The sequence below is a fragment of the Salvelinus namaycush genome, chromosome 42, assembly GCF_016432855.1.
Source record: "Salvelinus namaycush isolate Seneca chromosome 42, SaNama_1.0, whole genome shotgun sequence".
Lineage (NCBI taxonomy): Eukaryota > Metazoa > Chordata > Actinopteri > Salmoniformes > Salmonidae > Salvelinus > Salvelinus namaycush.
The window spans coordinates 4,465,356-4,527,001 of NC_052348.1; the positions used below are offsets into that span (position 1 = coordinate 4,465,356).

General features: G+C 41.5%; 2 protein-coding genes across 10 annotated transcripts; one reads left to right on the top strand and one right to left on the bottom strand.

The window, feature by feature from the left end:
* Positions 1 to 38,719: 38,719 nt before the first annotated feature.
* Positions 38,720 to 51,117, top strand: LOC120034914 (claudin domain-containing protein 1-like). Of its 4 annotated transcripts, none has more exons than XM_038981597.1 (6): positions 38,720 to 38,768; positions 39,293 to 39,465; positions 39,570 to 39,875; positions 40,396 to 40,503; positions 48,314 to 48,451; positions 48,742 to 51,117. In XM_038981597.1, exons 3-6 carry the CDS (start codon positions 39,590 to 39,592, stop codon positions 48,960 to 48,962), a joined length of 753 nt encoding a protein of 250 aa, XP_038837525.1. In that variant the 5' UTR covers positions 38,720 to 38,768; positions 39,293 to 39,465; positions 39,570 to 39,589; the 3' UTR covers positions 48,963 to 51,117. The 4 variants fall into 4 exon arrangements, with proteins under 4 accessions (XP_038837525.1, XP_038837524.1, XP_038837527.1 ...); XM_038981596.1 differs by having other exon boundaries at positions 38,739 to 38,768; positions 39,290 to 39,465; XM_038981598.1 differs by having other exon boundaries at positions 38,749 to 38,768; positions 39,272 to 39,465.
* Positions 51,118 to 51,790: 673 nt separating this feature from the next.
* On the bottom strand, positions 51,791 to 60,213 carry LOC120034913 (N-acyl-aromatic-L-amino acid amidohydrolase (carboxylate-forming) B-like). 6 transcript variants are annotated; one of them, XM_038981592.1, is made up of 7 exons: positions 59,911 to 60,213; positions 58,889 to 59,115; positions 58,044 to 58,239; positions 56,694 to 56,787; positions 56,446 to 56,553; positions 54,582 to 54,697; positions 51,791 to 52,209 (listed from the first exon to the last, which is right to left on the bottom strand). In XM_038981592.1, the coding sequence occupies exons 2-7, from the start codon at positions 59,113 to 59,115 to the stop codon at positions 52,012 to 52,014; spliced, it is 939 nt and encodes a 312-aa protein (XP_038837520.1). In that variant the 5' UTR covers positions 59,911 to 60,213; the 3' UTR covers positions 51,791 to 52,011. The 6 variants fall into 6 exon arrangements, with proteins under 6 accessions (XP_038837520.1, XP_038837519.1, XP_038837518.1 ...); XM_038981591.1 differs by having other exon boundaries at positions 58,889 to 59,118; XM_038981590.1 differs by lacking the exon at positions 59,911 to 60,213 and adding an exon at positions 59,507 to 59,672.
* Positions 60,214 to 61,646: the final 1,433 nt, after the last annotated feature.

Here is a 61,646-nt window from a genome sequence, read left to right on the forward strand (position 1 = left end):
GGAGCCCAAAACTGCCCATGTAAGAGGAAAAATTAAAACAAAGATTTCTTTATTGACGTCATCCCAGAGTTAGTTTTGTCTGTGGGAAAAGCAATCATCACTTAATCCGTGGCATTCTTAACAATGGAGTGTGTTATAAAATACGTTATATAAAATTTCAGCTATAGCTGGTGAATTTAACTTTTCTCTGGCCAATAAATGACAGGATCAATATGAATCAACGCTTGAAGTCAATGAGTAGTTGTGTATATGGATCTTTCACTCACGTATACGGTTTACTCTTTTCCAACAGGCTTGCTGATGTTGAAAGGAAGCCCCTTCTACATCTCCCTCCGTTCCACATGCACATGGCCTGCTTATCTTCCCACATCCACCCTGACCCAGCTTCAAACTGGACTCTAACCCGACCACTACTAACTTATTTTTTTCACAAGAAATCTAAAGAATAGATCAGTGTAATATAGCAGAAACTCCATCTACTACAATGATTCATATATTCAGTTGTCTGATGTTAAGGGTTCTTTCAGGTTAAGATGTTCAGGTCAAGTTGCCTGATGATAAGGGGTTGGTTTGAAGCTGGGCCCCTATACTTTTGTTCCATTCATGTTTGGGCGGCAAGCACGGTGCTGCAGGTATGGAAATCCAGTATCCGTGTGTGGGGACAACCCATATCAGGGAAGCGCATGACGACAAATGTGACGTTAAGGCGGCACTCCCCAGATCCACACCTGTCTCTCTGAATCAAAGACATACCTGTCATACCTATGCCTTGTTGTGATGAGTGGGAGGGTGACGCTCCAAAAATAACAAGGACAAACAAGGATGCTGTGTTCCCTGCAATAATAATAACAACGAAACACTAAATATTTATGAGCACCTTTCGTATTGCCAAGTTCAAGGATGCTGTACATTTAAAGCTGTATATTTCAAGTCTGCGTTTGGGAAACAAAAACTGCCACCCCGCCACTCAAATTGATAGACAAAGATCCATGAGATCAAATTGATACGTTTAAAGGGCAACTCCACCACTTTTAACATTTGGGGTGATATTTTAAAGAATTTAGTGAGGTCCTATACAGTTTCAATGTAACTTTATGATTTCATATCTATTGACTGTTTAGTGATGAGCAAAACCGGAAATTGCTTCTCTGTGACGTTTTCAAGTAGGATCCCTAAGATGACTAATAAAACAAATTATGGACAATCATTTTTGTGATCATATTGAAACCCCCTGCTTCATGTTGCTCTGGTTGTCTTTGACTAATAACAAATACATATTTTAAATAGACACTCAAAAACCTATAGAATTACCCCCTCTTCAAAAGGGGTGACACTAGACCCAAACTGTTATAGACCTTTATCCATCCTGCCCTGCCTTTCTAAAGTCTTCGAAAGCCATGTTAATAAACAGATCACTGACCATTTCGAATCCCACCGTACCTTCTCCGCTGTGCAATCTGGTTTCCGAGCTGGTCACGGGTGCACCTCAGCCACACTCAAGGTACTGAACGATATCACAACCGCCATCGATAAAAGATTGTACTGTGCAGCCGTCTTCATCGACCTGGCCAAAGCTTTCGACTCTGTCAATCACTGTGTTCTTATCGGCAGACTCAACAGCCTTGGTTTCTCAAATGACTGCCTCGCCTGGTTCACCAACTACTTCTCAGACAGAGTTCAGTGTGGCAAATTGGAGGGCCTGTTGTCCGGACCTCTAGCAGTCTCTATGGGGGCACCACAGGGTTCAATTCTCGGGCTGACTCTTTTCTCTGTATATATCAACGATGTCGCTCTTGCTGCTGGTGATTCTCTGATCCACCTCTACGCAGACGACACCATTCTGTATACATCTGGCCATTTTTTGGACACTGTGTTAACAAACCTCCAAACGAGCTTCAATGCCATACAACACTCCTTCCGTGGCCTCCAACTGCACTTAAACGCTGGTAAAACTAAATGCATGCTTTTCAAACCGTTCGCTGCCCGCACCCACCCGCCCAACTAGCATCACTACTCTGGACAGTTCTGACTTAGAATATGTGGACAACTACAAATACCTAGGTGTCTGGCTAGACTGTAAACTCTCCTTCCAGACTCATATTAAACATATTCCTATTTCGCAAACAAAGCCTCCTTCACTCACGCCGTCAAACATACCCTAGTAAAACTGACTATCCTACCGATCCTCGACTTGTCATTTACAAAATGGCGATGTCATTTACAAAATAGCCTCAAACACTCTACTCAGTAAATTGGATGCAGTCTATCACAGTGCCATCCGTTTTGTCACCAAAGCCCCATATACCACCCACCACTGCGACCTGTATGCTCTAGTCGGCTGGCCCTCGCTACATATTCGTCGCCAGACCCACTGGCTCCAGGTCATCCAGGTAAAGCTCTGTCTTATCTCAGCACACTGTTCAGGATAACAGCTCCCACCCGTAGCACGCGCTCCAGCAGGAATATCTCACTGGTCATCCCTAAAGCCAACACCTCCTTTGGCCGCCTTTCCTTCCAGTTCTCTGCTGCCAATGACTGGAACGAATTGCAACAATCGCTGAAGCTGTAGACTCATATTTCCCTCACTAACTTTAAACATCAGCTATCTGAGCAGTTAACCGATCGCTGCAGCTGTACATAGCCCATCTGTAAATAGCCCATCCAATCTACCTACCTCATCACCATATTGTTTTTATTTACTTTGCTGCTCTTTTGCACACCAGTATCACTACTTGCACATCATCTTCTGCACATCTATCACTCCAGTGTTTAATTGCTAAATTGTAATTATTTCGCCACCATGGCCTATTTATTGCCTTACCTCCCTTATCTTACCTCATTTGCACACATTGAATATATACTTTTCTTTCTATTGTGTTATTGACTGTACGCTTGTTTATTCCATGTGTAACTCTGTGTTGTTGTTTGTGTCGCACTGCTTTGCTTTATCTTGGCCAGGTCGCAGTTGTAAATGAGAACTTGTTCTCAACTAGCCTACCTGGTTAAATAAAGGTTAAATAAATTAAAATTTTAAAAATATATATATATATTCTTCAACTAATTCCAATATTTTGATATTATTTAAGGCTAAGACTACCATGATTCCAGTTGGCAAAATCACTCCTACCATAATCGTTGAAGTTGCAGTTCGGCAGCAATTGCGCCCTTTCCAAATAGAGTATATTTTCGTAGTGAATTACTTGTAAAATTCCTACTTTTGATTATTTCCAATAGGCCTAAAGTGTTGTTGGATGTTGCTTGGGCAGTCGCTAAGGTGAATCGCGTTCAGCCAATAAGACAAGGGTGAAAAAGCATACTGCGCCAATACCCAGGACTAGCATAAAGAAAATGTGTACATTTTCCACATGTTTTACGCCTTCTCGCCATTAAATCGAGTTAAGGAGGAAATTGAGCCTTTTCAGCCTGAATGGAGAATGTTGTTGTACAAACTGATCCACGGGGGATACAAGTGTATAGCAGGCTGCATTACATTCCCTTTGCATGTTAAGAGGACACGACTCAATATCGCCATCTTCCGGCCTTGGGATAATATAGATATATACCTCCAAGACGGGTAGACGGCGTGATTAAGAGATCTTATTATTTGAGGATTTGGCTACCTGATGTCTCAAATTATTACCCATCACGCTTCTGTCGTGGTGGAAAGAGCAATGGCCAGATCACCAAAACAATCAATCAAATTTCAATCAAATGTATTCATAAAGCCCTTCTTACATCAGCTAATGTCACAAAGTGCTGTACAGAAACCCAGCCTAAAACCCATAACAGCAAGCAATGCAGGTGTAGAAGCACAACAAACATTGAAACATTGAGATGACAGCAGAAACACGATGGAATGATTTATGCTCAAAGGGTGACACCTTCAGGAAAATTGCTGTAAGCCTACAGAAGCCTTTTGGAGAAGGAGGAAACTGGCTGACCAGTAGTGTTGCATCATTCATTTCCTTGAAACAAAAAACAAAAACATTCTGAAATGCAAATGACCTGGAAGTCCATACATTTTCCGTCTTCTCTGATTGATGGGATTTTCTGGTTATATTTCCTCAGTTGATTATGTTAACTGAAATAGGCTACATTTAAAGACATACATATCTCTAAAGGTAAACTTGTCAACTATTAACCTAAGACTTGGCAAACTTTATGTAGGCTTCCACATGTGAAATTGGGTCATCACTAGTTACCATAGCCACAAAGTTCAAACTGGCAATATCATACAAATGTGTGTAAACAAACACTTGTTTTTTGGTCTTCATTTGAGGTTAGGGTTAGGCATGAGGTAAGCAGTGTGGTTAAGGTCAGGGTTAAGGTTAGGTTTAAAATCAAACTTTGTGGCTGTGGTAACTAGTGACAACCCTTTAATTAGTGCACTTGCGCGACGGTCTGTTAGCCCAGAGCCCCATTCAGCAGGACTGTACGGTGTGCAAGGTGTGCAATGTTAATTCAGCGTAACCGGTGCAGTTCTGAATGACTAGTTGAAGAATGTTATGTGATTATGGTGTTGTGGTAGTGTGTGTTAATATTTCTTCTAATAGCATATTAATCAATAGCAACCACCACAGTTTCAAAATCTATGAAAGGCATTGCAGAAATAGGCTTCTCCTGTGCTGCATGGAGCCAAACTGCAGACAGTATCATCTCAAATGTTAAACCCCAGCACCTTTACCTTTGGCCATTGGAGTGCATTTGTCGTTATTACTGGTGGAGTCAGTATCGGAAAACTAGGTGAACTCCCTTATACTTGTAATCTACAGGGGGAAATCTAAGCCAAAGGGAATCCCCTACATGTCCATTTAAGGAACACCACACTTTCTTTCTGTACTTTTTGCCAAACCATTTCCTGGAGTATAGCCAGCGCCATCTTCTTTGTCATGTGATTTCCAGGAAGACTGTCCTTCTACTGCTTCTAGAACAGGTGACAACCAAACGAGTGAGCATCAACAGGTCAATGTGGCAGGTCGATGTGGCAGCAAGTGTGGTTCATTTATTTTCTGAACCAGTTATTGGCTAATGTTTTCTCATGAAAATGTCACCAAACACAGATGGCATACACTTTAAATATATAATTGTTTATTTAAGAGTGAATGTCCATATATGCAGAAAAAATAAAAAATATATGTTTAAACATAATTTATTTTGTTTATCATCCTTCTGATTGGCTAGCCTATTGGTTGTCACTGAAAACATAATTCTATTGCACAAATATATATATTTTTTTTGACAATAAAGTAAGAAATCAGTACTAAGCTATTTCAGATAAAGTAGTAGCCCACTCTTAAACGACAATGGTATATCAAAATGATCATTAAAACCGGTACATTTAACGTGGTGAACTAATTGACATTGATTGGTGACCGGCTTATAGTACACTTCATTAGCCAGTACCAGGCAAGAGCAAAACAAGACAGTTAAATCAGTCAATCAATCAAATGTATTTAGAAAGCCCTTTTACCATCAGCAGCTGTCACAAAGTTTAAGGAGGTTCCACCTGAGCGAGTCTGACCACAAGTCAGAGACCAATATGATGACACACCAAATGTGTTTGATGGATCATGGGAAAAGAGTAGGGAAAGGCTTTAGTAGGCTACAGTCCAAGCTATGTCTTCCAATGGCCGACAACAACTGCTGTCGGCATCCAATGATAATCCAACTTGACTAAACGCTTGGAGGTAAGGATGATGTAGGCTACAGGCGATACGGATATCAGTTATTATTGATATCTACATAGCGCATTGATGTGAATCACACTGCTGCTCTCTCATTTAGCTGTTTGCTAAATGTGGTTGTTGTGGATGGCTGTTCACAAATCTAAATGTGTATTTGAGCCCAATAATGGTTGAATTCAAGAAGTTTAAGCTGCATATCAGCCCTTGCTTTTGAAACCAGTGGACAGCCAGTGAAAAAACGCACTTTTGCAACATCTGCATAGTGCAGATTCCAGCCTATGGAGTAGAAGTTGGGCTTTTATTGCTCAATCTAATTCATGTTGATAAAAAAAATACATCCATAGGCCTAATGGACACATGCTCAAACTCACACACTTTTGATAGACTTAAAGGGGCAGTCTGTAGTTGCTACATCAATTTTTGGACTTATAAATTATATATATTAATGCAAAGATATAATTTAATCGTATTAATATATGTAGCAGAAAGCAATGCGTTAGAAGAAGCCTAAATAACCAACCCATAAAGTAAAATGTAACATCCATATATGGCCAGCCTTGTAATCTTTAAAATGTATTTATCCTGCAATAGATGTTGTTCAATTGGTAAAACACATTTTTCTAATACCCCTTAAGGGGAAAGTAATCTAAAAGTAACTGAATGTAATCAGATTACGTTACTGAGTTTGGGTAATCCAAAAATGACGTTACTGATCACAATTTTGGTAACTGGTAACTGTAACGGTAACTGCTAACTGTAACGGATTACATTTAGAAAGTAATCTACCCAACCCTGGTGGCTGACTTACCATTAGGCAGAAGAGGCAATTATCTTTTTTATATAATTCCTCCACTTGAGCCCCACCCATGCTGATATTCAATCTAAACCTCCAAAACAATGCAGAATTGTTGAGAAGGATTATTGGGAGTGATATGCAACAGTTGAATGCATCAGCATGATCATGTGGCACAAATACGTGCAGAGACTTTGACCTGTGTGTGTGTACAGTACGTGTGTCTGCCTGAGAGAGAAAGTGAAAGAGATGAAGAAGTCATATGACTGTTAGTAACAAAATCTAATAAAACATCAGTGCAACCCATCACATTTCCAACCATAATTTCTTTGAAAACTCAAGTTTAGTTTGAACTATGTTTATACATTACTGTTTTAAAAGTCATTCAAATGATTGGTAACAATAATGTAAATGGTAAGCCTAATTCCTATTTGATCAAAACTGTTATCGACAAGTGTCTGAGGTAACACGAGTTAGGCATAAGGTTAGCAGTGCGGTTAAGGTCAGGGTTAAGGTTAGGGTTAGGTTTAAAATCATATTTTAAGAGAAATTTTAGAAATGAGTGGGGTTTATGATTTTGTGATAACTAGTGAGGACCCTTCAATTAGTGCACTTCTGCGACGGTGTCACGATCGTCTTGCTGAGAGAGAGTGGACCAAGGCGCAGCGTGTGCAAAATACATTCTCTTTTATTTTAGAGAAAGGAAAAAACACGCAACAAACACTTTAACAAACTGAAACAAAACAACAAATGATCGTGAAGCTATAGACGTAAGTGCACACACAAGCTACAAACGTACAACATAGACAATTACCCACATTAACCTAGTGCCTATGGCTGTCTTAAATATGGCTCCCAATCAGAGACAATTAATGACATCTGTCTCTGATTGAGAACCATTCAGGCAACCATAGACACAGCTAGACACCTACACTAAACACAAACCCATCTACTCTACTTAACCCCCTAAACCATACAACCACCCTAGACAATACAAAAACACATACCTTCCCCATGTCACACCCTGACCTAACTAAAATAATAAAGGAAACAAAGAATACTAAGGCCAGGGCGTGACAGACGGTCGGTTTGGCCAGAGCCCCATTCAGCAGGACTCGACAGTGTAAAACATTCATTCAACGGAAACGGTGCTGTTCTGAACGACCAGTTGAAGAATGTTATGTGATTATGGTGTTGTGGCAGTATGTATGTTTAATATTTCCTCTAAGAGCATATTAATCAATAGTAACCACTATAGATTCAAAATCTATAATGGGCATTGTAGAAGCACTCTCCTTCTGTGCAGCTTGGAGAAAACTGCAGACATTATCACCTCAAATATCAAACCCCAGCACCTTTATCTTTGGCAAATGGAGTGCTTTTGCCATCATTGCTGGTGGAGTCAGTATGTGAAAACTACTCTTCTCAACCATATAGTTTCTCTTTCTGTTCCTTTGAATGTAAACACCTGTAATCTGCATGGGGAAATCCAAGCCACGTCCTTTATGGAACACCACACTTTCTTTTTGGTACTTTTGGCCAAACCATTTCCTGGAGTAGCACCATTCTCTTTGTCATGTGACTTCCAGGAAGACTGTCCTTCTACTGCTGCTAGAACAACAGGTTCGATTCAGCTACGACCTGAAGTGACTTTTTCATAGCCGGTTAGGAGAACTTAAGCAGCAGGTTAGGATAATTAACATAGCAGGTTAGGATAATTAAATTAAGGTTAGGAAAATGGTTAGGGTTAGGGTTAACGAAAATGCTCTCCTAACCTGCTACGAAAAGTCACTTCCGGAAGTAGCTGTATCGAAGTGGCATGTTTTTGGCATGTCCCCTAGCTCAGGTCAATGTGGCAATAAGTGTGGTTAAGGTATTTTTAGAACTAGTTATTGTTTTGTCATGGAAATGTAACCAGACACAGATGGCGTATACTTGAAAAAATTTGATGTTTATTTAAGGGTGAAGACAATGTCCATATATACAGATAACATACAAATAACATTTCAATATATACACTACAGTCAAAAGTTTGGGGTCACTTAGAAATGTCCTTCTTTTTAAAAGAAAAGCAATTTATTTGTCCATTAAAATAATATCAAATTGATCAGAAATACAGCGTAGACATTGTTAATGTTATAAATGACTATAGCAGCTGGAAACGGCAGATTTTTTATGGAATTAGCACCGATAAATCAAATCAAATCAACGTTTATTTGTCACGTGCGCTGAATACAACAGGTGTAGACCTTACAGTGAAATGCTTACTTACAGGCTCTAACCAATAGTGCAAAAAAGGTATTAGGTGAACAACAGGTAGGTAAAGAAATAAAACAACAGTAAAAAGACAGGCTATATACAGTAGCGAGGCTATAAAAGTAGCAAGGCTACATACAGACACCGGTTAGTCAGGCTGATTGAGGTAGTATGTACATGTAGATAAAGTGACTGCATATATGATGAACAGAGAGTAGCAATAGCGTAAAACAGGGGGTGGCGGGTGGTGGGTGGGACACAATGCAGATAGCCCGGTTAGCCAATGTGCGGGAGCACTGGTTGGTCGGCCCAATTGAGGTAGTACGTACATGAATGTATAGTTAAAGTGACTATGCAAATATGATAAACAGAGAGTAGCAGCAGCGTGAAAAGAGGGGTTGGTGGGGGCACACAATGCAAATAGTCCGGGTATTTATTTTCAGACACACATCACCTGGGGGCGGCCCATCAGGAAGTCCAGGATCCAGTTGCAGAGGAAGGTGTTTAGTCCCAAGATCCTTAGCTTAGTGATAAGCTTTGAGGGTACTACGGTGTTGAACGCTGAGCTGTAGTCAATGAATAGCATTCTCAACTAAGTGTTCCTTTTGTCCAGGTGGGAAAGGGCAGTGTGGAGTGCAATAGAGATTGCATCATCTGTGGATCTGTTTGGGCGGTATGCAAATTGGAGTGGGTCTAGGGTTTCTGGGATAATGGTGTCGATGTGAGCCATTACCAACCTTTCAAAGCACTTCATGGCTACAGACGTGAGTGCTACGGTTCTGTAGTCATTTAGGAAGGTTGCCTTTGTGTTCTTAGGCACAGGGACTATGGTGGTCTGCTTGAAACATGTTGGTATTACAGACTTAATCAGGGACATGTTGAAAATGTCAGTGAAGACACCTGCCAGTTGGTCAGCACATGCCCGGAGCACACATCCTGGTAATCCGTCTGGCCCCGCAGCCTTGTGTATGTTGACCTGTTTAAAGGTCTTACTCACGTCGGCTACAGAGAGCGTGATCACACAGTCATCCGGAACAGCTGATGCTCTCATGCATGCCTCACTGTTGCTTGCCTCGAAGCAAGCATAGAAGTGATTTAGCTCATCTGGTAGGCTCGTGCCACTGTGCAGCTCGCGGCTGTGCTTCCCTTTGCAGTCTGTAATAGTTTGCAAGCCCTGCCACATAAGACGAGCGTCGGAGCCGGTGTAGTATGATTCTATCTTAGCCCTGAATTAACGCTTTGCCTGTTTGATGGTTCGTCGCAGGGCATAGCAGGATTTCTTGTAAGCTTCCGGGTTAGAGTCCCACACCTTGAAAGCGGCAGCTCTACCTTTTAGCTCAGTGCGAATGTTGCCTGTAATCCATGGCTTCTGGTTGGGGTATGTACGTATAGTCACTGTGGGGACGACGTCCTCGATGCACTTATTGATAAAGCCAGTGACTGATGTGGTGTACTCCTCAATGCCATCGGAAGAATCACGGAACATGTTGCAGTCTGTGATAGCAAAACAGTCCTGTAGTTTAGCATCTGCTTCATCTGACCACTTTTTTACAGACCGAGTCACTGGTGCTACCTGCTTTAATTTTTTATTGTAAGCAGGAATCAGGAGGATAGAGTTGTGGTCTACGATAATCGAGAATTTCAATGAGCTGGCCATGCTTTCCACCTGGCTACCCCTACCCCGGCCAACAACTCTGAACCCCCCGCAGCAACTGGCCCAAGCCCCCCCCCCCCCCCCCCCCGCTTCTCCTTCACCCAAATCCAGATAGCTGATGTTCTGAAAGTGAGGCAAAATCTGGATCCCTACAAATCAGCTGGGCTCGACAATCTGGACCCTCTCTTTCTAAAATTATCCGCCGAAATTGTTGCAACCCCTATTACTAGCCTGTTCAACCCCTCTTTCGTATTGTCTGAGATCCCCAAAGATTGGAAAGCTGCGGCGGTCATCCCCCTCTTCAAAGGGGAAGACACTCTAGACCCAAACTGTTACAGACCTATATCCATCCTGCCCTGCCTTTCTAAAGTCTTCGAAAGCCAAGTTACCAAACATATCACCGACCATTTCGAATCCCACTGTACTTTCTCCACTATGCAATCTGGTTTCCGTGCTGGTCATGGGTGCACCTCAGCCACACTCAAGGTACTAAACGATATCATAACCTCCATCGATAAGAGACAGTACTGTGCAGCCGTCTTCATCGACCTGGCCAAGGCTTTCGACTCTGTCAATCACCGCATTCTTATCGGCAGACTCAACAAACTTGGTTTCTCAAATGACTGCCTCGCCTGGTTCACCAACTACTTCTCAGATAGAGTTCAGTGTGTCTAATCGGAGGGCCTGTTGTCCGGACCTCTGGCAGTCTCTATGGGGTGCCACAGGGTTCAACTCTTCTCTGTATATATCAATGATGTCGCTGTTGCTGCTGGTGATTCTCTGATCCACCTCTATGCAGACGACACCATTCTGTATACATCTGGCCCTTCTGGCCCATCTGACACTGTGTTAACAAACCTCCAAACGAGCTTCAATGCCATACAACACTCCTGTGGCCTCCAACTGCTCTTAAATGCTAGTAAAACTAAATGCATGCTCTTCAACTGATTGCTGCCCGCATCCGCCCGCCCGCCCGACTACTCTGGACGGTTCTGACTTAGAATATGTGGACAACTTTAAATACCTAGGTGTCTGGTTAGACTGTAAACTCTCCTTCCAGACTCACATTAAGCATCTCCAATCCAAAATTAAATCTAGAATCGGCTTCCTATTTCGCAACAAATCCTCCTTCACTCATGCTGCCAAACATACCCTCGTAAATCTGACTATCCTACCGATCCTTCACTTTTGCGAAGTCATTTACAAAATTGCATTCAACACGCTCCTCAGCAAATTGGATGCAGTCTATCACAGTGCCATCCATTTTGTCACCAAAACTCCATATACTACCCACCATTGTGACCTTTATGCTCTCGTTGGCTGGCCCTCGCTTCATATTCGTCGCCAAACCCACTAGATCCAGGTTATCTATATGTCTTTTCTAGGTAAAGCTCCACCTTATCTCAGCTCACTGGTCACCATGGCAACACCCACCCGTAGCACTCACTCCAGCAGGTATATTTCACTGGTCATCCCCAAAGCCAACACCTCATTTGGCCGCCTTTCCTTCCAGTTCTCTGCTGCCAATGACTGGAACGAATTGCAAAAATCATTGAAGCTGGAGACTTATATCTCCCTCACTAACTTTAAGCATCAGCTGTCAGTGCAGCTTACCAGTCACTGTACCTGTACACAGCCCATCTGTAAATAGCACACCCAACTACCTCATCCCCATATTGTTATTTATCTTTTTGCTCTTTTGCACCCCAGTATCTCTACTTGCACATCATCATCTGCACATCTATCACTCCAGTGTTAATGCTAAATTGTAATTATTTCACCTCTATGGCCTATTTATTGCCTTACCTCCCGAATCTTCTACATTTGCACACACGGTACATAGATTTTTCTATTGTGTTATTGACTGTACGTTTGTTTATCCCACGTGTAACTCTGTGGTGTTGTTTTTGTCACACTGCTTTGCTTTATCTTGGCCAGGTTTCAGTTGTAAATGAGAACTTGTTCTCAACTGACCTACCTGGTTAAATAAAAGTGAAATCTATATATTCTTTTAATAAAAAAGGCTTCTTCAGTAAGAAACTCCTCTGAAGTTTGTCGATGGTTGTCTGTGTTCTTGAGGACGTTGAGCACGGTGACAGCTAAATCGGAGGCTCGGGTCAGTTCAATGTCTTTGACAACCAGCAGTGAGGTGTGAGATGTGATCAGGAACATTGGCTCGTACGGAACCGGGATCGGAGGGTCTTCTCTGGGACAATCATGGTGTCTAAAATTGAAGGCCTGGGACAGAGAGAAATAAAGAGAGGGAGGAGGATGAGGCATGGAGGGAGAGAGAGAGTGAGAGAGTGTGCGAGAGAGAGAGATGCTGCATAAATATGCTTTATCAAGTCAGTTAATCCTCATCGTCCCTTTTGGGAAACACTGCATCAATAAACATATCTTTTGCTGTGTTAAAAAAAAATGTGTGAGATAAAAAATGGAATGTGCCGAAGATTTGTTTCTTTCTTCTAATGTACTTTAGCTATTTTCTGTTGAAGTCAGTAATTTATCAATAGAGTCGATACCATACTAAATAATTGTGAATGATAAAAGATACTCCCTCCACACATTTTACTATTGCAAATGTATTTTAGGCACAAAACAAATGTATCATTGATGACCAATACATATCAACAATACCAAGTTACCAACCATGACAGCTTCAAAATCTGTGGCATTACATGTTGGATGTACTGGTGCATGGAGAAAACTACAGATAATAGTGTATACATTTTTTAAAAAGGCCTTACCATTAACGAGTGCAGCTGTGCCGTTGCCATTTTGCAGGGGGTTTGTGAAGGATACTCCTAAACCTTTGAGTGTGTGTGACTGTGCTTGTGTGTGGCTGTTACTTATACTGTGCATCTCTGAGGGAGGTCCAAAAGTTGCTGAAGCCAGGGGAAGACTCTGGGTCCCAATTTTCTATGTTTTTTGCCTGTTTTGCCACCATTCCCCTACCTAGAATGTAGCCAGCATGATCCCATTTGTTAGGTGATTTCCACGAGGACTGTCTGGAGTCCTGGTACTAGTCCCATCAGATAGGCAACAACCATAAATTAGTAACGGTCTGGCAACAACCTGAACCAGGAACAGATCAACAAGAGAAACATTACTGCCAAGTTGTTGTGAGTTAAGAAATGTAATTAAATCCAAACCTCCAAGACAATGCAGAACTGTTGAGAAGGATTTTTGGGAGTGATAGGCAACAGTTTAATGCATCAGTATGATAATGTGAAGCACATACGTGCAAGGACCTTGACTGTGTGTGTGTGTGTGTGTGTGTGTGTGTGTGTGTGTGTGTGTGGTGTGTGTGTGTGTGTGTGTGTGTGTGTGTGTGTGTGTGTGTGTGTGTGCGTGCGTGCGTGCGTGCGTGCGTGCGTGCGTGCGTGCGTGCGTGCGTGCGTGTGTGAAAGTGAAAGCGATGAAGAGGTCACATGACTTCCAGTAACAATAATAAAACAACAGTGGAAACAACTTTCTTTGAAAGTTTATGTTGAACTATGTCTATACGTTAGTGTTTTAAAAGTCAACGCTAATGTAATTGCTAAGCGTATTCCTATTCGATCAAAACTGTTATCGAGAAGTGTCTGGGGTAACACTAGTCAAAACCGCGACTCGGTACTAAGTAGGCTTAAATGTCTCTGTGCTGCATTATTTGTCAAACAATGGTGTGAAAATCCACATTAGCGTAGCAACCGCTGCAGTTTCAACATCTATGAAAGGCGTTGCAGAAGTAGGCTTCGCCTGTGCTGCATGGAGCCAAACTGCAGACAGTATCATCTCAAATGTTAAACCCCAGCACTTTTACCTTTGGCCATTGGAGTGCATTTGTCGTTATTACTAGTGAAAGTCAGTATGTGAAAACTACTCTTCTCAACCATATAGTTTCTCGTTCTGTTCCTTTTGAAGATAAGGATTTATTGTATACCTGTAATCTGCAGGGGGAAATCTAAGGCAAAGGGAATCTCCTACATGTCCATTAAGGCACACCACACTTTCTTTTTGGTACTTTTGGCCAAGCCATTTCCTGGAATATAGCCAACACCATCCTCTTTGTAAGGTTATTTCCACATTGATTGTCCTTCTACTGCTACTAGAACAGGTTACAACCAAACGAGTGAGTATCAACAGATCATTCGATTTGTGCAATACCTATGCTAGCTCAGGTCGATGTGGCAACAAGTGTGGTTAATGTATCTTCTGAAGTAGTTATTGGCCAATGTATTATCATGAAAATATCATCAAACACAGATGGCATATACTTGAAATATTTAAGTGTTTATTTAACGAAGGGTGAATACAATGCCCATATATGCAGATAAATGAAATACAAATATGTTTAAACATTATTTATTTTGTTCATCATCCTTCTGATTGGATAGCCTTTTTGGTTGTCGCTGAAAACATAATTAAAGTGCAAAAATATGTTTTGTTACAATAAAGTAAGAAATTTGTACTAAGCTATTTCAGATACAGTAGTAACCTACTGTTAAACAACAATGGCATATCAAAATTACCAATAAAACCTCACAAACGGTACATTTAACATGGTGAACTAACTCACACTGATTGGTCACATTGATTGGCTTATAGTTCACTTCATTAGCCAGTACCAGGCAAGAGCAAAACAAGACAGTTCAATCAGTCAATCAATCAAATGTATTTATAAAGCTCTTTTTAAATCAGCAGATGTCACAAAGTGCTCATACAGAAACCCAGCCTAAATCCCCAAACAGCAAGCAATGCAGATGTAGAAGCACAGTCGCTAGGGAAAACTCCATAGAAAGACAGGAAGAAACCTAGAGTGGAACCAGGCTCTGAGGGGTTGTCCTCTTCTGGCTGTGCCTGGTGGAGTTAAAGTAACTGCCCAGTGAAAATCACACTTTTAAAAGTTCATATTCTCTGAATTCATATCCAGATAAGGTTGTTGATTTATCCTATACTTGTATTTGTGGCCAAAGCAGAAATTGGAGAAAAAACACTTTAAAACCCCCACCTCAAGCTTGTCTCAAACAGGCCGTTTAAAAAAGCACTTGCTACTTCCTCATAGAAGTTATCACCCTGAGGAGGATGAGCTGGCCAATCAGCGATCTACTCGCATTAACTATTTTAATGATCAGTGTACGCCAACTCCATTCTGTTGTTGGTGTACGCCCACACCATTCCAACACAGAAAAACTGCTTTTTAACATACTTCATTACTATTTTTTGGAAGGAAAACTATTTAACTCATATTGTAAGTAATGATCGGTCATATTTCATAGAAGTATGGAAACACTGGACAGTTATTTTAACATAAAGAAAGGACAGAAATGGTTTGACATTATTCACTGTGAAGTATCCCTCAGTAGGCTACAACATCATTTTGGTTTGTATTCTAATCAATAAAGAATCTACTATGTTGTGCAAAAAGAACACCTGATATGGCTAATGCAAATATTCTTTATATATCACAAATTCATTAACATATATTTTTGTATATTATTTCATACCAAGGGATAGACGAATGGAAACAGCCCTCCTCCACATCTATTGCTCCACATCTACCCTCCATGACACCTCTGAAAGGTGATGAAAGTAGCCCCATCCTTCACCCCCAGCTCTCCCAGGCTTTGGTGCCCCTGGACGGGCTTGCCGTTGTAGGCGAGGTTCAGGCTTCCCGTCAGGTCAGGCCGCTTCTGTAGGAAACTCTCCTGAAGTTTGCCGATGGTGTCTGTGCTCTTGAGGACCAATGGGACTCTTTTTCCATCTGATCCGTTGAGCACGGTGACAGTGAAATGGGAGGCTCGGGTCGATTCAAGGTCTTTGACAGCCAGCAGAGAGGCGTGAGTTGTTTTCAGGAATGTTGGATCGTAAAGAACAGGGATCGGAGGGTCTCCTCTGAGGCAATGCTGGAGTCTAACAGGTAAGGCCTGGGACAGAGAGAAAGAAAGAGAGACGAGGGGGGAAGAGAGAGATCGAGAGTGTGTGTTAGAGGAGAGCGATATGGCATAAATATAGGCTATATCATCAAGAAAGTCAAGGTAGTTAATCCTCTTCATTATTTTCTGACACACAACATCAATAAACAACACTTTTGCAAATGTGTGCCGCAGATTTGTGTATTTCATGCACTGCACTATGCCTGCTTTCAGTTTCTGTTACAGTCAGTCATGCAGATGAACATAGTTAATACAATGCTAAACAATAATGTCAATGATAAAATATTACTCCCTCACACACACGTTACTTTTGGGCACAAAAAAATGGCTTTCACATTTTCAACATTGATGACCAATACATACAGTATCTCTTCAATTAAAAAAGTCAAATCAATACTATGTTACCAACCACTACAGTTTTAACATCTATGATATTATATTGTGGAGGTGCTATTGCATGAAGAAAACTATAATGTTGTACAGAAAAAAACACCTAATAGCCTTACCACTGTCCGTTGAGGCTGTGCCGTTGCCATTTTGCAGAGTCTTTGTGAAGAATACTCCTCAACCGTATATGTTCCTCTTTCATCTTGAACTGTATTTATACTATCTCTGTAGGGGAGATCCAAAAGCTGCAAAAGCCAGAGGAAAGTCCCTAGAGACCCAAATTCAAAGTTGATTCACATTTGCCCAACGTTCCCCTGTCTGGATTATAGCCAGCATGATTATATTTGTCAGGTGGTTTACGCGAACTGTCATGACTCCTGGTACCAGTGCCATCAGATAGGCAACAGTCATAGAGCTATAACTTCTTATGGCTGCAGGGGCAGTATTGACTAGCTTGGATGAAAGATGCACAGAGGTGCCCAGAGTAAACGGCCTGCTCCTCAGTCATAGTTGCTAATATATGCATATTATTATTAGTATTGGATAGAAAACACTCTGAAGTTTCTAAAACGGTTTGAATTATGTCTGTGAATATAACAGAACTCATATGGCAGGCAAAAACCTGAGAAGTTCCACTTCCTGTTTGGATTTTTTCTGAGGCTGGTGGATTTTCAACCAAGCTCCCATTGGAATTACAGCGAGATATGGATGAGTTTTCACTTCCTACGGCTTCCACTAGATGTCAACAGTCAATAGAACTTTGTCTGATGCCTCTACTGTGAAGGGGGGCCGAAGGAGACAGGAATGAGTAACCACTGCCATGAGGTGACCACGCTTTGGCCACGCGCGTTCATGTGAGAGGCAGCTCCGTTCCATCGCTACACTGAAGTCAATGTAATTCTCCGGTTGGAACGTTATTCAAGATGTATGTTAACAACATTCTAAAGATTGATTCAATACATCGTTTGACATGTTTCTACTGACTGTTACGGAACTTTTGGACATTTCGTCACGTTTTAGTGAACGCGCTTTGTGACTTTGGAATTGTTTACCAAACGCGCTAACCAAAGTAGCTAATTGGACATAAATAACAGACATTATCGTACAAATCAAGCATTTATTGTGGACCTGGGATTCCTGGGAGTGCATTGTGATGAAGATCATCAAAGGTAAGGGAATATTTATCATGTAATTTCTGGTTTCTGTTGACTCCAACATGGCGGCTAATTTGACTCTTGTTCTGAGCGCCGTCTCAGATTATTGCATGGTTTGCTTTTTCCGTAAAGTTTTTTTGAAATCTGACACAGCGGTTGCATTAAGGAGAGGGATATCTATAATTCCATGTGTATAACTTGTATTATCATCTACATTTATGATGAGTATTTCTGTTGAAACGATGTGGCTATGCACTATCAATGGATGTTTTTGGAACTAGTGAATGTAACGCGCCAATGTAAACTCAGATTTTTTTATATAAATATGAACTTTATCAAACAAAACATGCATGTATTGTGTAACATGAAGTCCTATGGGTGTCATCTGATGAAGATCATCAAAGGTTAGTGATTCATTTGAGCTATATTTCTGCTTTTTGTGACTGCTATCTTTCGCTGGAAAAATGGCTGTGCTTATTGTGGTTTGGTGTGACCTAACATAATCGTTTGTAGTGCTTTCGCTGAAAAGCATATTTGAAATCGGACACTTTGGTGGGATTAACAACAAGAATACCTTTAAAATGGTATAAGACACATGTATGTCTGAGGAATTTTAATTATGAGATTTCTGTTGTTTTTAATTTGGCGCCCTGCACTTTCACTGGCTGTTGTCATATCGATCCGGGATTGCAGCCATAATTAACTCTCTAACAACAACCTGCATCAGGAACAGAGCAGCAGTAAAAATATGCTTATTTTGAGTGATTCGCAACAGTTTAATGCATCAGCATGATAATGCGGCACAAATACGTGCAGAGACCTTGACCCGTGTGTGTGTGTACAGTACGTGTGTGTTTGGCCTGAGAGAGAAGGGGAAACGAAGAGGTCACATGACTGTTAGTAACAATTGCTAATAAAAACAACAGTGGAAACCACCACATGTCCAACCCTAATTTCTTTCAAAACTCAAGTTGATTTTGAACTCTGTTTATACAATAGTTTTTCAAAAAGGTATTCAAATGATTGGTAACACTAATATAATTGGTAAGTTTATTTCCTATTAGATCAAAACTGTTATCAACAAGTGTCTGGGGTAACACGAGTCCTAACCTCGACTCAGTACTCAGTACCGAGTACGCCTAATTGTCTGTTCCGCATTATTTGTCAAACAGTCGTAACAGCATGAAATCCCACATAAACGTTTATTTGGGGAACACCATCCTCGTGATAGAGCGATATAATAATATGCTACAATAGCTACTAACTCCACACACTACAAACGTTGTACTGTATTGGGCATTTTGCTATTCCCAGAGATGAAGCCAAGGTACCCATAAAACCCAAAAAGTGAAACTCTAAAACAATAACTTTTCACAAAGGTATTTATTGTGCTCAAATAGTCTTGGTTATAAGTATTCTTGGGACAGCTTAGTGGAGTCTTCCATTAGCACAGTCAGTGTAGTCAGCTCAGCTATCCCCATTGAGACCGTGTCTGTGCCTCGACCTAGGTTGGGCAAAACTAAACATGGCGGTGTTCGCCTTAGCAATCTCACTGGAATAAAGACCTCCTCCATTCCTGTCAATATTAAAAGAGATCGTGATACCTCACATCTCAAAATAGGGCTACTTAATGTTAGATCCCTCACTTCCAATGCAGTTATAGTCAATGAACTAATCACTGATCATAATCTTGATGTGATTGGCCTGACAGAAATATGGCTTATGTCTGATGAATTTACTGTGTTAAATGAGGCATCTCCTCCTGGTTACACAAGTGACCATATCCCCTGCGCATCCCGCAAAGGCGGAGGTGTTGCTAATATTTCGATAGCAAATTTAAATTTACCCCCACAGAAATGACAGCGTTTTCGTCTTTTGAGCTTCTAGTCATGAAATCTATGCAGCCTACTCAATCACGTTTTATAGCTACTGTTTACAGGCCTCCTGGGCCATATACAGCGTTCCTCACTGAGTTCCCTGTATTCCTATCGGACCTTGTAGTCATGGAAGATAATATTCACATTTTTGGTGACTTCAATATTCACCTGGAAAAGACCACAGACACACTCCAAAAGGCTTTCATCGACTCAGTGGGTTTCGTCCAACATGTCTCCGGACCTACTCACTGCCACAGTCATACTCTGGACCTAGTTTTGTCCCGTGGAATAAATATTGTGGATCTTAATGTTTTTCCTCATAATCCTGGACTATCGGACCACCATTTTATTACGTTTGCAGTCACAACAAATAATCTGCTCAGACCCCAACCAAGGGTCATCAAAAGCTGAGCTATAAATTCTCAGACAACCCAAAGATTCCAAGATGCCCTTCAAGAACTGTCCACCTACCCAAGGACGTCAGAGTACAAAAATCGGTTAACTTCTTCTGGCTGCAAGCCCGAGGTCGGTACACTTATGACAACAGCCAGCTCAAGTGCAGGGCGCGAAATTCAAAATATATTTTTTAGAAATATTTAACTTTCACACATGAACAAGTCCAATACAGCATTTGAAAGATAAACATCTTGTGAATGCAGCCAACATGTCCGATTTTTAAAATGTTTTACAGCGAAAACACCACGTATATTTATGTTAGCTCACCACCAAATACAAAAAAGGACAGACATTTTTCACAGCACAGGTAGCATGCACAAAACCAACCTAACTAACCAAGAACCAACCAAACTAACCAAGAAACAACTTCATCAGATGACAGTCTTATAACATGTTATTCAATAAATCTATGTTTTGTTCGAAAAATTTGCATATTTGAGCTATAAATCAGTTTTACATTGCAGCTACCATCACAGCTACCGTCAGAAATAGCACCAAAGCAGCCAGAGTAATTACAGACACCAACGTCAAATACCTAAATACTCATCATAAAACATTTCTGAAAAATACATGGTGTACAGTAAATGAAAGACAGGCATCTTGTGATTCCAGCCAATATTTCCGATTTCTTAAGTGTTTTACAGCGAAAACACAATATAGCGTTATATTAGCTTACCACAATAGCCAGAAACACAAGCCATTCCCCAGCAGCAAAAGTTAGCGATCGTAACAAACCAGCAAAAGATATATAATTTTTGACTAACCTTGATAAGCTTCATCAGATGACAGTCCTATAACATCAGGTTATACATACACTTGTGTTTTGTTCGAAAATGTGCATATTTAGAGCTGAAATCAGTGGTTATACATTGTGCTAACGTAGTATCTTTTTCCCACAACGTCCGGATATTTTTCTGACACTCACATATTCTGACCAAATAACTATTCATAAACATAACTAAAAAATACATGTTGTATAGGAAATGATAGATACACTAGTTCTTAATGCAATCGGCGTGTTAGAATTCTAAAAATAACTTCATTACGATATGCAGTTTACGTTATGGCGAGAGCGTGCCCAAAACCTGGCCGCAAACTACTAGTACACATGTACGACAGATATATGAAATAACATCATAAAATGGGTCCTACTTTTGATGATCTTCCATCAGAATGTTGTACAATGGGTCCTTTGTCCAGAACAATCGTTGTTTGGATTTAGAATGTCCTCTTCTCCAGTCAATTAGCACGGAAAGCTAGCAAAGTGGCGCGAAGCTCTCCTTCCTGAACATACGCAGACAAAGCAACACGCCTAACGTCCCGAAAAAATGTCAATAATCTAATAAAACTATATTGAAAAAACATACTTTACGATGATATTGTCACATGTATCAAATAAAATAAAATCCGGAGATATTAGTCGTCTATAACGACAGCTTTACAGAAGGCAATACCAGGTCACTTCTCGCGCGTTCCAGAAAACAGGAAATTGGGGTCACGTCATGCCAAGAGCTTTTATTCGACCTCAGATCATGTTATACACTCCATTTCTTCTCTCACTGCCTGTCGACATCTAGTGGAAGACGTATGAAGTGCATGTATACTAATAAATATCAAGGACATTTATAGGCAGGCCCTAGAACAGAGCATCGATTTCAGATTTTCCACTTCCTGTCAGGAAGTTTGCTGCAAAATGAGTTCTGTTTTACTCACAGATATAATTCAAACGGTTTTAGAAACTAGAGAGTGTTTTCTATCCAATAGTAATAATAATATGCATATTGTACGAGCAAGAATTGAGTACGAGGCCGTTTGAAATGGGCACCTTTTATCCAGGCTACTCAATACTGCCCATGCAGCCCAAACAGGTTAACCACCTGAGAAACTAAATGTAACCTTCCGTAATACCCTAGATGCAGTCGCACCCCTATAAACGAAAAACATTTGTCATAAGAAACCAGCTCCCTGGTATACGGAAAATACCCGAGCCCTGAAGCAAGCTTCCAGAAAATTGGAACGGAAAGGGCGCTACACCAAACTGGAAGTCTTCCGATTAGCTTGGAAAGACAGTACCGTGCAATATCGAAGAGCCCTCACTGCTGCTCGATCATCCTATTTTTCCAACTTAATTGAGGAGAATAAGAACAATCCCCCCCCAAAATTTGATGATGTCGCAAAGCTAACTAAAGAGCAGCATTCCCCGAGAGAGGATGGCTTTCACTCTTCTTAATAGGGGGGCGCTGTTTTCACTTTGGAAAAAATCGTGCCCAAATTAAACGGCCTCGTACTCTGTTCTAGATCATACAATATGCATATTATTATTACTATTGGATAGAAAACACTCTGAAGTTTCTAAAACTGTTTGAATTATATCTGTGAGTAAAACAGAACTCATTTGGCAGCAAACTTCCATACAGGAAGTGAAAATTCTGAAAATGAGGCTCTGTGTCAGGGCCTGCCTATTCAACTGGATTTTATTTATGGATCTGTACTTCATACGCCTTCCACTAGATGTCAACAGGCAGTAGAAGGTTGAATGGGGTGTCTAGCTTGATGTGAGGCCGAATAAGAGCTTTTGGAGTGACAGGTCAGCTCTTTTGTCAGTTTTCATCTGCGCGCCGGGGAACCTCACATTGTCTTCTGAAAAGCGTTCGGTATACACAACGAATTGCTCCGGCTCTGATTTTATTGGAAACAAATGAGAAGAACATCATAAAGTAGGATTTTCAACCGAGTTTGACCAGTTTATTCGACGTTTATTGGGAATTTTGGAATTTTTCGTTCCAGGCGCCAAGAGTTGATGGGCATGTTCGCGCCACAATGCTAGCCAAAGTTGCTAATTCGACAGAAGAAATGGACATTCTAAAACCAAACAACGATTTATTCTGGACATAGGACTCCTTGCACAACATTCTGATGGAAGATCAACAAAAGTAAGAGAATATTTATGATGTTATTTCGTATTTTTGTGTAATATGTTGGCTCCAACACGGCGGAGAATAGGTGAGCGCTGTCTCACAATAATGCATGCTGTATGTTGTAGTAAAGTTATTTTTTTAAATCTAACACAGCGGTTGCATTAAGAACCAGTGTATCTTTCATTTGCTGTACAACATGTATTTTTTAGTAAAGTTTATGATGAGTTCTTTGGTTAGATTAGGTGACTGTCCAAAATATCTCTGGACATTTTGGTGAATTGTTGCTACGTATTCACAATGTATAACCACGATTTGCAGCTCTAAATATGCACATTTTTGAACAAAACGTAAATGTATTGTATAACATGATGTTATAAGACTGTCATCTGATGAAGTTGTCCAAAGGTTAGTGATTCATTTTATCTCTATTGCTGGTTTTTGTGAAAGCTATTTTGGCGGTGAATAAATGGCGTTGTGTGGTGAGCTAATAGAAATATATATTGTGTTTTCGCTGTAAAACACTTAAAAAATCGAAAATATTGGCTGGATTCACAAGATGTTTATCTTTCATTTGCTGTACACCATGTATTTTTCATAAATGTTTTATGATGAGTATTTATGTATTTCACGTTGCTCTCTGTAATTATTCTGGCTGCTTTGGTGCTATTTGTGATGGTGGCTGCAATGTAAAACTACGATTTATACCTCAAATATGCACATTTTTGAACAAAACATAAATGTATTGTATAACATGATGTTATAAGACTGTCATCTGATGAAGTTGTTCAAGGTTAGTGATTAATTTTATCTCTATTTCTGGGTTTTGTGAAAGCTACCTATGCGGTGGAAACATGGTGAAAACATGGCGTTGTGTGTTCGGCTATTGTGGTTAGCTAATATAAATACATATTGTGTTTTCGCTGTAAAACATTTTAAAAATCGGAAATGATGGCTGGATTCACAAGATGTTTATCTTTCATTTGCTGTATTGGACTTGTGATTTCATGAAATTATATTATATGATATCCCTGTCCCGTTAGGCCAGGCTATGCTAGTCAGCTTTTTTGATGAGGATGCTCCCGGATCCGGGATAGGTAGCCCTGAAAGGTTTTAAGCAGTGATAAATTCATGAACCTCTTTGACAAAAAGATCATGATCATTAGAAAGCAAATTATAGACTCCTCTTTAAATCAGCGTATTTCTCCAAAGCTCAGTTGTCCTAAGTCTGCACAATACTGCCAGGACCTAGGATAAAGGGAGACACTCAAGATTTTTAATACTATATCTCTTGACACATTGATGAAAATAGTCATGGCCTCTAAACCTTCAAGCTGCATACTGGACCCTATTCCAACTAAACTACTGAAAGAGCTGCTTCCCGTGCTTGGCCCTCCTATGTTGAACACAATAAATGCCTCCCTATCCACTGGATGTGTACCAAACTCACTAAAAGTGGCAGTAATAAAGACTCTCTTGGAAAAGCCAAAACTTGACCCAGAAAATATAAAAAACTATCGGCTTATATCGAATCTCCCATTCCTCAAAAAAAAAAAAAAAAAGCTGTTGCGCTGCAACTCACTGCCTGCCTGAGGACAAAACAATGTATACAAAATGCTTCAGTCTGGTTTTAGACCCCATCATAGCACTGAGACTGCACCCGTAAAGGTGGTAAATTACCTTTGAACCTTTCTGAACCACCCATCCCGGTATCGGGATAATTGTCATCAGCAACGCTGAATAGCATAGCGCAACAGTCAAATAATATTACTAAAAAATATGCATATTGGGCCTCCCGGGTGGCGCAGTGGTCTAGGGCACTGCATCGCAGCGCTAGCTGCGCCACCAGAGTCTCTGGGTTCGCGCCCAGGCTCTGTCGCAGCCGGCCGCGACCAGGAGGTCCGTGGGGCGATGCACAATTGGCCTAGCGTCGTCCGGGTTAGGGAGGGTTTGGCCGGTAGGGATATCCTTGTCTCATCGCGCTCCAGCGACTCCTGTGGCGGGCCGGGCGCAGTGCGCGCTAACCAAGGGGGCCAGGTGCACGGTGCACGGTGTTTCCTCCGACACATTGGTGCGGCTGGCTTCCGGGTTGGAGGCGCGCTGTGTTAAGAAGCAGTGCGGCTTGGTTGGGTTGTACTTCGGAGGACACATGGCTTTCGACCTTCGTCTCTCCCGAGCCCGTACGGGAGTTGTAGCGATGAGACAGGATAGTAATTACTAGCGATTGGATACCACGAAAATTGGGGAGAAAAGGGGGTAAAATTAAAAAATATATATATATATATTCATATTCATGAAATCACAAGTGCAATATTGCAAAACACAGCTTAGCCTTTTGTTAATCCACCTGTCGTCTCAGATTTTGAAATTATGCTTTACAGCGAAAGCAATACAAGCGTTTGTGTAAGTTTATCGATCGCTCGACAAAACATTAAGTACACATAGCATCAGGTAACTTGGTCACGAAAATCAGAAAAGCAATCAAATTAATCGTTTACCTTTGATGATCTTCGGATGTTTTCACTCACGAGACTCCCGGTTAGACAACAAATGTTCCTTTTGTTCCATAAAGATGTTTTTATATCCAAATACCTCCGTTCGTTTGGTGCGTTATGCTCAAAAATCCACAGGAAAGTGCGGTCACGACAACGCAGACGAAAATTCCAGATAATATCCATAATGTCCACAGAAACATGTCAAACGTTTTTTATAATCAATCCTCAGGTTGTTTTTCAAATATCTATTCGATAATATATCAACCGGGAGTGTTGGTTTTTCAATAGGACCGGGAGAAACAATGGCCGCCTTTCTCTGTTGCGCAAAACTCACTCTGAGAGCCCCCACCTATCCACTTACGCAATGTGATCGTTCTCGCTCATTTTTCTAAATAAAAGCCTGAAACTATGTCTAAAGGCTGTTGACACCTTAGGGAAGCCATAGAAAAAGGAATCTGGTTGATACCCCTTTAAAATGGAAGAAAGACGGGCTAGGAAACACAGATTAAAAAATTAAAAAAATCACTTCCAGGTTAGATTTCCTCAGGTTTTCGCCTGCAGAATCAGTTTTGTTATACTCACAGACAATATTTTGACAGTTTTGGAAACTTTGGAGTGTTTTCTATCCTAATCTGTAAATTCTATGCATATTCTACGATCTGGCCCTGAGAAATAATCAGTTTACCTTGGGAACGTTATTTAAAAAATACAAAAAATCTGACCCCTAGCGTCAAGAGGTTTTTAAGCAAACCCAAATATCTTATATTGAGTGATAATTTACTTATTGAATGTCATTGGCCAGTAATTTTGCTTATATTAACATACAAATAGGCTTAATACAAGTAATTTATCTAATAACAACTGAATCCACTGAGGGCCGCGCCAACCAGATGGAACTCAACCTCCAGGCTGGCACAGACCATCTAACTTTACCAATCTGATCTACGTGTGCTGTTCCGTATTATGAGGGACAATCAGGATGACTGGGATGGTGATACCCTGCTCATGGGCTCTGGATTAGATATGTGACTGTCAAAAGACATCCACCTGCTTTTTGCTCATGGTCTATGGTAGCATTATGGGGTTAATGATAGGGTTAAATTTAGGAGTTAGTTTAAAGGGTTAAGGTTAGGGTTAGGGGAAAGGTTAGCTAAAAGGGTTACTGTTAGGGTTAGTGGAAGGATTAGGTAAAAGGGTTAAGGTTAGGGGAAGGGTTAGCTAACATGCTAAGTAGTTTCAAACTAGCTAAAAGTAGTAAGTAGCTGAACATTTGCTAATTAGCTAAAATGCTAACATTGTCAGTGATGAGATTTGAACTTGCGACCTTTGGGATGCTAGACATTAATGTTATACATCTACCCAACCACCCTACCCACACTACATTTGTGCCTTAAGTAACCATCTGTCTTATCTAACGAAACCTAACGTAACATATCATGCTAATGTGAGCGTCCCGGATGTACATTTACTGTGTTACGGCGAATCTATGAGACCAGGCTGATAAACACTGCATCAAAACTCTACTGTGTGTGTGTGTGTGTGTGTGTGTGTGTGTGTGTGTGTGTGTGTGTGTGTGTGTGTGTGTGTGTGTGTGTGTGTGTGTGTGTGTGTGTGTGTGTGTGTGTGAGAGAGAGAGATGGGGACCAGAACGTGAAGTGCCTAGCTGGCCTCAGACATCACCGCAAGTCTCTGCAGAGAGAAGATAAGGTACCAGAAAGTGAAAGTAAAGTCAAACTCTATAAACTTTTCACATAGGTATTTATTGAACACAAACAGTCTTGATAATTAATATTTGACGTTCTTTTCAAAACATTTATTTTTACAAACACCAGAATGTAGGCTACAAAATACTAGTGAGCCAAATAATGTGTGGATGAAGAATCCTTATTTTGGATATTTAGTATAAAGTAGGCTAATAATTATGCGTGCTTAGAGAGAGCACAGAATCCTCCGACCTGATTGCCATCCACCTTAGAGGACACTTTCGGATCAGGAGAAAGAAGAAGAGTTATCAGAGACAAGACCTGTATCAGACCAACATACAGACTGGACAATACAGACCAATACATCACATCACTTCTGATAAAAGCTGCAAATTCCTCTTTAATACCAATTTAATGATTGAATTTGTATTGGACACATCTCATTTCAAATGCAGAATTGACCCTAACCCGGGTTCAGTCATAAGCAGCTCTTACAGAGCAACCTAGTATCATGATTTGTTGTTCTTTTTTGATAGTGACAGATGTGGTAGTAGCCAACATAATATTTATAAGCATTCCATTTTCTTCACAATGGAGAACCCCCTGTATCATAATACATTCAAAAAAACTCAGGTTCACAGATTTTAAGTGCAACAGAGCACGTAGATACGTAGATAAACCTGGTTTATTGTGTTGGGTGGTCCTTTGCATGGGGTGATGTAAGTTTCCTTTAACAATCAGTCTTCCAGGTAGATGACACAGACACAGGAACCTTGGTATAAAAGTTTTTAGTAATAAAATGCAATTGCAGACAGAGATTCACTTACAGAGTACCTCAGTAGTCTAAAGTAAATATCTGTGTGGCAAAACAGGAGACCACACTCTTTATACAACCTACCGTCAATTGTATCTTAACATTGTTGCATTGGATTAGATACAAAGTATCTAAGATGAGAAAAACATGCCTAGACTGTGGTTTCTCACTCTACTATCTCGGCCTTGAGGTTGTGTGACTGTCAGCAGGTGCAGACAATTCTCAGCCTGAGAACGAAAGCAGTACATCTCCATTTACCCAGTACTTTTCCATCATTGCGCATTGCAAGCATACAAAGGTTATCACGTATACAGTATACAGTAACAATGGCATTGGTGTAGGAGGAGGCCCTTTCCGCAGGTGTCAAGCATCTGCACTGATCCACAGATCCTAATTTGTGTTGAAAGGGTCTGCTCATGCGTTCCAGACTCACACACCCACTGTGCTTAGCATTGTTCAGTAGGTCCTTTCCAGAAACAACCTCTAGGCACTGTGTAGATCTGAAAGGGATAGTTATGTGGAGCTATTCCCTTTTTACTTATACCTATCTATTTTCACATATACATAAAGTGAAGTGACTAGGGGTTCGGGGTTAGATCTGCCCATCCAATCACAGTCAACCTGTGCACTCTGTTTACAGTGAGCTCCAATGTATTGGGACAGTGACACATTTGTCGTTTTGGCTCTGTACTCCAGCCCTTTGGATTTGAAATGATACAATGACTATGAGGTCTAAAGTGCAGACGGTCAGCTTTAATTTGAGGGTATTGGCCTTCATATCAGGTGAACCGTTTATATATTACAGCACTTTTTGTCCCCACATTTTAGGGGACCAAAAGTATTGGGACACATTCACTTATGTGTAGTCAAAAGTTTAGTATTTGGTCCCTGATTACATCAAGCTTGTGACTAAACAAACTTGTTGAGTGCTTATGCTGTTTGTTTTGGTTGTATTTTGTCCCCATTAAAATGAATGGTAAATAATGTATTGTGTGATTTTGGAGTCACTTTAAGTGTAGATAAGAAGGGAATATGTTTCTAAACACTTCTACATTAATGTGGAGGCTACCATGACCCATTTATTTCTCGCGTAATGTAGGTCTTTTTCCTGTAGTCCTGACAGAGGTCCAGGATCAGGAAAAACAAAAAGGCCCAGTTTGTCGTCACCCATAAACGGCTGCTGCTCCAGTACAGGTAGGAGGTGAGAGGGTGAACGGATGGTGAACTGGACAGTCAGTCATTCATTCTGTACTATGAGTCTAGTCAACCAATCATCGATAGAATTGAACAAGCCTCTGATATAACTGAAGTCTTCAACTTCCTTCCCAGGCTCATGTTTTGAGGATTCTTCTGGGCTACTTGGCTCAGGACAGGGAGAGGCCACGACTCATACGAAGTGTTTAGTGTTGTGATGATACAGTACATGTGTATTTATGACAATGTTGTTGACTGTGTGTGTGACTGTGTGTGTGTTCAGGTGCTAAAGTCGCTGTGCCAGGCCTGGGCCAACCCCCTCTGGAGCGGCAGCTCTATGTGAGCCGGGCTCTACTGCTGTGTGTGGGACTACTGAGTGATGCAGAGTTACAGGAGCAACGCTCAGGTAACACCCACAACACTACGATACAGTATTATGTCACACGATTAGAGCTGTTCACACTACTTTCTGACCTCTGGGTTGTGTTCATTTTTATTTTACTAACCAGGTAGGCTAGTTTAGAACAAGTTCTCATTTACAAATACGACCTGGCCAAGATAAAGCATAGCAGTTCAACACATACAACAACACAGTGTTACACATGGAATAAACAAATATACAGTCAATAATACAGTAGAAAAATTCTATATACAGTGTGTGCAAATGAGGTAGGATAAGGGAGGTAATGCAATAAATAGGCCATGGTGGCAAGATAATTACAATATAGCAATTAAACACTGGAATGGTAGATGTGCAGAAGATGAATGTGCAAGTAGAGATACTAGAGCGCAAAGGAGCAAGATGAATAAATAAATACAGTATGGGGATGAGGTAGTTGGATGAGCTATTTACAGATGGGCTATGTACAGGTGCAGTGATCTGTGAGCTGCTCTGACAGCTGGTGCTTAAAGCTAGTGAGGGAGATCTCCAGCTTCAGTGATTGTTGCAATTCGTTCCAGTCATTGGCAGCAGAGAACTGTAAGGAAAGGCGGCCAAAGGAAGAATTGGGGTGACCAGTGAGATATACCTGCTGGAGCGCGTGCCAAGGGTGGGTGCTGCTATGGTGACCAGTGAGCTGAGATAAGTCGGGGCTTTACCTAGCAGAGACTTGTAGATGACCTGGAGCCAGTGGGTTTGGCGACGAGTATGAAGCGAGGGCCAGCCAACGAGAACGTACAGGTCGCAGTGGTGGGTGGTATATGGGGCTTTGGTGACAAAACGGATGGCACTGTGATAGACTGCATCCAATTTGTTGAGTAGAGTGTTGGAGGCTATTTTGTAAATGACATCGCCGAAGTCGAGGATCGGTAGGATGGTCAGATTTACGAGGGTATGTTTGGCAGCATGAGTGAAGGATGCTTTGTTGCAAAGTAGGAAGCCGATTCTAGATTTAACTTTGGATTGGAGATGCTTAATGTGAGTCTGGAAGGAGAGTTTACAGTCTAACCAGACACCAAGGTATTTGTAGTTGTCCACATATTCTAAGTCAGAACCGTCCAGAGTAGTGATGCTGGACGGGTGGGCAGGTGCGGGCAGCGATCAGTTGAAGAGCATGCATTTAGTTTTACTTGCATTTAAGAGTTGTATGGCATTGAAGCTCGTCTGGACGTTAGTTAACACAGTGTCCAAAGAAGGGCCAGAGGTATACAGAATGGTGTCGTCTGTGTAGAGGTGGATCAGAGAATCACCAGCAGCAAGAGCGACATCATTGATGTATACAGAGAAGAGAGTCGCCCCGTGAATTGAACCCTGTGGCACCCCCATAGAGACTGTCAGAGGTCCGGACAACAGGCCCTCCGATTTGACACACTGAACTCTACCAGAGAAGTAGTTGGTGAACCAGGCGAGGCAATCATTTGAGAAACTAAGGCTGTTGAGTCTGCCGATAAGAATGTGGTGATTGACAGAGTAGAAAGCCTTGGCCTGGTCGATGAAAACAGCTGCACAGTAATGTCTCTTATCGATGACGGTTATTATATCATTTAGGACCTTGAGCATGGCTGAGGTGCACCCATGACCAGCTCTGAAACCAGATTGCATAGCGGAGAAGGTACAGTGGGATTCGAAATGGTTGGTAATCTGTTTCTTAACTTGGCTTTCGAAGACCTTAGAAAGACAGGGTAGGATAGATATAGGTCTGTAGCAGTTTGGGTCTAGAGTGTCTCCCCCTTTGAAGAAGGGAATGATCGCGGCAGCTTTCCAATCTTTGGGAATCTCAGACGATGCGAAAGAGAACTTCGGCAGATCATTTTAGAATGAGAGGGTCCAGATTGTCTAGCCTGGCTGATTTGTAGGGGTCCAGATTTTGCAGCTCTTTCAGAACATCAGCTATCTGGATTTGGATGAAGGAAAAATGGGGGAGGCTTGGGCGAGTTGCTGTGGGGGGTGCAGGGCTGTTGACCGGGGTGGGGGTAGCCAGGTGGAAAGCATGGCCAGCCGTAGAAAAATGCTTATTGAAATTCTCAATTGTAGTGGATTTATCAGTGGTGAGTGTTTCCTAGCCTCAGTGCGGTGGGCAGCTGGGAGGAGGTGCTCTTATTCTCCATGGACTTTACAGTGTCCCAGAACTTTTTTGAGTTTGTGCTACAGGATGCAAATTTCTGTTTGAAAAAGCTAGCCTTAGCTTCCTAACTGCCTGTGTATATTGGTTCCTAACTTCCCTGAAAAGTTGCATATCACGGGGGCTATTCGATGCTAATGCAGAACGCCACATGATGTTTTTTGTGCTGGTCAAGGGCAGTCAGGTTTGGAGAGAACCAAGGGCTATATCTGTTCCTGGTTCTACATTTTTGAATGGGGCATGTTTATTTAAGATGGTGAAGAAGGCACTTTTAAAGAATAACCAGGCATCCTCTACTGACGGGATGAGGTCAATGTCCTTCCAGGATACCTGGGCCAGGTCGATTAGAAAGGCCTGCTCGCTGAAGTGTTTTAGGGAGCGTTTGACAGTGATGAGGGGTGGTCGTTTGACCACAGACCCATTACGGATAATGTACAGACAAGGGTATGGTAGGATGTGAGAACATTGGAGGTAAACCTAGGCATTGAGTAATGATGAGAGAGTTATTGTCTCTAGAGACGTTTAAACCAAGTGATGTCACCGCATATGTGGGAGGTGGAGCTAAATGGTTGGTTAAAGCATATTGAGCAGGGTTAGAGGCTATACAGTGAAATAAGACAATCACTAACCAGGACAGTAACGAACAAGGCATACTGATATTAGGGAGAAGTATGCGTAGTCGAGTGATCATAGGGGTCCAGTGAGTGGTTGGGCTGGCTGGAGACACGTCGATTCAGACAGCTAGCAGGCCGGGGCTAGCAAGCTAGCAGAAGGGCCTTAGAGGGACGTCACGACGGAGGAAAGTCTGTTTTAGCCTCCGCGTGCAGTGATGTCAATAGACCAGTCGTGATGGATTAGTAGGGTTCCGAGTAGCAGAGGGGCCCAGACCAATTGGCAAAATAGGTATAGTTGCCCGAGAAATTGGCCGATGGGCCTATTATTTAACAGCGATATGCTCTAGACCGGCCGCGGCTAGCAGGCTAGCAGATGAGCATTCAGGGGACGTCACAACGTCGGAGCCAGTTGAGTACCCCCTCGAGCAGATTACGTCGGTAGTACAGTCGGAAATAATCGGCGGGGTTCCGTGCCCCGTACCGGCAGTAGAAGGGGTCCGGTATTGTAGCCCAGGAGTGGCTGATGGGCTTCTTCAGCTAGCCGGGAGATGGGCCTAGCATGGGCTAGCTCCAGGCTAATTGGTGCTTGCTTCGGGACAGAGACGTTAGCCAGGAGTATTCACTCAGATTGCAGCTAGCTAGCTGCGATGATCCAGGTGAAAAGGTCGGATTGCGCAATCGATATGCTGATTGAATTTAGGGAGCCTTGTTCTCAGATTAGTCTTGTTAAAATCCCCAGCTACAATAAATGATGCCTCAGGATATGTGGTTTCCAGTTTACATAGAGTCGAAAGAGGTTCTTTCAGGGCTGTCGATGTGTCTGCTTGGGGGGAGAATATACACGACTGTGATTATGATCGAAGAGAATTCTATTGGTAGATAATGCGGTCGGCATTTGATTGTGAGGAATTCTAAGTCAGGTGAACAAAAGGACTTGAGTTCCTGTATGTTGTTATGATCACACCACGTCTCGTTAATCATAAGGCATACACCCCCGCCCTTCTTCTTACCAGAGAGATGCTTGTTTCTGTCGGCGCGATGCATGAAGAAACCAGGTGGCTGTACCGACTCCGATAGCGTGTCTCGAGTGAGCCATGTTTCCGTGAAACAAAGAACGTTACAGTCTCTGATGTCTCTCTGGAAGGCAACCCTTGCTCGTACTTTGTCTACCTTGTTGTCAAGAGACTGGACATTGGCGAGTAGTATGCTCAGGAGTGGTGCGCGATGTGCCCGTCTACGGAGCCTGACCAGAAGACCGCTCCGTCTGCCCCTTCTGCGGTGCCGTTGTTTTGGGTCGCCAGCTGGGATCCGATCCATTGTCCTGGGTGGTGGGCCAAACAGAGGATCCGCTTCGGGAAAGTCGTATTCCTGGTCGTAATGTTGGTGAGTTGACGTTGCTCTTATATCCAATAGTTCCTCCCGACTGTATGTAATATAACCTAAGATTTCCTGGGGTAACAATGTAAGAAATAACATATAAAAAAAACTAAATACTGCGTAGTTTCCTAGGAACGCGAAGCGAGGCGGCCATCTCTGTCGGCGCCGGAAGTATCAAGCAAACGGCTCTGGTGATTACACGAATAATAACATCAGCTAGCTAGCTAACAGTACACTTTAGCTTAAGACATATAGCTAGCTAGCAAGGTAAACAATGAACCTAGCAAGGTAAACAAAGTTAACAGACGTCACGTAACGTTAGCTAATGAGCCAGCCAGCTAGCATTAGCTAGTTAAAAAACAATGAACACAGTGCCAAATCATGTCGTTACTACCCTGCATGAATACGGCTCTGGGATACGAATAATAACGTCAGCTAGGGAGCCAGCCAGCTAACGTTAGGTAGCTAGCTATCAGTACACTTTAGCTTGAAATTAATCACTTTCTGTCAAAATTAGAAACGTGTAATATCTGAAAATGTAGCTAGCTACTGCTAGAGAATCTTACCTGTATCATCATGCATGATGGAAGTGTCAACCTGTCAGGAATGCCATACCATGGTTGCCCTACCATGGTTGCCCTTAGTTTGAAGAAGTAATCCGGAGACAGGTGTTTTCTGTCTCTTAGCTATAATACTCTAATTCCACTGATTTTAAAACTTGATCCTCCAGAAAGTGTAGAGCAACACTTATTCAACTCCACTACACAATAATTTAAAAAAAATCTGCATTCGACAGGATTACCAACACAGACTGACGAGATCAAATATACAGAGCCTTCTATATGGCATACCAATCCAAACTCATCTCTCGGCATGTCCAGCCCACTCATTATATCAGCCAATCATGGCTAGTGGGAAGGTTGCTTCCTTTTTCTGTGGCTTAACCAACAAGGTTCGTAATTGAACAATTTTATTTGTATTTACAGATGGCATACAAGTTTGTTATTAAGGCACATGAAAGTTTTGAGAAGGCATTTCTGCCAAAAAAAGTCTGAAGTTTACATACACTTAGGTTGGAGTCATTAAAACTCATTTTCCATCACTCCACACATTTCTTGTTAACAAACTATTGTTTTGGCAAGTCGGTTAGGACATCTACTTTGTGCATGACACAAGTAATTGTTCCAACAATTGTTTACAGACAGATTATTTCACTTATAATTCACTGTATCACAATTCCAGTGGTTCAGATGTTTACATACACTAAGTTGACTGTGCCTTTAAATAGCTTGGAAAATTCCAGAAAATGATATCATGGCTTTAGAAGCTTCTGATAAGCTAATTTACATAATTTGAGTCAATTGGAGGTGTAACCGTGGATGTATTTCAAGGCCTACCTTAAAATTCAGTGCCTCTTTGCTTGACATCATGGGAAAATCAAAATAAATCAGCCAAGACCTCACAAAAAAAATGGGTAGACCTCCACAAATCTGGTTCACCCTTGGGAGCAATTTCCAAATGCCTAAAGGTACCACATTCATCTGTACAAACAATAGTACGCAAGAATAAACACCATGGGACCACTCAGTCGTCATTCCGCTCAGGAAGGAGACACGTTCTGTCTCCTAGAGATGAACGTACTTTGGTGCGAAAGTGCAAATCAATCTCAGAACAACAGCAAAGGACCTTGTGAAGATGCTGGAGGAAACAGGTACAAAAGTATCTATATCCACAGTAAAACGAGTCCTATATCGACATAACCTGAAAGGCCGCTCAGCAAGGAAGAAGCCACTGCTCCAAAACCGCTATAAAAAAAGTCAGACTTGGGTTTGGAACTGCACATGGGGACAAAGATCGTACTTTTTGGAGAAATGTCCTCTGGTCTGATAAAACTGTTTGGCCATAATGACCATCGTTATGTTTGGAGGAAAAAGGGGGAGGCTTGCAAGCCAAAGAACATCATCCCAACTGTGAAGCACGGGGGTGGCAGCATCATGTTGTGGGGGTGCTTTTCTGCAGGGGGGACTGGTGCACTTCACAAAATGGATGGCATCATGAGAAAGGGGAATTATGTGGATATATTGAAGCAACATCTCAAGACATCAGTCAGGAAGCTAAAGCTTGGTCGCAAATGGGTCTCCCAAATGGACAATGACCCCAAGCATACTTCCAAAGTTGTGGCAAAATGGCTTAAGGACAACAAAGTCAATGTGTTGGAGTGGCCATCACAAATCCCTGACCTCAATCCTATAGGCAAATTTGTGTGCAGAACTGAAAAGGCGTGTGCGAGCAGGGAGGCCTACAAACCTGACTCAGTTACACCAGCTCTGTCAGGAGGAATGGGCCAAAATTCATCAAACTTATTGTGGATAGCTTGTGGAAGGCTACCCGAAACATTTGACCCAAGTTAAACAATTTCAAGGCAATGCTACCAAATACTAATTCAGTGTATGTAAACTTCTGACCCACTGGGAATGTGACGAAAGAAATACAAGCTGAAATAAATCATTCACTCTACTATTACTCTGACATTTCACATTCTTAAAATAAAGTGATGATCCTAACTGACCTGAGAGAGGGAATTTTTACTAGGATTATATGTCAGGAATTGTGTAAAACTGAGTTTAAATGTATTTGGCTAAGGTGTACAGTATGTAAACTTCCGACTTCAACTGAATATACACATACATACACACACATATATATATATATATATATATATATATATATATATATATATATATATATATATATATATATATATATATATATATATATACATATTTCCTTTATTACCGTACCACCCCTCCTCCAATTGGAGCAAACTAGTGAACAACAACGCTTAAGGCCTGTATTTCCAGCTTATACATACTACATACATTTTATGGATACAGTTTATTTTACAATAGTTTTATTTTGTTTGTTTTTAACTCTTGTCCTTCCTCTACCCTCAACCTCTCCCATATATGTATTATGTCCATCTGATTTTATTTCCATTTGCCATTCCTTTCAAACTGTAAAAGTTCCTAACCTATAAACGTTTTACGGGCACAGTATGTATTGGTTATCTTGTTGTTATTAGTTCCAACCTTAAGCTCCATTCAACTTCTTCTGTGGGGTCATATTAGTGTTACATCAGACGAGTCCCGTGACACTTGTGGGGGTTGCAAGCAAAACGGAGAACACCATCATGTTCGTCAGTCTCATCTTTCCATAATTTGTAGGCCATATTTGTTTTGTAGGCCAAACCCTTTGGCCGCTACAGACATTTTCGGGAGAAGACCAATTTCCGGGATGCGGAAGGCCAACATCAGCGGATGTGGTGGATTGAGACACAGCCCATACAAAAAACTAATATCTAGCTTAAACCGATGGATTTTAATGAGGATTCCTTTATCATGCTAATTCAATGTCAGCGGGTGTGTCATGGAATTATTTTAATCAAAAGGAGAGACTTTAAAATGTCTATATGTATAATTTAATTACAGCAGTAATGGAACTTGTCAACGAGCCCCCCCCCCCCCTGGGTAATTCGTTGAGAGCCCAACCATCAAGACTTAGCCACAGCATTTTATAGAAAAGTCTGTCTCCTGGAAGTTCATGACAAATCACAGATGAGATAATTTATACAAAGGCACATTATGCTCTCATGCAACAGACATCAAGATTTACATGGCGCCAAATATCTGTCTCTAGTTCATTCACTGCTTGTGTGTACAAAAATATTAATGCAACCTAGAACCGACGAGTTGACGTTTTTGGCACTTCGGAGTCAAGAAGTGCGGCTGGGGATCCTTACTATGCGCCCACTACGAGTTTGTGTCACAACGGGAGGAGGGAGGCAACTCTAGGTTGGCGTCCTCTTCAGCCTCCCCTCCTTAGAAATTGTCTTGTTTTTAAGAATGTTGTCAGAATCATATTGTAGACTAACAGCATGAAACTACTAGAGAGTGATATCAAAATGTTATGAACAGGAGATAACAAATACATATGTTATTAACTGACAGCTATAGCGCTTTCCCGTTTGTAGTCCTAAAAAACTGAAATTAGTTACGGTTCGTTCAGCCATTCCTATTGGGAAAGCATAGGGTTTTGGGATAAATGATGATATTAAGGTCTGTGGTTATTTAACACAGGCTTAGGAGATCTTATACATTTTGTTCTATGAGATAATATCAGTCAGTTAACAGGACCTTAATGAATTATGAAGCCTTTATGTGCTTTTATTGATTACATAAATGCTTAAAAATTCTAAATTGATGTTAGATGATGAATATTATCTCATAGAACAAAGTATAAGATATTCCCGCGACACTGGGACACCACCCTATGGTACTCTTAATCACAGCCGTATATGATACAGCCTGGATTCAAACCAGATACTATTGTGACTCCTCTTGCACTGAGATGCAGTGCGTTAGACTGCTGCGCCACTTGGGAGCCTAAATGCCTGTGTTAACCACAGTTATTATTTTCGGTGTTTTTCCAAAAACGCCATTAATTTCCATATAGGCTTCGCCAATCGAACCATGGCTGTGTTAGTGCCCACAAAGAGACGCCATTAGTTCGCCATTCATAGAACCACCTCAGTGTATTGAAAGGCGAATGTGTAACCAAAAACTACAAAGCCCACATGGTAGGGTTTCACAAGACGCTGTCTGATGATGCTGCTTTGACAAAAAAAGCCACACCCCTCAATAGTTACCACAGCCACAAAGTCGTAAACCCCTCTATTTCTCCAATATTCATAAAATCTTATTTTAAACCTAACCACACTGCCAACAGTATGCCTAAACTTAAATTAAGACAAAAAATATAAAAATTGTTTTCATGAATTTTTACCATAGCCAATTTTGACTTTGTGGCTGTGGTAACTAGTGAAAACCCTAAATCATACGGAAAAGGAACGCTATCAAGTGAGTTGAATAGCTACATGTTCATAGTATTTGCTATAAACGTTAGTATCGTTTAAATTAATCTGAAAGCCATTACATTGATCGATTTAAATGCATGATGGCTTTGTTCATTCACAACAAATATATATTTTTTTCAAGAAACATGCCACTCTGTCGTGGCGGTTTTGCACCAGTTAGCTAGCTAGCGTTATTAACGTTAGCGTTTGATGACAGTCGGTAGATAAAAGGCAATATGTGTAATTCTTGCCACTTTGATTATTTTCTCATAGCAGGGACATGGTTTTCTGTTTAGTAAGCTAGTTAGATGCATGTCATTACTTCATAATTATTACCATATGCTTATTTGCATTCGCCTTAACAAGATACTGACAGCTAGCTAACCCCCTTTCGTCTGTGCTTTGCTGCTTTTTAACTAACGTTACAGGATCTTGCTATCAGAGCCAAAATGTGCCAGTCTAAGATCTGAATTAAAATTTAGTTGAATTGCAATACATTCTCTTCAGATTTGTTCTCCTTCAAAGCAGTGAAGCTGGCCTGCTTGGTGATGGTGGGGTTGTGAGGACCTGGACTACAAGGAAGGCACAGAGGACAGGCTGGGAAGCACTGAAACAACCATCATGCTCAGGAACTGCACTGTCAGTGTTAAGGACATTACTGCAAGGCTGTTAAGTGCTCACTGACTAGCTGACCTCTTATAGTGAGTGCCCTTATCCCCTACTTTTCAACTTCCCTTCATAGGAGGGTACGAGTCGACACACTAACAAATGCAGTAAGAGTAAAATAATTTTTACCCACAAACAGACACTCTTGACTTGCAAACCATGGTGGATAACCGCTACGCTACAGCCCTGGTCATTGGCTCTGTTCTGAGTCTGCTGGCCACAGTCTATCTCTCCGTTGCCGTGGCAACACAGCACTGGTACCAGTACCGAAGTCCGCCCGGCAACCATGAGGCCAGCAACGCTTCGGAGCTGCGCGAGGACTTCATCAACGGGGAGTTTGATGAAAAGGCTTACAGCGACACTCTGTTCCGCCTCAACGGCACACTGGGGCTGTGGTGGAGGTGTGTGCAGGCGCCAGGCCAGTCGCACTGGTTCAAAGAGCCTGGTAAGAACCTACACACACTAGAGCGGGTCACCAAACACATTACTAAGTTGCATTGGTTTAAAGCGTCTGCTAAATTACAAATATTATATTACTGTATATTATGATGAATATATGTAAATATAGTATATATATATTACAGCATTCATTGCAGGTGTTGGTACAGAAAGGGTGTGCTGAATACACCAGCTATACATCACTGTGCCCATCAGTCTTATACACCATGCTAATATTGTATAATAAAGCAAAGCCTCCTTTTTTCTGATACCCACACAGGAGCAACACTCGGTTTGCTATTAGTATAAATATTTGGTGCTTACTGCCAATGAGTTTGGGGTTCAATATGATCGCAGGTTGTCGACAATGCAGCTTTTAAAGGCAATTTCTGATTGAGCCGACATCTGCAGTGTTTAACCGTGAATGCGAACATGTGAACATTGCCTTTAAAAGCTGCAATGTCGACAACCCACATCAGATTGAATCCCGGCCTAACGCTCTGTCTGTCTGTCTCTTGTTCTCTCAGATCCTAAGATGGTGACACAGTGTGTGAGCTTCACCCTGCCTCAGCAGTTTTTACCCAAGTACAAAGAACCAGGGAATCACAACACTGGGGAGGACCTGCTTCGGACATGTGAGTCTTGCCTTGCAGCCACACACACACATACATACAGTGCCTTTGGAAAGTATTCAGACCTCTTGACTTTTTCCAAATGTTGTTACGTTACAGCCTTATTCTAAAATGTATTTAAATAAATAAAACATCCTCAGCAATCTACACACAATACCCCATAATAACAAAGCGAAAAGGGTATTTTGAATTTTTTGCAAATGTATTAAAATAAAAAACAGAAATACCATATTTGCATAAGAATTCAATCCCTTTGCTACGAGACTTGAAATTGAGCTCAGGTGCATCCTGTTTCCATTCATTATCCTTGAGATGTTTCTACAACTTGATTGGAGTCCACCTGTGGTAAATTCAATTGATTGAGCATGATTTGGAAAGGCACACACCTGTCTATATAACTCAGCACCTCCCTATCCACATAGACGGGACAGTAGTGGAGAAGGTGGAAAGTTTTAAGTTCCTCGGCGTACACATCACAGACATACTGAAATGGTCCACCCAATACAGACATTGTGGTGAAGATAGCGCAACAGCTTGTCACCTAAATTTGGCTTGTCACCTAAATACCTCAAACGTTTACAGATGCACAATTCAGAGCATCCTGTTGGGCTGTATCACTAGGGTTGCAAAGGGTCGGAAACTTTCCATGGGAAGTTAAGCCCAGGAATTTGATGAATTTTGCTTAAATTCATCAAAAAAGTTAGCTTAACAGTGAACCTTTTTTTGTGGGATACACAAGGCAATTCTAGGTCTTGTGGCATATATTGATTAACTTCTTATGGCTGGGATCCCGTTAACGGATCGATATGACAACAGCCAGTGAAAGTGCAGGGCGCCAAATTCAAAACAACAGAAATCTCATAATTAAAATTCCTCAGACATACAAGTATTTTACACCATTTTAAAGATAAACTTGTTGTTAATCCCACCACAGTGTCCGATTTCAAAAGGCTTTATGACGAAAGCACACCATCTGATTATGTTAGGTCAGTACCTAGTCACAGAAAAACACAGCCATTTTTCCAGCCAAAGAGAAGAGTCACAAAAAGCAGAAATAGAGATAAAATGAATCACTAACCTTTGATGATCTTCATCAGACGACACTCATAGGACTTCATGTTACACAATACATGTATGTTTTGTTCGATAAAGTTCATATTTATATCCAAAAATCTTAGTTTACATTGGCGCGTTATGTTCAGTAATGTTTTGCAGAGAGCCACATCAATTTACAGAAATACTCATAATAAACATTGATAAAAGATACAAGTATTACACATGGAACTTTAGATAAACCTCTCCTTATTGCACCCGCTGTGTCAGATTTCAAAAAACTTTATGGAAAAAGCACACCATGCTATAATCTGAGTACAGCGCTCAGAGCCCAAACAAGCCATAAAGATATCCACCATGTTGTGGAGTCAACAGATGTCAGAATAGCATTATAAATATTCCCTTACCTTTGATGATCTTCATCAGAATGCACTCCCAGGAATCCCAGTTCCACAATAAATATTTGATTTGTTCCATAAAGTCCATCATTTATGTCCAAATACCTCCTTTTTGTTTGCGCGTTCAGTACACAATCCAAACTCACGACGCGCGGGCAAGTCCATGAGAAATTTCAGACAAAGTCATATTACAGTTCGTAGAAACATGTCAAACGAAGTATAGAATCAATCTTTAGGATGTTTTTAACATAAATCTTCAATAATGTTCCAACCGGAGAATTCCTTTGTCTGTAGAAATGCGATGGAACGCAGGTCTAACTCTCACGTGAATTTGCGTGGTCAGCTCATGGCACTCTGCCAGACCCATGACTCAAAGAGCCCTAATTCCCCCCTCCTTCACAGTAGAAGCATCAAACAAGGTTCTAAAGACTGTTGACATCTAGTGGAAGCCTTAGGAAGTGCAATATGACCAATATCCCACTGTATATTCGATAGGCGATGAGTTGAAAAACTACAAACCTCAGATTTCCCACTTCCTGGTTGGATTTTTTCTCAGGTTTTTGCCTGCCATATGAGTTCTGTTATACTCACAGACATCATTCAAACAGTTTTAGAAACCTCAAGAGTGTTTTCTGTCAAAATCTACTAATAATATGCATATATTAGCAACTGGGCCTGAGTAGCAGGCAGTTTACTCTGGGCACCTTATTCATCCAAGCTACTCAATACTGCCCCCAGCCATAAGAAGTTAAACTATCCCCAATTCAATGGAATTGCAACCCTCTGCATGCACAGTGCATTCTTCCATCACATGCACAGCTGATTCTCAAGCTCTTCCTCACTAATGAGATGCTATTGAGCCCACACTACTACACTGTCTGAGGCAAGGACTACATGCTCTCTGGTAAGTTTTGATTACAATACTGTGTGGGGTGAATATATTTTATATGGCATACATTATTTTTTGTTAACTAGTAAATAGTAGCCTACAGCAAAGTGTGTTTAAATAATTTCTAACTTGTTAACAACTTCTGCTAGTTAGCAGGCTCAAGCAAGCTAAAACTAACTGAGGAGTGTTATTTCACCTGTTTCCATACATGTTTCATTTTAAAACATTTATCTTACAAAGGAGTTGTTTAATCTAACTGCTTAACTTATTTATCTGTACATGGAATTGTATTTGTTTTGTGTTTTTACTCCTTTTTTTCTAATCTTTACAGGAAAATGCCACAGGCACTATCTGATGTGTGGAGACATTTCACTGCAGCTAATGTAGAAGGAAAAGCTGTGTACATTTGCAAATACTGTGCCAAATCATATGTGAAGAATGCAACAAAGATGCAGAATCATCTGGCCAAGTGCATAAAGTTCCCTCAGCGCTCACAACAAGCAACCTCTGACAAAAGTCCCTCTACTTCTATTCGAGGTGAAAATTATGAATCAGACACCTTATCAATAGCAACAGCTCATGGTCCTCCTGGAATCAGAAGTTTTTTTGACTCAATGGAGGAACGTAGTCAGAGAAATGCTGATGAATGTCTTGCTCGAGCTGTGTATGCAACTGGTTCACTTCTGATGCTCACTGGCAATGTGTATTGGAAGAGATTTCTGAATGTTCTTCGCCAAGTATACACCCCTCCAACCAGACATGCTTTATCTACTCACACTGCTGGATGCAGAGTTCAAGTGAAGGTCAAGCAAATCATAGAGAAAGCAGACTATTGCAATCATCTCTGATGGGTGGTCGAATGTTCGTGGGCAAGGAATAATTAACTACATCATCTCCACCCCTCAACCAGTATTCTACAAGAGCACAGACACAAGGGACAACAGACACAACGATCTCTACATTTCAGATGAGCTGAAGGCAGTCATCAACGACCTTGGACCACAGAAGGTATTTGCACTAGTGACAGACAATGCTGCGAACATGAAGACTGCTTGGTCTTAAGTGGAGGAGTCCTACCCTCACATCACACCCATTGGCTGTGCTGCTCATGCATTGAATCTGCTCCTCAAGGACATCATGGCACTGAAAACAATGGATACACTCTACAAGAGAGCCAAGGAAATGGTTAGGTATGTGAAGGGTCATCAAGTTATAGCAGCAATCTACTTCACCAAGCAAAGTGAGAAGAATAAGAGCACCACATTGAAGCTGCCCAGCAACACCCGTTGGGGTGGTGGTGTCATGTTTGACAGTCTCCTGTAGGGGAAGGATTCTCTCCATGAAATGGCCATGTCACAGTCTACTGATATGGACAGCCCCATCAAGAGGATACTCCTGAATTATGTATTTCGGGAGAGAGTGGTAAAGCAGCCTGAAACTCCTGAAACCTATAGCTGTAGCCATTGAACGGATTGAGGGAGACAATGCCATCATGTCTGTTGTTCAGACTCTGCTTGCAGATGTACGAGAAGAAATCCCACTTCACTGTTGCTCCAAGCAGAGGAAACTGCAGTTCTGAAATGCATCAAAAAGCGTGAAGACTTCTGCCTGAAGCCCAAACATGCCGCAACGTACATGTTGGACCTCAGGTATGCTGGCAAGAACATCCTGTCTGGTGCAGAGATCAACAAGGCCTATGGTGTCATCACTACCGTGTCTCACCACCTTGAACAGAATGAGGGCGAGGTTCTTGGCAGTCTGGTGAAGTACACTTCCAAGTAAGGGCTTTGGCATGGAGATGTAATATGGCAGTCGTGCCAACATATCTCATCAGCCACCTGGTGGAAGGGACTTTGTGGATCTGAGGCTCTTTCCCCTGTTGCCATCATCCTCAAAATCCCACCAACATCAGCTGCCTCAGAGCGCAACTGGTCCTTGTTTGGGAACACACACACCAAAGCACGCAACAGGCTAACCAATACAAGGGTTGAAAAATTGGTGGCCATCCGGGCAAATTTGGGGCTTTTTGAGCCTGACAATGAGCCATCCTCAACAAGGTTGGAAAGTGACAGTGAAGATGAGTCTGATGTTCAAGAGGTGTTCATTGAGGAGGACCAGGGAGAAGACATGGAAGCCTGAGAGGAAGTCAACCAAAGCTTTAGTTTCTAGACTATCATTTTACAGATGTATGTTGAAAACGTTTTTGGGAGATGCGATGGGATCATTCAATATTCTCTTTCTTTTTTTGTTCATTGAAATCATCCCATGTGAAGAGTCAACTCATTTAATTAAAGTTAAATTCGTAACAACATTATTCTTATTTTTTTTATTGGAAGTATTTAATCATTTGCAATTATGTCTACTTATGATAAGGTAAAATATTTATGTTTCTGTCTCCATATGATATGGTAAATATATCCAATGCAAAAAACATCTACATTTAAATGGTATTAATATGAATTTTCATATATTTCCGTTAATTCCCATATATTCCCGTTAATTCCCACGGAAAGTTTCCACCTCTGAATATTCCCCAAAATGTGCAACCCTATGTATCACCGCCTGGTACGGCATCTGCACCACCCACAACCGCAGGGCTCTCCAGAGGGTGGTGCGGTCTGCACAACAGCACCCGTTATCACAGGAAGGCCAAAAAGATCATCAAGGACAACAACCCGAGCCACTGCCTGTTTATTGCGAGTGTAGCGAAATGCTTGTACTTCTAGTTACGACAGTGCAGTAATATCTAACAAGTAATCTATCAATTCCACAACTACCTAATACACACAAAAATAAGAAAAGGGATGGGAAAATAATATATACATATAAATATATGGATGAGCGATGACTGAGTGGCATAGGCAAGATGCAATAGATGGTATAGAAATACAGTATATACATATGGGAAGAGTAAATGCAAGATATGTAAACAATATTAAAGTAACTAGTGATCTATTTATTAAAGTTGCCAATGATTTCAAGTCTGTATGTAGGCAGCAGCCTCTCTGTGTTAGTGATGGCTGTTTAACAGTCTGATGGCTATTTTTTCAGTCTCTCAGTCCCAGCTTTGATGCACCTGTACTGACCTCGCCTTCTGGATGGTAGCAGGGTGAACGTGTATGTGACCAATAAAATTTGATTTGATAAGGTCCCACAGCTGACAGTGCATGTCAGAGCAAAAACCAAGGCATGAGGTCGAAGGAATTATCCATAGAGCTCCGAGACAGGATTGTGTCGAGACACAGATCTGGGCATGGGTACCAAAAATATTCCTGCAGCATTGAAGAACACTGTGGCCTTTCTTAAATGGAAGAAGTTTGGAACCACCAAGACTCTTCCTAGAGCTGGCCGCCCGGCCAAACTGAGTAATCGGGTGACAAGGGCCTTGGTCCTTGTCACCCGGAGACCAAGAACCCGATGGTCACTCTGACAGAGTTCTTCTGTGGAGATGGTAGAACCTTCCAGAAGAACAACCATCTCTGCAGCACTCCACCAATCAGACCTTTATGGTGGAGTGTCCAGACGGAAGCTACTCTTCAGTAAAAGGCACATGACGGCCCACTTGGAGTTTGCCAAAATGCACCTGAAGACTCTCAGACCATGAAAAACAAGATTCTCTGCTGTGATGAAACCAAGATTGAACTCTTTGGCCTGAATGCCAAGCGTCACGTCTGGGGGAAACCTGGCACCATCCCTACGGTGAAGCCTATTGGTGGCAGCATCATGCTGTGGGGGTGTTTTTCAGCAGCAGGGACTGGGAGACTAGTCAGGATCAAGGGAAAGATGAACGGAGCAATGTACAGTGATGAAAACCTGCTCCAGAGCACTCAGGACCTCAGACTGGGGGCGACGGTTCACCTTCCAACAGGACAACGACCCAAGGCACACAGCCAAGACAACACAGGAGTGGCTTCGGGACAAGTCTCCAAATGTCCTTGAGTGGCCCAGCCAGAGCCTGGACTTGAGCCTGATCAAACATCTCTGGAGAGACCTGCAGCAACGCTCCCCATCCAATATGACAGAGCTTGAGAGGATCTGCAGAGAAGAAGAATTGGAGATACTAAACTTGTAGCATCATACCAAAGAAGACTCGAGCCTGTAATTGATGCCAAAGGTGCTTCAACAAAGAGCTGAGTAAAGGGTCTGAATACTTATGTAAATGTGATTTAAAAAAATGTTTGTTAGCCAAAATTTTAATAAGGATGTAACCTAACAATGTGGAAAAAGTCAAGGGGTCTGAATCTTTTCTGAAGGCACTGTATAAACATACTGTAGTTCAAACAAGGTTCACTAGTTTTTATTTAGTTTGTTTTATGAAAACATGTGTTTTTCATTTTTATATTATTTAGAATCAGTTTTAGTTTTAGGGACAGAAATTAGCCAATGCGTGGGAGGCTAGGATACATTTATGTGTTGTATAGTTTGTTTATTTTGAGATGTCACGTCTTGCCACTGTGGGGCAATAATCCATCAGGTGATGGGTCAGGTCATAGGTTACGTGAGATGATGTACAAAGTAAACAGTAGTGCTGGGTAGATTTCCTCAACAACCAGCAGCGTTAAAGCGCCAGGCTCAACTTCTCAGCTGTTTAGCCCTGTGGCTACCACGTTGTAGAAGCGTGAAGCGCACATGCACAGCTACTCTGTTAGAGCAAAGTCTTGCGTCACGCTCCTCTCATTAGATGCGATCGAGTAGTGAGGCTAACAAAGCCGACTGTTGACGGAAGTCTTTGAGAGAAGTCTGGGTAGGTGCATCTGTGACATTAGTGGTTTTCAAACAGCAAGGCTCAGATCAACATGATGGCAGTGTCAACATAGCCACTATTGTTTATGCGTTTTTTTCCTTTATAAATGTTGAAATAAACTTTTCTAAACCCCCATATCACACTCACAAACAGAAAACATAGGCGTAACGTTTACAATTAATTAGAGAGGTCTCAAATATCACTTTGATTTGGATCCCCTGTTCTGCAGTTGCACCTCCGCCGACGTCACTCCTCGACTTTCGTCTACAGTCGGTTGCTTGAACCTTACCACTCAAACCCAATCTGTGTGGCCCGAGAGAGAAAAACTAAAACTAAACATTTGTGTTTTTTTGTTTTTTCAAACAGGTTTGTTAATGATTTTACTTCAGGTTACGGGGGGGGGGGGGGGGGGAAATCCTGATTAGTTTGTTTTCATTTAATATAATAACCTTGGTTCAAACTAAGCTTGTGTTTCATAGAAATGAGGTGATTTGCACTGTTGTTTCTTATTGTTACTGACAGTCATGGGACCTCATCGCTTTCCCTTTCTCTCTCAGGCAAACACACACAGAGACACACATAGCCACGTGTTCATAATAAATATTGGTTTGGCATTATAAAGCTCTTCCTTCAGATAGTGTTTATCCGTCTACGAAACTATAAAAATAACTTTATTTGTACTGCACTTTTCTGACATTTCTAAGTTGGTTTCTCTCGGTGTCTGAGCAGACCTGTGGAGGTGCCAGTTCCTGTTGCCTCTGGTGTCCCTAGCCTTTGTGTTCCTCAGCGGACTCGTCGGAGTTTGCGCCTGCCTCTGCCGCAGCATCACCCCCACCCTGGCCGTTGGAGTGCTCCACCTGCTGGCAGGTTTGAGAACTACGTGGATAATCACAGTGCCTCTCAACTCCCTTAACCCTCCCACCACACACGAACACACACACAAACTTTACACCCAACAACATGTAAAGGTATGAATGAAAGCTAAGGCATTCATGATTCATGCCGCCTACCACATCTCGATTTCTCTCTTAATGAAATTCAATTGTGCTTTATTGGCATGAAATACACATGAACATTTTGCCAAAGCAGAAGGGTTTTCAATGAAGTAAAATGTACAATTGCATAAAGTTACATTCATTGTTGTCTTTCCCATCCAGGTCTGTGTTCCCTAGGCACAGTGTGCTGCTTCCTGGCTGGCATGGACCTGCTCCACAGGGTCTCTGTGCTTCCCGACAGTGTGGACGGCTCCCTGGGCTGGTCCCTGTACCTGGCCCTCATCTCCTCGCCACTGCAGATGATGGCGGCCGCCCTCTTCCTGTGGGCCGCCCGGAGCCACCGCCAGAACTACACCCGCATGACGGCCTACCGGGTGGCCTAAAGAGACTGGGTTTCTTTTATACATCAGGGTTGCATTCAGTAAGAGCATAACGTTTTGAAATGGAAGATGTGAAGTTGTAGAGTGTTGCCAGTAACATGCAGACTCCAATTTGTAGAAGGTGAGATTGTTTCTATGAAATGGCTACGTTTCTAAACATTTTACGAACTGCATGTTTAACTGAATGTGACCCTAAACTAATCCTAAATGGCAGTCTACTCCTGAGGGGTATCCTACGAAGCAGGTTTGAGTAATTAGCCAGGTGACTTTGGTCAACTCGGAGTTCAATTCGGGGCACCAGTCATACGAAAGTGTCTCACCTTTTAGCCAAGTACATTTCTATGGCAACAAACCCATCAGAACTCCGGGCCGGGCTAACTCGCAGCTAACTCCACTTACCCTGAATAAAATGACAGAGCCGTGAGTTGAGGACCAATGAAATCCGATACCTCTCGATCAAAGATTGCGTCGTCATCCCTTTCATTTGAGGAAGACGAATGATTCGATATAAAAACATTTAAAAAAGATTCAATATTTTAATTGAATCAAATGGTTTGTTTGTGTAAAAAAAAAATGTATTTACACATTTAGTAATGACAGAAAGCATTTTAAACTTCACTCAATGTAACACTTTTGTATAACTTAATAAATAAATATTGATAGGAGTGGGTAGAAAGTGCTTGTGCATTGATAAGCACACCAAAGTCAGCATTCATGAGAAGTAATAAAATAAAGACGGTTAGTTCATTTTGGAAAAATAGTTAGAGTAGTTTTAGCTTGCTTCCTAGGATACTCCTCTGCTCTTGAAAGGCCTATGTGTTTTCGCGTCCGTCTTAGCCCAGCACCGAAGCTGTTAAACGTCCTGTTGGTAAGTAGAATCTGGGTCACGTTCAGAGGGGTGCAACGTACTGAAACATTGCAAATAGAAATGTGATAATTAGAGCTGACATTTCTTACTCGTCATGTCAGAGTATCTGAAGGCTCCACACCGTTGTGCCCTACTGAACACAACTCGAGTGATTTAGGTGCTGGGCTGGGACAAAAGTCTGCACTCCGTTGCCTCGCCAGGACGAGACATGAAGAGCACAGGGTGGCCCAATGATTCACTCTGTAACAACTACGCCTTTACAGTGTCGTCATGACAATCTTCCCCATTACTACACCTGATTGACAGATTTTAGGGTGACTAAACCTTCGACACCTTAACTACACCCCACAGGGTGGCGCAAAGAATCTCTCCACCTTAAGCACAACTGTTCGACAGCTCACACTAGCCAACGTAACCTCAAACGAGACTTTGCCTGTATAAACATATCCTAAGAGCTTCTCACTGTTGTAGAGGCAAGTGTTTGATTTGATTTGACTTTCAGATGAATTTGTCCCCAGCAGCACGTACTGTATGTGTATAATGTTTAACAACACCTGTGGTTGATTGTGAGAAGGTGAGGTACGTTTGTTTTTCTTAAACTGTTTTGTTGGTGAATCTTTAGCGATGCTTTTTTTCATTCAAGTTACCAACGATTGGAGTCATATTTTGCCTTTGCTTTTGTTGCCATCTCTACCATTTATGAATGAACGCTTTTTGCGATCCTAGCCTTTTTTTCTAGGTTTTCCGAAACGGTTCGTTTTTTGTTGTTGCTTTTTGAAGTTTTGTATTATGTTATCTATAGAGCGTTGTAGTGACTTTTGACCCCGTTTGCCTACATTTCCCTTTTTTATTTCAGCTGATGAGAATGTTCAGTTGAATTTTGTGTCATATGTTGATTTGGAATGTAACCACTTTGCCATTGTCATCCATATTTATTGACATTTATTTGAATGTAAAGACATGTTATCCCGGGTTGTTTTGACGCCACTATAGCTAACCTGTGTTTTGATCTTCCTCTTGATGTCCATGATATTGTTTTGGTTATGTTGAAGTAAATGCAGTTGCAATACTTAGCTTTTCTGAAGCCTACTTGAAACTACCAATGACAAGACAACGGGCACTAACTCCAAGTACACTTGGTAAATGAGCACTCAACAGATATTGTTTACTGGGACACTTTATGAAGGGTGTTTAAATGTGTTGAGACAACTTGTGGCTTTTGTAAGTGTTTTTATGTGACTATACCTAAAGCGTACCTGTTTCCATAAGAATAAAGTTCACCTCTGCTGACCTCCTGTCTGAGTGTTAATATTGTATGTGTGTTTTAGATAATTAAATGGTGTTGTGTGTAACATCTAAAGTTCAGGAGGGAAGACCACACCTGAAACAATTTACATCTCTTTCCCTTTTGACAATCAAACAATTTACTTCATCCGCCAATCAATGGCTGTGCTGTATATATTCGTGATCTTCTGTAGCATTTCGCATCCCTTCACCACCCCCCGTCTCCTCCCCTCCCTGCTCTTCTTGTTTTTTCCCCAGGATACATTAACTCTGCACCAAGAAGATGCCTCCAGGACTCCCACCCCAAACACTCAGTCTTCATCTGACGATATCTCGACGACCAATCATAGCTCCCGAACTATCACTTCCCATCAACCTTCCGAAACCATAATGACCTTTCAACCACTGCAAACCATTAAGCTCCTTGAATCATCCAGGGCTCCTCTCGATGCTGCGACACCACCTCTGACGATGCCTGCCAAGATCCATTCCACAACCACCATTCCAGTCATCCAACTTCATAGCAAACTCGAGCTCATTTCTGCATGACGTCATTCTGCATTCATACCGTTGTAACCTTTTCCTGCATTAAACTATCTCAAAGGTGTCGTCTGTACCTAGGAAACACCAGGTTAAACGGAGCAGTGAAATGCAACATTACATCACTATGAAGACAACAAAAAATTGAAATGTTTAATTGACATACTAGATTATTGCATTGAGCTGTGCATAATTTCACATACAGTATTCCTGAGGTTATTTGGTGATGATAAAAAACAATGGAATTAAAAATCAATTGAAAATGAGGTTAGACTAGTTAGTGCTTCTTAAGGTTCTGTGTGTGTTTTCTCTTTAATTCTCTCACTCTTTAAACTCTTTGTTCCTCCCCCTTTCCCTTCATCAATCTCTCTTCACTTGCAAGGGGGGTATAGTGACTGTCATCTTTCGTGCCAGGTGGAAGGCAATACTCTTCTCATAGTACGCACACTCGTTCACAAAGAAGGGATGGAGGACTTCTTCCCCTTCGTACTTAAGTATCTCCCCAGAAAACATCAGGAACATGGGATCTCCCGGATGGAGGAGGCAGAAGTCACGGTCCTGGAGAGAAAGATTCACATCAGCATGCTTTGCATTTAGATAATGACTAGGTCTATGCTGATTTTCACTAACCAAATGCTAACTGTTCCGTTACTCTAACCCTAACAGGCTGTTGCAGTTGATAGTTTGGGCATCTATAGACCAGAATCAAATCAAATGTTATTTGTCACATGCGCCGAATACAACAGTCAAATGCTTACTTACAAGCCCTCAACCAGCACAATGCAGTTTTAAGAAAATACAAAAAAAAAAGTCAACGAAAAATTAAGGAGCAGCAGTAAATAACAATAGCGGGGCTATATACAGGGGGTACCGGTACAGAGTCAATGTGTCAGCTACTGTGCAACGAGCTATTCAGGTAGGATGCAATTTTGGAACTTTACTAAAAAAAAAAATATCATTATTGTATATCATTGTTATTATTGTATGCTTATTGAGTCATCTAAACCAGTTCTTTAAAATATGATAAATGTGTTTTGTTTCATCCTTTTGAGACATTTATGTTGGCTAAATTAAGTTTGATCTGTCTTTTTAATTATGTGCTCAGTATTTAGTTAAAGATATGTTATAAGTAAGCCTTTCGTAAAAAATATATCTCAAGCCTGTTGAGTACGGTAGGCACTAGCCTTTCTTGGTCATTTCTGCAATATAGACTGTTCAAAACTTCTGTGAAGGTTTAAACTAGTTTGCAAGTGTTCTGTTTCATTCTTTTGAGCCATTTTCTTTGGCCAAATTAAGTTCCAACAATGTTGTGTCTGCCTTGATACAATATTCTGCTCATATTTTCCCTATAAACAATGGCTTGACCTACTTTTGATTTTACCCTAATAAAATGTGGAAACGGTGTGGCTATTAGCCTATTATACTGAAGGCACTGTACTACAGCGCTCCAACTGACTCTGACAATTGAACTTGAGGTGAGCAAGAAAGTTTAAGGCTTACCAGAGTTACTCCAATAATCTAAAAAAAATGATTTGAATAGAAAAATGATGAATTAGCCTCCTGTATGTCCATATCTGAATAGCAGACGCAGAAGCCTATCTGACAAGGACAAAGAAATGCAAGTTGGTGTCGTAGCATGCCGTCAGCATTCATCTCTTTCTCTCTCTCTCTCGCTCTCTCTCTCTCGGCCTAAACTTCTCTTCCTTTGTATGTATTTTTTTTAAATTATAATCATACAGTGGACACCTAAGCCCATGCAATGCTCTGATGCATTTAGTGCACAAATCTCTGACAGCTGAACCGTGAGGTGGACAATTATTGTTTTAGGAAAGTAAAAACCAATAAAACAACATGCTATAAAGTTTTGCATTTTCCTAAACATGGAAACACAAGGAATAGTTTTTTTGTAATTTGTTATAGGCTGTTTTTAAGGACATGTAATGTGGCTCATTTGGCCAACATCCATCGTTTATTGATGGCGCTGGCTGCGTGGGTGGACGATCTAATGCGTTAAGCACCCAATGCATATGAATGACCGGTAAATTTCTCAAATGTCCGATAAATAAAAAATCTTCCCAATAACTCGTCCGGCGCCAAATTCTGATAATCGGAAACCCTGATATGTAGTATACTGTATACAGTATATAGTATAGGCTACAGTAGGCTACAAAATAAACTTCCCAGTGACACTGATTCGCCCAAAGATGAAGATGAAGCAGAGGCTACTCACTGGTGATGGCCGATGAGCTCGTGACAATATCTCAAGATAAGCTACTTTGAAAAACAGTGCTGTTCACTCAGAATCACTCAAAAGTTGTTAGGAATTTTTCAACAGTTGGCATTTTCTTTTCGAACGGTAGACCTATGTTTTTCTCCAAATTGTATTTTGAAATTTGTGAAAGGCAAACTGGCAGCTGTAACCAACCATAGAAATATAGTCCAAAGATGACAGTCCCCATTCATGTCAGGACTGGCAGTCATTGCTAGTGTACCTATGAGTTTAACAGTCAAAGTGCCATGGTTAGAGGTTCCAAAATCCTTCTATGGATTATATCTACAGTATGGCCACAACTCAAAAAGTTGTTTTATACTTGGCTCACATGCTGCCCAAATTGCATAGGTCCCAACTGTAAGTGCTTGTGATAAAACTTAATCCACAACAATTTTTTTAGAAGCTATTTATCCTCTGTAACTAAATTATGCTCTCTGATTTAGTATTTTGAATAATTTTATTTGTCTGTCCAGACAGGAGTAATATATATTTTTTGTTGGTTGCCTAATTATGACTAAATTATTTAAATTTATCAGAGGGTGCTGCAGCACCCCAGGCACCCTTACTTCCCGCAGCTATGCATTAAAGGGTTCATGTACAGGACTTTCACCGACTGCAGCTAGATTAAATTATATACAAGTGCAGAATGTTCCTGAACCTGTAGTTGGGGATGTATGGCAGCAGCAATTTGATTGGTCTCTGGGTCTCTTGGGTAGTATACACTCTTCACAAAGGTGTACACATTGTCCACCTCGCCACCTTCAAAGGCACATCCTGGTTGAGATAAGATGAGAGAAGGTTTGTAATTGGTTAATGACTAGAATAGAATCTAAAATGTAATTTCTCTTGAAGGGGAACTTGTCTTGATATGGAATCAGGTAGTAACCCAAAAAAGTTTTAAACAAATCAAAATATATATTTTATATTTTGGTTTCCTCAAAGTAGCAACCCTTTGCCTTGATGACAGCTTTGCACACTCTTGGCATTCTCTCAACCAGCTTCATGAGGAATGCTTTTCCAACAGTCTTGAAGGAGTTCCCACATATGCTGAGCACTTGTTGGCTGCTTTTCATTCACTCTGCGGTCCAACTCATCCCAAAGCATCTCAATTGGGTTGAGGTCAGGTGATTGTGGAGGACAGGTTATCTGATGCAGCACTCCAACACTCTCCTTCTTGGTCAAATAGCCATTACACAGACTGGAGGTGTGTTGGGTCATTGTCCTGTTGAAAAAACAATAATAGTCCCACTAAGCCAGATGGGATGGCGTATCGCTGCAGAATGCTGTGGTAGCCATGCTGGTTAAGTGTGCCTTGAATTCGAAATAAATCACAGTGTCACAAGCAAAGCACCCCCACACCATCACACCTCCTCCTCCATGCTTCACAGTGGGAACCACACATGTGGAGATCATCCATTCAACTACTCTCCTTCTCACGAATACACGGTGGTTGGAACCAACAATCTCAAATTTGGACTCAACAGACCAAAGGACAGATTTCCACCAGTCTAATGTCCATTGCTCATGTTTCTTAGCCCACCAACTCTCTTCTTATTATTGGTGTCCTTTAGTAGTGATTTCTTTGCAGCTATTCGACCATGAAGGCCTGATTCACACAGTCTCCTCTGAACAGTTGATGTTGATATGTGTCTGTTACTTGAACTCTGTGAAGCATTTATTTGGGCTGCAATCTGAGGTGCAGTTAACTCTAATGAACTTATCCTCTGCAGCAGAGGTAACCCTGGGTCTTCCTTTCCTGTGGAAGACTGTTCTTTCTCTTTTCTTATTTGAGCTGTTCTTGCCATAATATGGACTTTGTATTTTACCAAATAGGGCTATCTTTTGTATACCACCCCTACCTTGTCACAACACAACTGATTGGCTCATACGCATTAAGAAGGAAAGAAATTCCACAAATTAACAAGGCACACCTGTTAATTGAAATGCATTCCAGGTGACTACCTCATGAAGCTGGTTGAGAGAATGCCAAGAGTGTGCAAAGCTGTCATCAGGGCAAAGGATGGCTACTTTGAAGAATCTCAAATATATTTTGATTTGTTTAACACTTTTGTGTTTTCCACATGATTCCATATGTGTTATTTCATAGTTTTGATGTGTTCACTATTATTCTACAATGTAGAACATAGTCAAAATTAAGAAAAACCCTTGAATGAGTAGGTATGTCCAAACTTTGACTGGTACTGTACATATACATTATCTAAAAGAGCACAGGCCAGTTACAGTACACAAGATAGAAAAAAATACTCAAAATACAATAACCATAAATGCAGTGAAGACCAACAGCATAGTGTTGAATGGTAGGCCCATGTACGTGAAGAAAATCTCATTGTATCTGTTCCTGGTACAGGGGAGCTAGATGCTTGTAGGTATGAATTATGTTTATGCTATTCTTGTTGTTGACCAAGGCAGTAGACTTAGTAGCAATGATCGAGGGTTGTGTATTCTGTGTGTAGGGGATGTGAGGGGTCAGCAATGTTTACCGTTGATGGGAGTTCAAGTACCTGAGTTGAAGCACTGGACCCAATCTAGTGTCTGGTCGACCGCCTCCTTCATGATGTTGAAGATGTCGGCTCTGACCACACCATGGGGTTGAGGTCCCACCTCTATCGCTGTGGAGTGACACCATCAGAAGGAATACATTTGTCATGTAAATGGGAAAACATACTGAAAATACTCTGGTTTCTTATGACAGGAAGAAGATTGCATGGTGTGTTTCCAATGAACACACAGCACAAGCACAAAGACTTACAGAAGCCATGCTTGCCCAGGGAGTCCTGAGAGTAGGCATCAGCTAGGGGTAGATCCAGCACGATAAACCTCACGGGCGCTGAGGTTATCTTCCTCTGAGAACACAACAGATGAACTCTTTACACTCCAGTAGAACCCAGATTATAGCAGTCAGATGATGCCCTTCTCCTCATAGAAACTGGGTCAGATGGTGCATGCACTTCCCCTTTAAGACAGCAATCGAGTCATGTTGAAATTATACACTCCAATCAGATTATTAAAGTCCAACCAGCATTGTATCTGTAGCTACATTTCCATCCAATTGGCAACAGATTTTCATACGAATATTCTAAAATCCGCATAAATAAACTATGCCAATTTCCACCCAAACAGACTTGTTGCAGATAGAAATTAGTGTGTGATGACATAGCGCAGACAAATTGTACTTTTTCGCAATGTGTTTCCATCACATTTTCAACTCTACAGATTTTTTTGGTGACAAAACTATCTGTAAAATAGCAAATGTACCTACTCTGTTCTTGGCACTTGCACTCTAGCCAACAGCACTGCACAACAGCTCGCAGATACAGATACAACCTGTAGGCTAGTCTACATTATATGAGATTATTATGGACAAGAGCGAGAATATTTTTTATTTGTCAAACGGCAGTCAAGCATCGATCATCATGTCACCAGATAAAGACTCTCTATGTTTATTGGAACGGAGCATCAAGCTCATCACTGTGCACTTTCACCAACCTGTGAAGTTCATCATCATTTATTCAAATCTGTAACCTAACAAACTGCATAGTTTTCCGAGTCGTAGTGAGAGGACCACACACCATATCACCGTGTGACTCCAATTGTACTTAGACATGATGGTTAATATATCAATATTTGCACTTTGAAGGTGATCCTATCAGATCCCATCATATTGAAGGAACAAATTATCTGTCGGCATTTATACGTTGTACTGGAACTTCCTGTTTCCATCACAGCTGTCATGATTTTTCTATCACACAGTGTGACTTTACTCGCTTAAAAATTGTGTATGGAAACATGGTTAGAGACAGCAACAGACGCAATCATTTTCTTCCCCTTCCAGACAGCAATGCTTCCAATCGGCATGTTGTCTCAATGACAGCAACAGTCAGATGAACCATCCACTTCCCCTTTAAAGCAGATCAATCTGTAATCCATTTTAATCTAATGCTCTCACACCAAAACAGAATAAGATACACTTTTGACCCTAGAGAGCATATTTGATGGCCCAAATTGGGGGCTGGCAGTACTAAGGACAAGGGGACGTTCAGTTTACCTTGTCCTTAATTTTTTCCTTTATTTCATTGAATTGAACTGAACCTGTGGTCACCTGGATTTGTCTATAGATGTGCATGATGACCCAGTCTTGGACAGAGTAGGAGATGAGGCTGAGGCCCATGTTGGCTGTGGTGTTGTGAAGGTCACACAACAGGTCCATGGCCCCCACGTTGCCCTTGGGCCCCAGTAGAGTGTTCAGCTCCTGGGCTCGCCTCACCTCGTACGGGGTGGCGTCCGTCACAGGTGAACTAGGGAGGGAGAGAGAGGGGGAGGGACGTAGAGAGAGTGAGAGAGAAGGGAGACAGAGAAAGAGAAGAAAGGTGCATCGCCTTGGCATTGGAGAATGCAAACGACTCATCTTTTCTGGTGAGAGACTGAGATGAGGAAGTAAATGCCACCAACTCTTTGGGATGCCATCCCTTAGCTCTGTAGGGTTGAGTAAATCTGGAGTATCAATTAAGTACCAAGAATGAATATGAATTACGATATAGTCCCATTTATGCAAAAACTGGACTAGACTGTTCAGATAGGTGGTGGCCTTGGTGGCCAGGTACATACCAGGCCAGGCTGCAAGATCCATAATGTTACAAAACAATATCCAAAGTTATCTGGAAATGTTGCCATGACCACATTATTAATTTACGGACTCCACGGTGGAGGGATATATTACATTAAAGCTATAGTGTGTATGCTTCCATGTCTCTTTACAACGCATTGTGTAGTTATTGGCTTCTTTACATAGTTGTAAGATCTCATTTCTGATTCATACAGTTCACACCTGAATAGTACATTTTCCGACAGGTCCATACTTGTACATTTGTACATGAGGTGAACGATCCCTTTATGGATCACACTGATTGCATGTACAGTTTCATTTGTGCTTATGGCAACGTTTACCTGAGTATGGCGTCGGTGAAACAGCGGTTGAGGTCCGTGTCGGTGTATCTTTTGCACACTTGGACGGCACGCGGGTTGGATATGACCGTGGTCAAGGTCGCTGACCCTGCCTTCTCCAGCTTCTGCCTCTGCAGCTCCCTCACCAGGTACACACCCGACATCTCGTTGCCATGGGTACCGCCGCAGAGGGCGACGCGGGACAGCGCTGGGAGAGAGACTGGTTCCATCTGCTGGACAGACAGACAGACAGACAGACAGACAGACAGACAGACAGACAGACAGACAGACAGACAGACACAGAGAGAGAGAGAGAGAGAGAGAGAGAGAGAGAGAGAGAGAGAGAGAGAGAGAGAGAGAGAGAGAGAGAGAGAGAGAGAGAGAGAGAGAGAGAGAGAGAGAGAGAGAGAGGGGGGGGATTAGAGGGAGAGAGACATATAGTAAAGTAATAGCCAAAGTGTATCCAAATAATAATCTTTGAGCTCTCTATCACATCACTCATTTCCAGGGCCGCCGGCAAACACGTGGTGAGCAGGCATTTGCCTCAGCACTTTTCACCACATCTGATTTAGTTTAAGGGTCCGACCCTTTTTTTCCCAATTTTCTCCTAAAATGACATACCCAAATCTTACTGGTGTGTTTTCTGTTGTCCTTTGCAGAGGCTTGAATTGTTATCCTGTGCGTTTGTTTCATGAGTGAGTTTTCAAGACTTAGTGGGGTTTTTTTTCTTTCAAGTGTGATCCTGCGGCTACTGTTAATCAGTCAAGTATTTATGTTAATCCTTAACCACTGATTCCTCGTCTGGTCTCTACTCTGCACCTGGATCCAGCCTCACCACGTCACAATAATGTGTCCTGAACTTTAAAACTCTGTCATATAAACAGACCCGCTTTGTTTGTCTTCACTGTGCCAGAAAGCAGGGGAAATCAACATTCCAAAGAAACAGGCTAGCAGGAAATGTAACAGCTGATATACCAGTATGTGTTTTCCAGCCACTCAGAAAAGTGTAAGGCTAACAGTCTTACCTTGCGGTGTAGGTGAAAGTTCCTTCCCTGGCTGGGACTGCAGTTTCCCTGGTCCTGTCTGACCAAGTTATGCTGAGCAGTCAGCAAACTTTGAACATTTTTACTAGCCCGGACATGTGTGAGACAAATTTCACAATCTGTAACCTACACCAGGACCTTTCAATGCCAGAGGCAAGAAAGACCCGACACACATACACCAGACACACCACACACACACATACAAACAAGCGCAAACCGCCAATTTTCACAGACTGAACTTTCTTTGATCTATCCCGCACTTCTTCCCCTCTCCCTCTTTCTGGTGCCTCCTTCCCCGTTAAAGTAATTTTCAGAAAAGTTTTCAGTTAGCGACATTTATGATGTAGTAGGAACTCCCTCTGCTGGTCCTAAACCACTGCAGTACAAAGTGCTGAGAGATAGAGAAAGAGAGAGGTAAGACATTGGTCGTGATCTTAGCCATCATTCATAACTTTTTCATAAGTTGTTAGGTGCAAGGTTTGTGGCGGGTGGTGGAAAGGAAGGTATGGATGAGAAAGAAGGTTTGTAGGGGGTGCGGGAAAGGAAAGGATGGACGAGAAAGAGAAGGTCTGTGGGGGGCTGCGGGAAAGGAAGGAATGGATGAGAAAGAGCAGTTTCTTGGATGACTGCGGCTAGGGAGGTAACTCCCAACAACGGTCCTAGAGCAAAATGCAAATTCAGCAATCAACATATCTTTAGCAACACAATTGGTGTCTAGTGGTGCTTGTAATTCATAGGTTGTTACTGTGTAATTACCTTTTCAGTGTCATTTTGAGTAAATACTTCGTCATGTCTGTACCATACAATAAAGTGCTACCAAAACATATACTTTCCCTGTGTCAACTAATAACATTCTAAAGTGGGTGTGCTGTACCTCTGTTTTCTTCATTTTCTTCCTCATTGCCCTCCCTCTTCGCCTGTTTTGTCCTCCGTTTCCATCTTCCTTTTGTCTCCACCCCTCTCTCTCACTCTTCCTCCAAAGCTGTAATTAGCCCACTAATCCTGTTGGGTTAGTCAATCACACATAAGACTCAAACAGGACAGGAGAGATTAGGAGCTGAGGTGGCACCACATGTACCAGAGTGGTGGAGATTTCTTCTTCTTCTTATTATTATTATTATTCTGTGGTTGCCCCATGGAAAGTGAAGAAGTGTGGTTGCCCCATTGAAACTTTGGTTGTCCCATGGAAAGCACTCTGCTTTCTTCGTAGACGTGCGTCATGACGGCCGGCATGTGATTTCTGTGAATCAAATTGGTCTGGACAAACACACACACACAAATCAACGTTTATTGGTTGCATACACAGACTTGCAGATGTTATCGCGGGTGCAGCGAAATGCTTATGTTTCTAGCTCCAACAGTGCAGTAATAATACCTAGCAATACAAAGAAATACACACATAATCCAAAAAGTAAAAAGAAAGAAATATCAGAAGGAGCCCTTTCAGAGTCTGAAATATACACTATATACAATTAAAACATTTCATTACATTACACAACAGATTTGGTATTTGGTATTTTATTAGGATCCCACGACTGGACACTAATCAAGATTTGACAAAACTAGAGCCTGCAGAACTTGCTTTTTGGAGTGTGGTGTCAAAAAAGCAGAGCATCTCTTTATTACGGCTGGACCTCTCCCCGTCTTTACAACCACTGAATCTATATGTTTTGACCATGACAGTTTACAATCTAAGATAACGTCAAGTAATTTAGTCT

Coding starts and splice junctions, on each gene's coding strand:
- LOC120034914 (XM_038981597.1), top strand. CDS start 39,590: ATGGTGGATAACCGCTACGCTACAGCCCTGGTCATTGGCTCTGTTCTG. Junction 40,504..48,313: donor GGAGGACCTGCTTCGGACAT/GTGAGTCTTGCC, acceptor GTGTCTGAGCAG/ACCTGTGGAGGTGCCAGTTC. Junction 48,452..48,741: donor AGTGCTCCACCTGCTGGCAG/GTTTGAGAACTA, acceptor TTTCCCATCCAG/GTCTGTGTTCCCTAGGCACA.
- LOC120034913 (XM_038981589.1), bottom strand. CDS start 59,578: ATGAAACAAACGCACAGGATAACAATTCAAGCCTCTGCAAAGGACAAC. Junction 56,788..58,043: donor ACATCTATAGACAAATCCAG/GTGACCACAGGT, acceptor TTGTGTTCTCAG/AGGAAGATAACCTCAGCGCC. Junction 54,698..56,445: donor GGTCCAGTGCTTCAACTCAG/GTACTTGAACTC, acceptor TATCTCAACCAG/GATGTGCCTTTGAAGGTGGC.